The sequence below is a fragment of the Cupressus sempervirens genome, chromosome 2 (genome assembly GCF_028749045.1).
Source record: "Cupressus sempervirens isolate cs-2001-9-10 chromosome 2, ASM2874904v1, whole genome shotgun sequence".
Taxonomy (NCBI): Eukaryota; Viridiplantae; Streptophyta; class Pinopsida; order Cupressales; family Cupressaceae; genus Cupressus; species Cupressus sempervirens.
In genome coordinates, this window is record NC_143119.1 from 174,997,489 (window position 1) to 175,069,577 (window position 72,089).

Below are 72,089 nucleotides of genomic sequence, written 5' to 3' on the forward strand. Positions count from 1 at the left end.
GTGTTTGTACATGCGTGGATTTTATGCAGGTTACAGGTACCGGGTATCGACTTCCCTGAATTGCCAGGATGAGCGTACCCTATTGCATTGTCTCAATGGTAAGAGAGGGGAGATAAACTCTTAAGTCCAATTCCTAAACCCTTTAGCCAATTGTCCTAATTGATAATTAGGACAAGTATCTGAGTTAAGTACCCTCCGAATGCATCAAATGATGTAATTTCAGGATTATAACCCTTTTGTTTGATTTGGTATGTGCTTTTCTATGATGGGTTTTCGTATATTGCTTTATGAGTCCTTGGTGTATTTTCTATTAATTAAGTCTAATTAAAAAGATTAATTAATGATTTAATTTAATAGAGAATTATTATGGTATCTTTATATTTAATTAATTGAGAAATTAATTAAATAAAAGAATTAAATTTAGAGGTTAAAGTCAAAGATAAATTTAGAACAGGATATTATTTATTTAATTTAATAATAATATATTTGGAGTTCATTTTTAAATAAATGCTAAATATTATTGTTATTTAAATTAATTAAATATGTTATCAATTAAGTTCTAAAATAAATTAAAAGTTGAAAGATATTAAATTATTAAAAAGATTCTACATTGCATGATGCATGCATGAGTTTAAAAAAATAAAAGAAATTAATTTAAAAGATTAAACATGTGAATTTAATAATGTTATTTTAATTGCTTAAAGTGCACATGAGATTAAAGAAATAAATTAATTAAAAGTAGAAGTCAAGAGGAAAATTATATAAAGTTATTTAATAATCTGGTTAATGTGCATGAAAAGATAAAGCAAAGATTAATAAAAGTTAATTTCGAGTTGAGACTTGAGAGCAACGAGTACTCTCGGGTGAACGCACAATTAGTGCCCCGATTTAAGGAGAGAACTCTTTATCACAATGAGAGGGTTCATTTTTTAAGGGAGGAATTGGAGACAACATTTTAGAGACGAATTTGGATGCAAATTTTGGGAGGTGAATCTTCTCACAATTCTTGGGTGTTTGTGTGTTAGCATCAGGTTCAGGTAGGGTCTTGTGTTTCGATCATTGCTTGAATTATGCAATTTGATATTTCTGTCTACTTCGTGATTGTAAGAACTTGTCTTCTCAAATTTCATTGTATGAATGTGTCAATTCTTCATTCTGGACCTTTTTGCTATTCATTTTCATCTGTAAATCCAGGTTTGAAAACCATTTAGAAGACCTCATTCAACAGTTGAAATAAATAAGAATTAAATAAAAATTTGAGTTTGAATTAAATGGAATTTGAGAAATTTAATAAGGTTAGGGTTTTGAAATTGGATGAAGAAAACTCTAAGTTGGAAAATAAATATGATTGATTTATTTTATTTAAATTTTATGATTGATAAAATTTAATAAAATAAATTTACTTGAAATTGATTAATAATAATATATATGATTTTATTTAAAGAAAAGATTTACATTATAAATTTTAGGTATTTATAAAATCTGATTAGATGAATTAATTTAGTAAAATCAAATAAAATCAAATATTGAATTAAACATGTATGGCAGATTGGATGGTTTTAAATCAAATAACAAAATCTTTTAAAAAAAATAATTATTCATATTAAAATCGTGCCAAAAGGATTTTTGTGTTTCATTTATAAAATAAGTTTTACTAAAACAAAGTTAATTATAACATATATCTATTTATATTAACAAAACAAAATAAATTTATATAAACAAAAACATATACAAAAGTAGGCGTGAATTCATATGTACCTGTGCTGACATAAGTCGCACTGTACACGCAGGCAGCGGTTAAATATCGCTTTCCACATAGTTCTTTTAAAAAGGACGATTAGTATGTTTTTTTTTCAATATTTGGCAATGGTTAATGTTTAAAGCTTCTTTTAAACTTATAATCTTATTACGTATTCTTAAAAGTTATATAAGATAAAGTTATTAATAATAATAACTTTTTAATTATTATGATTTATAAATAAATTTAATTATTATTAATATTTTTATTAATAGATTTTAATATTAAATGTATTATTAATTAATAATACTTTATTAACAAGTTTTATAATGTAAACTTATTATTATTTAATAATATTTAATTGATAGATTTTATTATTATTTGTCAATTTAAATATTAATGCATTTTAATATAGTTCTTGTAATTATTAATTTATTAATAGTTTTTGGTTAAATATTAATAAATTGATAAAGATATTAATACAAGTATTGGGATCAATAATTATTAATTAATTTAATTAAAAGTAGTTTAATTAAAGTTAATTAATAATAGATATTATTTTACAAAATTGTAGAATTATATTATTGATTTAAAACATGATGGGAGGGTAATTCTAGTTTCATTCGAACAAGTGAATGAGTCAACCTGTAGGGTAATTTAGAAATCTTTCGAACTTGAATCATACCTTGAAACGAAAACTGAAAGTCTAATGTTTAACTCAACTGCATGTTTTCAAATCCAAACTGTTAGACTATTATGTTTTCTATTTATTGTCTATGCTTTGGGGTGTTTCGAGGTTGATTAGATGTTGACCAGTTATAGGTTGTTGCCAGAGGCTCGGGGGTTATGCAATTGTGATGATATGATGATTTGATCTCGATCTTTTTACCCAACCATGGTAATGTGATGGCATGCTCTATGATGTGTATGGATAATTGATTGTTATTGCTTTCCAGTTTCCTTGTGTGAAGCAGAGGTGTATGTTTATGTGATACCTAACTTAACCATTTTTGAGTCATCGATCAGTTATACTTGGATTGCTTTTCGGTCGCTTGAGAGGACTGAAGTGTTTGTTATGTTCTTGATGATGTCATGTTTTGACTTGACCATTTTGGAGTCTTCGATCAGTATTGTAATTTACTATTGGGATACTTTCTGGTTGCTCATTGGAGAACCATTGGATTTTGTGATTTATCATTGATGCCTTCAGTTGCTGATAGAGAACTATCATGATCATATGATTATTATTTGATATTATCTTTTGCTCATGAAGAAATGATGTAATTTTGTGGCTTATCTTTTATGATGTTTTTCAGTTGCTTGTATAGGACTGAGGTGATTTTATTATGATTCTTGATTTGTGATTTCATGAGCCTAGGGTAGGTTATCTATGTCTAGTGTTGGGAAGTGGCTTGCAATGGGGATCGGGGCCCTAAGAGGCTGCCTGGAGTAACCCATTGTAAGTTGTTTTAATAAGTGAAAACATTTACACTAAATGAGAGAAAATGAACCTAACAAGATAATTGTATGTTCTCTCCCATGCCTTGAGTGCTAGTACGGACTAGGATGGGGTAGAGAGAACGCTTGGTTATGACCTTGCATTCCATAGTATGCCTCGTCAGTACGAGAGGATACTAGTGGCCGCAGGGATCAGTAGGGACCCGAGATTCCTAAGGGATTGCTCGGGTAACTTCTACGTGACTTTTGCGATGACACTTTCCCGCTTGCATATTAGGTTTCCTACATGTCTTGTGGTACCTCTGGGTTTAGATGTCGATCTTTTTAGGAACCCTTGAGTTAGCATACTTATAGGATTTCTTGGACTTAGAGAGTATTTATGATTATAGGTTTTGTTATCCTATTTGGGACTTGAGACTATCTCCTCAGCGCGGTGGGAGTGGACCATTTAGGTTCCACGCAGTCGGGTGGTAGTGCTTTTCCACTCTTACCATTGGGATCCATCCATAGTCACTGTGGCTGGAGCTTCTTGGTAAGCTTGTTTATCATATTTAGATGATGTTGTTTACTTATGCTTTATTCTAGTATTTTAGATTTCTTTATGCATATGTTGTAGCATGTTTAGGTGTGACATCCCTGTTATGATAGTACCGATGATCTCTTCGGTGGCTTGGGATGTTACGCATGGGGGATGGCTAGGACCCACGATGGTTTAATGATGCTATTGATGGTTGGGAGGAGCCACACACTTAGATTAGTTGTATTTTATGATGTTGTGTCTTTATGATAGATAGATGTATCATGTATGATATTAGTTTCATATATTTTTACTGTACTTTGTATCATGGATTTGAGGATGTTGTATCTTTATCTTTACATATGTATATTATTTTAAGCCTTTCATACCCTGTGACTTGTACAGTGGATGATTGAGCATTCCAAATTAATTTGCCGAGAGGCATTCGGAACAAATGTATATTATGGACATGGGACTTTCTGATTATTCTTTCATATGTATGTGATAGTTGTTAGACTTAGAATTAATTAAATTTAAACGTGACTCAACGTCTTGGGATCCTTAGGAAATGTAACTTGCAATGTATGTTTGTCGATGATTACATGTTATTGCTTCCACTACTATGTGTTTGATGTGTATGTTATACATTCTTACTTTAAAAAAAAAAAAAATGTTTAGCAAACTTAGTGAAACTTTAGGTTAATTCTTTTGGATCCCTTGGCGGGGCGTTACATAGATCTATTGATCCTATGCTCATGGGTTTGAAGAGAACCCATCAACTCATCCATTGTCAAAATAGTGAGGTCTTTTGCCTCTTCTATGGTCATGACCAAATTATCATATTTATGAGGTAAACTCCTTAATATCTTTTCCACTATCATCTGCTCTTGATAGTCTTCTCCATTTGACTTCAATTGTTTAATCACATTGGAGGTCCTTGAATTGAAGTTTGCAACTGATTCATTCTCTTCATTTGAAAGTTCTCAAACTCCCTCTTGATGTTCTGTAGCTTTATAGTACAGACTTTATCAGTCCCCTTGAAGTTTGTCTCAAGGATATGCCATGTTTCCTTTGCATAATTTGTTGCTGCAATATTTGGGAATACTGTCTCTGTCATTGCTACTTCAATAAGACTTAATGCCTTTGCATCCTTCCTCCTTAACTCTTTCAAATGAGTCTTCTGTGCATTTGTGAGGGCAGCATATTGAACTAGGTTTGTCACATCATTGAACCCATTAACTACAAACTCCCACAAATCATTTGCAACCATAATGGTCTTCATCTTCTTTGCCCATGTATCATAATTTTTCCCATTAAATGATGGTGGCTACTGCCATATCTTTCCTGCATCTGTTGCCATGTCAAATATCCCAAGAAAAAAATGCCCTAACTCACTGTGGATGTGGGGCCTCAAAGCTCTGATACAATGTGAGAAATATAAAATTCAATTTAAACTTAACACTCACAACCCTAAACTTAAAAATCTACTCTGCACTTGAAAACTGCTCAGCACATGAAGGTGCCGAGTGCCAATTTTTCTCGACACTTGAAGGTGCCAAGTCACAAAATTGTTCGGCACTTGATGGTGCCGAGTGATAGGTTACTCGACACTTGAAGGTGTTGAGTGACAGGCAACAGGTGCCAAGTGAGCTCGGCACTCAAAGAAATAATACTCAACAACAAAGGATGCCAAGTAAGCTCGGCACCAAAGGAAATGCTCAGCAACAATAGATGCTGAGTGAGCTCGGCTCCAACTAAGAAAGAGGATGCCGAGTGTTCTGTTCAATTGAAAAATTATAACTTAAGAAATTCCAACGTGAATGCTTTCACCATTAAAACCATAGAGCCGAGCTTTAACCTTTCAACCAAGTTTCTCAAATACAATGAATAGAAGAGGAAGAACAATAGATTCAAGTATGCCTACTTACTTTTCTATTCAACTGAGATTTAAACTATTACAAAATCTGGGAGCATTCGGCTTCAACCAGAAAACTCTAAAATAACCCTAAACTGATAATACTTCAAACTTCATTAAACTTTTAAACCTGCAACTCTAATGGCTACATACAATGGTTCCTGGAGCAATCACTGCTTCAACAAGACAAATCCAAACAACAACAAACTTACAGAGTGAACAGGGTAAACACGTGCAACTGCAGGCACAAACTTCTTTCCTTCTTCCTTCTCTGCTCAGCTCTACAACTTCTCTATGATCTTCTTGATCTTCTTGAACTCTGCAAACTCTACTGAATGAATGTAGAAACATTCCTTTTTGTCACATTCTTCCTTTCCCTCTCAACATTCAAATTTCAAGCTTACCTACCAAAAATAAATGCCTACCGACCATGGATGCCTGCGGGAAGCAAATTGATAAGGTCGATGGGCGTGGGGCTCGAGAACAACCTACAAGTGTTTGACATTTAAATTTTCAACAATTTAGCAACAATTTCCTTACAATAGACATTTTCCATATGTTCTGCAGCGTCAAACATTGGGAAAAATACATGGTATGTGTTGCTCCTCCTGCGAGTCCAGAAACAACCCAAAGTGTAGCGGATTTGGACAGGCAAACAACTCTCTTTTGGACTTTTTGACACATTATTTAATCGTTGGCACTAATTATGTAATCCAAATGACAGTAATCACATTTTTTGTATCTTTCACGATAGATGTGCAAAACGCATTTGAAAAGGCGAAACATCAAGTGGTTACTATTTGAGAAGGTGTTGAAGTCTACAACTCAAGCCAAAAATAAAGGGGACTACTTAATAGCAACAGATTCAGTCAATGGACCATAATTTTGGTGCACAACATTTTCAGCATTAGAAATTATTGTTTCTGCGTGGAAAAAGTGTAAGAGGTAGTGGGAGGATCGGATTGTATTGATGGTTAGTGACTAACAGTCAAATAAAAATTAGAATGATAATAAAAAATTAAAATCTGGTTTATGTTTTAATTGAATATAATAAAATAGGTCAATCTTTAGATCTAGGACATCTTGTTTGAGTTTTTTAATCAATCGCTATTGCATATTGGAAATCTTTCTTTTTCTATCATTCAATCTTTATTTTCCTTACCATGATCATTTATAATTTTATTGCAAGATCTTATTTAGTTTTTGAATCATCTTATTCTTCTTAAATATCTTATATTATGCTTTAGCCAATGTTTTTGGTTTTTCAACAAGCAAGAGACGTTGTCATAAAATTCATACATTTTTTTGATATGTTAAATTCAATTGAAAAAGAAATTTAATGATGTCCATGGTTTGATTGTGTTGAGTTTGCTGATTGCATTCAATGTGGACAAAATTTTGTTTAATAGATGACAATGATCCTTTATAATGTAAAAAATTATTTTTATGTTTAGTTCAATTTTACCACTACTACTTAGTGTGTGAGGGATTCACATATGTATTTTTATTAACAAAATAAAATGTTAAGTATTTATATTCATGTTTATTTATGTCTTTTAAAAGTAAGTTTTCTAACTTTTATATATATTGATTTTTTTATATGAAATTCAATTTTGAAATTAAAAAATAATAATAAAAAATAATCCATATTTCAAATATAAGAAAGTTTCCTAATATAATTGATAGATATCCTTGTGAGTTTTAAATTCTCCAAACTAACCATATTACCATATTTTTCCCATAATGGTGAACACTTCAACTATTCATCTAAGACACAATTAAATGTGTTTCAAATCAATTTGTACCCTTTTTATAGAATTATTTAATAATTAGTGTTGTCCATATCTTATATAAATTTTTATTTAGTAAAAATTATTCCTTTAAAAGAATCATATCACATCTCTTAGGTTTATCTTCTACTAGGCATTTCAATAGATTACATAGACTTCCATTAACCACTTTTATTTTCCCTTTTGCCCATGGATGATATTTAAAATGAACTTCAAATATGTCGTAAACTTCTTCAATAATGTCCTCACATAATAAATAACAAAATTGGTATCTTGATTTGGACATAGACTCTTTGGTAGACTATGTAGCTTTGCCTTGTCTCTAAAAAATAGTTATACAATATGAATAGTTCATCATTAATCTTCTTACAAGAAATGAATAAATCATCTTCAGGAACCAATCCACCACCAAAAAAATAGAATCAAGTTTTCTCCAAGTCCTTTGTAAACCAAAATAAATAAATATCCATATCTAATATTCTCTCATTGCCACTGTAGTATTATTAATGGTTGTTATAGCCCTATATTCTCACCTTTTCCTTTTTTCATATGAAATACTTTGAAACTATGTACAAACTTCTTTGCATTCTACTACAATCATAACCAATAATAATTCTCATTGGCAAGAGAAATGCTCTTATCTCAACTAAAGTTTCTAGCTAATAGAATTCACTATGCTTTTTCTTAATCAAGCTCTCCCACATGGAATTATTTGAAATGAACAACTATATGAATCTAATTAACATACCATAATGGGTTATAAAATCCAATTACATTTTTCTATCTACATCAACAGAAGCTCTTGAAGCCTCTCCAAAATTGAGATCCTTCAATTGTAAATTCTTGAGTTCATTGAGCCTACATCTTTGTGAGAAAACTATGCCTTCCACTTATTTTGGGAATATTATATGTATCAGTAGTTAGTAATATCTTGATATGTTGAGGTCATCAAATTTAGATTTAAGACTATCTAGACAATCTATCTCCAATCGCTCCCTTTCCACCACTTTTCCTTATACTAAGTACCCACATGTGTGCACTGTCTCCCTCCATGCAATTTTTTTCATTCCAACCCATCATATCATGATTTCACACACTCTGAATCATATACATAAACATCATAATCATAGAAAAATTAATCATATTTGATACACATCTCAAGTTAAGATATTTTCATTATAGAGAAATCAACACATCAAACTTCATAAATTCAAGCTTTCATTTAAGGTCCTAAGATTGTGGAAGTGCAATGCTAATGTTAATTGGTTCATTTTCTTGTTATTTTTCTTCTCAACTCTATCAAAATATGATTTTATTATGATAGGACAATTGTACTTCAATGTACTCTATCATGTTTATGGTTCCAATTTAAGTATCATATATAGAAACAAATGAGTTGAAGATAATCTATAATAGAATTCAAAAACTCAAATTTTAAAAAGTGAATACTATAGAAATCAATTAATATACAAATAAATAAACAATATAATTATATATATATTAATAATTTTCTTATTGTTTGTCTTCTTTACATTATCAAGAATATGATTTTGTTTTGATAGAATAAATGTACTTTAATACACTCCATGATTATAGTTGTAATTTAAGTATCATATATAGAAGCAAATGAGTTGAAGATAATCTAAGTAAAGCTCAAAAAGTTAAATAAAAAAATTGAATACTAATCACAATTGATTAGTGTATAAAAAATAAAATGAAATAATTACATATATTAACAAAAATGATACGATTTTATCTTTAATTAAATATAATTAGTATATATTTGAAATGCCTATTTAAAAACATAAATCTTTTTAAATGGGAAAGAAGAGCATTAACCTAATTATAGATCATTCTATATGGAAAAGAAGAGCTTTATGAAAGGATTTAAACAAAGAAATTAAATGTCGCAATAAGAAGAAATACACAACACCGAATTTATCCTGGTTCACCACAATAGTGGCTACGTCCAGACTGCAGAGTATTGAATTAATAAGAAAAAGTTGTTTACAAAATGAGTAGGAGTAGCATATAAATGGGCTCCAATAATATTACAAATGAAGAGTCTTTGGAAACCAAGAGACTCGATTATTGGAGGGAAAAGAAGACTTGACTATTGGCCTTCACAATATCAACAAACTCCCACCTGAAGGACAACCAATGCTGCAACTGATCACCCAATACCCTGCTCAAAGAATGATCTATCTTTTCTTCACAAGCCCAAGAGAAGTTCTAGCACATTCGAACTTCTCTTTGGCAACAACCTTCGTGAATATATCAGCCGGATTTATCTTGGTGTCAATCTTGACAACATTCAGCTTGCCCTCTTCAACTGCATGATGAACAAAGTGAGCATGTGCATCAACATGCTTGGAGCGACGTTGTGATGACTGATTATGTGCCATGAAGATCACACTATGGCTGTCACAAAACAGATTATATTCATTTTGATGAACTTTCAATTCACCAAGTAACCGCTGAAGCCAAATCATTTCCCTTGCACCTTCGGAAAGAGCTAAGTATTTAGCTTCAGCCAAAGAAAGAGCAATGCAATGTTGCAATCGTGAAGCCCAACTGATCGCAGCTCCAGCAAATGTGAAGGTGTAACCAATGGTAGACCTTCGTTTGTCCAAGTCTCCGACAAGATCAGAATCAGTGTAACCTTGTAGTTGAACTTTGTTTCTGCCAAAACATAAAACATAAGCTGAAGTACCTTTTAGATACCTTAGTATCCATTTGACGGCTTGCCAATGAGCTTTGCCGGGATTGCTCATGAACCTGCTCACAACTCCCACCGCATGAGCAATGTCAGGACGAGTAGAAACCATAGCATACATAATACTACCAATGGCTGATTTGTATGGAATTTTCTCCATAAATTCTTTTTCTTTCTGTGTTTGAGGACATAATTCAGAACTTAATCAAAAATGACCAGCAAGAGGAATAGGAGTTACTTTTGATTCAGCCATGCCAAATCTTTCAACAACTTTGTCAATGTATTGTTTTTGAGACAAAGTGATTTCCCTCTTTTTCCTATCCCTTGTGATTGTCATGCCAAGAATCTTTTTAGCCGCCCCTAATTCTTTCATTGCAAACTTGCTTGCCAATTTTTGTTTCAACTCATTAACTATTCTTTTGTTTGAGCCAGCTACTAACATATCATCGACATAAAGAAGAAGGATGACAAACTCACCGCTTGGAAGTTTCTTGAAGTAAACACATGGGTCTGATTCACATGTTGTGAAATTATGCTCAGCCATGAAGCGATCAAATTTTGCATACCACTGTCTTGGGGCTTGTTTTAGGCCATACAAGCTCCGATTTAATTTGCAATAAAGGTGTTCATGTCCCTTCTTTACAAACCCTTGTGGCTGCTCCATGTACAGTTCTTCTTCTACATCACCATGTAGGAATGCGGTTTTTACATCAAGTTGTTCTAACTCAAGATCCCACGCTACTGCTAATCCCAAAATAGTTCGGATGGTTGTCATCTTGACAACTGGTGAGAAGATTTCATTGAAATCTATCCCTTTTTCTTGATCAAATCCCTTTACCACCAATCTGGCTTTGAAGCATTTATTTCCTTCTGCTTCATCTTTCACACGATATATCCACTTGTTCCTAAGTGGTCTTTGATTAGGTGGAAGAGATACCAAATCTCAGGTTCGATTCTTGAGTAAAGAATCCATTTCTTCATGCATCGCTATTTGCCATTTATCACTATTGACATCATTGAGAGTTGCTTTGAATGTAGATGGTTCTGAAAATTCTGAAATTAGAATTGAAGGCTCTGCTTCTTCAGTGTACAATAATTCATAATCAGAGAATTTAGCCGGTATTCTCCGTTCTTTGTTCTCTGGTTGAACCAATTCAAATGGAGAACCGGTTACACTAGTTCGCTGGTTTAAATGTTGAATGCCCTCTCTGCTGCTTGAGAACAGATTATTATGAAGTGTGCCTTCTCCCTGTGATATATTTGTATTGGGTGCCTCAAAAACTGGTATTACCAAGATCCTTGTCTGTGCTCTCACCATGTATACCCTACACATTAACGTCCTGCAAATCAATTTGCACACCTTGCGAATTGACTTCTACACCTTGCGGATGCAGATTAACATTTCTATCCTGTGGATTTGCTTGGTATGCGGCTTTCATTGTTTCAGCTGGATTAACTTCAGTATACCGCATACCATTTACCACCTGCAGATTACTTGGACCTTGCGGATTACATGGCATATTATCTACACTCTAAAACTGCCCTCGTATATTGCCATGGATGTGATATGTATTCCCACCGTAGCGTATGCTCCCACCGTAACCTTGCGGATCAGTTTGTATACCATGTGTATTGTCTGTAATGCCCTGTGCATTGTTATTCTGCGGATCTAGTTTCCCAGCCTGCGTTTATGGATGGGCATTAAAATTGGACATATAGTCCCTCCCAATGCTATCCTGCAGGTTTTTAGTGTTGCCCACACTATGTTGTGCATCCCATTCATTGTTTGGGTGCATTTCTTGGGGAGTTACAAAAGACTGCAGGTATGAAGGGTCATCCCTTGACTGATAGCCCAACACAGTAAAAGGATCCCTTGTACTTTGGTTTGAAAAACTTTCACAAGCTTGATTGTGATGGAGAGACAAATTCCTGTCATGAGAAGAGATATCAAAAAACTCTTGTGTAGAACTATCATCATGTCCTGTGTTCTCAGGAGTGGAAGAAGATGAAAAATTTGGAAATAGTACAGAGATGGGACTATATGAAATATTGTTAGAAACTGTTTGTGGATTCAATCCAACATTCCTTTGTGCAGCGATTGGCACAAATTCTTTTTCAGACATTTCTTGAGAATTTAATGCTGGAAAGGTTTTCTCATTGAAGACAACGTCTCTGCTTCTAATAATCTTCTTATCAGTTAAGCTCCAAAGCTTGAAGCCAAACTGATCCTCTCCATAGCCAACGAATATGCAAGGCTCAGATTTAGGATCCAGCTTGCTTCTTTTTTCTTTGGGCACATGTACAAAAGCCTGACAACCAAAAACTTTAAGATGACAGTAAGAAACTCTTCTACCTTGCCATTCCTCTTCCAGAATTCCGAAGTTCAACCTTGAAGAAGGACTCCGATTAATGAGATAGACGGTTGTATTACATGCCTCAGCCTAGAATTCTTTTCCCAATCCTGCATTAGAAAGCATACACCGAGCTTTCTCCATTATTGTCCTATTGAGTCTTTCCGTTGCCCCATTTTCTTGAGGGGTGTAGGGCACAACTTTCACCCTACGATAACCATTATCTGCACAATAATTGTCGAACTTCAGCGAACAAAACTCACCTCCATTATCCATTTTTAAAAATTTGATCTTATGACCCCTTTGGTTTTCAACAAGAGCTTTGAAAACTTTAAACTTAGAAAAAACTTCAGATTTATTTGCCATCATATATATCCATACTTTCCTAGTACAGTCATCAAGGAATGTAACAAAAAATTTTGAACCTCCTAAAGAGCTTACCTCAACTGGACCAAAGACATCCGAGTGTACAAGTTCCAATGGTTTCTCCTTGAGATCATGTCCATCTTTCAAGAAGCTAACCCGCCTTTGCTTTCCGTAAAGGCAACGTTCACAAAATTTCAAATTTGCTGATTGGAGACCCGGTGGTTGATCCCTTTTGAGCATTATCTCAAGGCCCTTTTTGCTCATGTGGCCTAATCTTTGATGCCAAAGTGTTGCATTGCTGCCCATGACTATCATAGCAGCCCCTATTTCAGTAGGCTTCTCAAGAAGATAAAGATTACCAACTTTGTTTCCCTTGGAAATTAATATCGAACCCTTGGTAACTTTCCAAGTATCCGAAGATAAGAATGGATAATATCCTTGGGCAAAGAGCTGACTAACCAAAATTAGATTTCGCTTTAATTTGGGAACATGGCGAACATCTTTTAACAACCATTTCCCTCCATTTTTCAGCGGTAACAAAATGTCACCTTTGCCAACTATTTCGCAGGATTTGTTGTCTCCAAGAAATACCTCTCCAAATTGACCACCATGGTAGTTTGTGAAACAATCTGTACATGAAGTAGCATGGAAAGAAGCTCCGGAATCTATCACCCAAGAATCTGATTTTGTATCACTTGTAGAAAGAACTAAAGCACATTCATCTTTCTCATAGGCTGTATTTGCTTCCATGTTTCTCACATTTTCTTGTGCTTTCTTGTAAGCTCGACAATTTCTCTTTGTGTGGCCAGGCTTACCACAAAACCAGCATTCACCATTCCTACCTCTTGAGCTTGAACGATTGGGTGACTTTGATCTTTGCTGATAGTAATTATTATTTCCTCTATGATGGCTTCTTCCTCTTCTCTCAGTGCTGACCATAGTGAGAGCATCACCGGATGAGGAGTCTTTGTTACTCCTTCTCATGTCTTAACTTAATAAAGTGGCAACAACTTCATCATAGGCCAGCTTTGACTTCGTAGAGCTTGAAGTACTTACAGCTGTCACTACGGGATCCCAACTGTTAGGTAAAGAACATAACAAGATGATTGCTTTGGATTCGTCATCTTGAGTCATACCAACCGAGCTTGCTTGACATAATAGGGTGTTCAGATCATTTATATGATTTGACATTGCAATCCCTTCCTTCATTTTTAGTTTGTAGAGTTTCTTCATAATGAAGATTTTTTTTGCAGCCGACGTCGTTTGATACATATTCTGAAGTTTGTCCCAAACATCTTTCGTTGACGTCTCATTTGAGACATTGAACAAGACATTTTTTGCTAGTGAGAGAAAAATGGATGCCATAGCCTTGTCATTCATCTTTTACCAATCTTCATCAGTCATTGTAGACAGTTTCTTAGACTTTTCTTCGATTGCGAGAGCCAAGTCTTGCTTAACCAGCAAGGAACGCATCTGCACTTTCCACAGGCTGTAATTCTTGCCTGTAAATTTCTCTATTTTCAAATCCTCCATCTTTCCGAAAAATTCAACACTGATTTTCCAATCTGCACACCTCGTGCTCTGATACCAATTGAAAGGATTTAAACAAAGAAATTAAATGTCGCAATAAGAAGAAATACAAAACACCGGATTTATCCTAGTTCACCACAATAGTGGCTATGTCCAGACCACAGAGTATTGAATTAATAAGAAAAAGTTGTTTACAAAATGAGCAGGAGCAGCATATAAATGGGCTCCAATAATATTACAAATGAAGAGTCTTTGGAAACCAAGAGACTCGATTATTGGAGGGAAAAGAAGACTTGACTGTTGGCCTTCACAATATCAACACTTTAACCTAATTATAAATGCATTTATTCTAGAATTTGAAAACCAAAAAAATTAGATTTGTGTGTATGAAAATTTCATTTGACTTTACATCTATTACACCTAAAACAATTTAGCATAGAGATTAGCGAACTGTAATAACAATCTACTGAGCTGACTCTATCAACTTCATGATGGAAGTAAGCCACCTTGTTGTATGGGCATTGGAGATTGTCTCCAGAATTCTAACCACTTCCTTCATTGTTGGGCGATTTTCTAGCCTGGGCAAAGTGCAAGCCAATCCCAAGTGCACCATATTCATCATTTCTCTTTCCATGTCTTCTGACTCTGCCTCTGGCTCATCTTCAAGAGTGCTAAGATGAGGAGAAATTACTTGAATTGGCATATCATAAATGGAATTTCTCAATGCCCACGTTGGAAGTGTTTTCCCCTCCCTAAACATCTCAGCAGTTGTATTTTGTCCCGACATCATTTCTAAAAGCACAATTCCATAACTGTAGATGTCTCCTTTAGCTATCATTCTCCCACTTAACGCATACTCTAAAAAACCAAAAAGGAATGGATTGTAGATCTAATAAAAATGAATGCATAAGTTATACTTTTGAGTGGGTAAGATGAACGTACGAGGTGGCATGTATCCAATGGATCCCTACATGTTGGAGGTGCTAAATCCATGACTCATGTCATTGTAGTTCAGAATTCTAGATATCTTGAAATCAGCAATCTTGAGCTTGAAGTCCATGTCTAGCAAGATGTTTGATGGCTTTAAATCACAGTGTAAAACTAGCTACGGACATTCATGATGAAGATACTCCATTCCCTCTACAATGCCCTGTGCAATCCTCGAGCATCTACTCCAGGTAAGTGTATTATTGTGAATACGATTAGCCAAGGTTTGATTTGGCATCAACTCCATAACCAGAGCCAAGGCACTTGGATCCCAGCAGTACCCCAACATGCGAACCAAGTTATGGTGTTTAATCACCGCCAATGCTCAAATTTTGGTAATTGAGCTCTCACTGCTAGCGATTTCGTCTTTGAATCTCTTCACAACTACAACTTGATCTTTGCCCATTTTATTTATCATTCTGCTATAGATGACTACCATTTTGCCAAAGCCAATTATGTTTGTATCACTAAAACCAGAAGTCACATGGAACAACTCATTGTGATTTAATTTCACTATTTCTTTTTCTACGAACAAGTCCCTCTATCCTAGGTAGTGACTGTTGGCCCCATTCAAAGTAGTCCCTTTTCTTCTTTGAACATATGTTGGAATATTTTATATTTTTTTGTTATCCCATGTCCACCTACCAACCTAGCATCCACTGTCTAGCTCCAACAGTCATATGCATTTATTGTGGTAGGTGATTTCAAAATTTGAAAAAGAGGGGGAAATTTTGTGTGGACAGCAGGAGACAAAAGAGCGAGAATGTAATTCATTCCATAACCATTCATTCATTCTCATATAGTGTTATAGTTTTTGCAGCAGCAACAGTAGTAGAGAATGGTTTTTTGAGTATTGTGTGCAGCAACACTTGTGAGAGTTTGTCCTATTGAAGCAGTCATTGCTCTAGGTCTTTCATATGGAACTATACTTGCTGCAAGTTTATTTCATGCACAACAGTTGTAGTTAGTTCTAGTTTTTACATTTATGTTATGTAATAGTTCATTTCTGGTTAATAGAAAGCAAACAAACAATCTTGCATACTTCCTGCCTATTGCGCTTTTGTTGTCTCCTTCCTTGTTTATTCTGCTAAGTTCTTGATCTCAGGCAAAACAAAGCAGCACTCTATTCTTGTTGTTTACATTTTTTATGAAATGTTGTTCGTGTTTTTTGCATGGGTTAACATGCTACTATGACGAGTGTTAAAAATTACTCGGCATGCTCTTGGTTTGTTAACATGCTACTATGATGAGTGTTAACATTACTCAGCATGCTCTTGGTTTGTGCTTGTGTTGAGTAGGTTCTTTGATGACCAAGTAATTTGGTCCTTCATTGGTCGAGTCATGTAGGGTTAACACACAGGTTATCCCCTTGTTTTGAAATATTTTTACATGGTATCAAAGTTGATTGGCACTACATCCTTGTGAGTTTAGGCATTCTTTTTTTGGGTATTTAAGTTTATTGTGTAGGAGACATGGTAGGAGATGCAAGAAAGATATGGTAGCAACCACTATCCTTTAATGGAAAAAAATATGATATTTGGGCAAAGAAGATGAAAACCATAATGGTAGCTAATGATTTGTGAGAGTTTGTGGTTAATGGGTTCAATGATGTGATAGACCCAGCTTAGTATGTTTCCCTCACCAACAATCAATATACTGAGTTGAAGGAGTCAAGGAGAATGGATGCTAAGGCATTAAGTCTAATTGAGGTAGCAATGACAAAGCCTAAGATTACCACAACAAATTATGCAAAGGAAACATGGGATATCCTTGAGACAAACTTCAAGTAGACTGATAAGGTCAGAGTAGTGAAACTACAATAGATCATAAAGGAATTTGAGAACCTTTAGATGAAGGATAATGAGCCTATTGTAGAGTTTAGCTCATGAATCTCCACTTTGATAAACCAACTTAAATCAAATGGAGAAGATTATGAAGAGTAGAGGATTGTGGAAAAGATATTAAGGAGTTTACCTTTGAAATTTGAAAATCTTGTGATGACCTTTGAGGAAGCAAAGGACCTCACCACTTTGACAATGGATGAGTTGATGGGTATTCTCAAAACCCATGAGCACCAAATAAATAGATCATCAACAACTTCCCAAGAGTAGGAAAGGTCAAAGGAATGCTTATGTAGAAAGCCCAAGATGAGAAAGCAACCAAGAGGGATCAAGCACCTCTCAAAACAGATCTAGAGGAGGTAAGAAGAATTACCACTTAAATAGAAGCAATGTTGAATGCTACTACTATCATAAGTATGGGCACTATGCTAGTGAATGCTAGAAAAAACAAGGTGATCAGTCAAAGCAAAATGTAAATGTGGCTGATGTAGACATGGGAAATGCAAACAATCCCATAGCCTTCATCATGTGTAACATTGGTGAAGAAGTTAGCCTTGAGATATGGTACTTAGACAGTGGTTGTAGCAACCACATGAGTGGTAATGAAAGTTTATTTTCTTTCATTGATAAGACTTTCAAGTGTAAAATTAATATGGAAAATAATGAAACCATTCCCATAGTGGGAAAAGGATCAATCATAGTCTGCAACAAGCAAGATGAGAAGAAAGAGATTCAAAATGTGTATTTTTCCCCGGTATGAAGCACAACTTGATGAGTGTTGGACAACTCATTCAAAATGAATACAAGCTGCTGATGGAAAATGACATGTGTGTCATTCATGAGAAGGAATGGAGTAATAGATTACTTGTAGTAGTCAAAATGACAAAGAACTGGATGTTCCTTTTGAGGATAGAGACGTGCTTCTCTTCTCAAGTCAATGTTGTATCTCCCAAACATGCATGTACATCAGTAATCAACAATAAGCTCTTCGACATGTAATTGAAAGCCCCTCCAAGCTTTGACATTTAAGGTATGGACATCTTGGCTTTGCTAGTTTAAATTTGTTGTCTAAGAAAATAATGATAGATGGTTTGTCAAGCATAGTAGATTCATATGACAAATGTGAGGCTTGCATTTTGGGTAAGCAACATAGGCTTCCCTTTAATTCTGAAAATTCTAGAAGGGCTAGAGTGTTGCAAATTTGATTGAAAAAGATCATTGTAAGAAGAAGATTTATTGCAAAGAGGGAGATTGTTGAGAAGAAGGAAGTTGGTTGATAAAGAATGTTTTCAATCATTGTTTTGTCACTGATGTCAAACCTGCTATTTGTTGGAATGACAATTGCTTATAAGATCCAAGTACTATCACTTAATTGATTGATGAAGAGGATTTAATCAACAAGATGAAACAAAAGTACCTAAAGGAAAGGTTGAGTTATGGTTTTGTAATAAAGTGCAAGGATTAGTTAAGACATTGGTAAAATGTTGTATTGATAACATACTTGAAGATACAGAGGCTGGCCACACTTAGAAACACTGGAGGAATAAGTTGTAACAAGGTTGACTACAAAGCTTAACTAAGTTCATTAGTAAGTGTCAAGCAAGCTAGTTAGCACTGAACAAATTTCCAGTTAGAGCTGAGAAAATGCAAAATCTAGTGTGTGTCAAGAAATATAGAAGGAGCTCAGCATGTTCAGGTGCCAAGAAAAGTAACATGTGTTGAGCATAAAAAAAACTTAGTGGATGTTGAGTGAATCCATAGTAGGTGCCAAGCATCAGTAAAATGTAGTTGAAGTCGAGTAACACAGTATGTGCCGAGCACCACAATTTCAATAGTGTTGAGCTACTACATTATTGGAAAAGTCAAAGATTCACCATATCTGAGTTGCCAAATTTGTTACCTTGAATTTTGTGAACTAGTTGGAGGATAAGGATGATGAGATGGTGGCACAAAATTTTATGTAAACCATTTTTGAGCGAATTCAAGAGGATTCTTCAAGATGTTTCTAGAAGGAACAAGATATGGGTTAGATTCAATGAATCCTACGTAATCCATTCAAACTGAAATTAAAAGAGGCAAGAATTGAGTGGGAAAAAAGAATTCCAAAATTCTATTTAAGGAGTCACAAGCCAAGAAGCTAGAGTTGCTAGAGTGCCAAAATTGTGAGGTGGTTGGAAGGTGTCAAGGAGAAGACATCAAGAGGAGAAGGAAGCATAGAGCACAGAGACTTTGCTTCGATAAGTGGTCAGAAGAAAGATTTCATTGGTACATCGAGCATGGAGACTCAAGGAGACAAAGCCTGAGAGGAGGACAAGTTGTCAAAGCTAAAGAGATTGAAGCCAAGAAAATGTTGTGAGCTGAACAGAGATCTAAAATCTGCAAGATAAGTTGTGAATTGTAATAAGGTCAAAACCCCTTATTGTTACTCTCTAGAAATTGTATCAGTTAGGGTAAAAATCCTATGGACTTAGGTTGGTTTACAAGTCGTTTGTAAATCATTTAATAGGGTGACATTCCAAGTGAATCTTTCTAAAGTCCTCTAACCAAACCCACTTCTAACAGGGTGGTTAAATCCTTTAACCAGGTCACATTTAACAGGGTGTTGTAGCCTTTAATAGGGAAGGCCTTTCACAAGCCATCACTTTAGAAGAGTGAAAATTGAGTAGCATGTTACTGGTGGTTTTCCCCAAATTAGGTTTCCACATAAATCATTGTGTTATGTGTTGATCTTTCATGTGTTATGCTTGCATATTGGTTTACAGTAACTTGTTAAGTAGGAAAGTTTAAGCTTGGATGTATGAACAGTTTAATAGGCTCATATTATTTGATGAAAAAGTTTCAATTGGACATTTGGACCTTGAATATCTGATTCACCTCCCTCTCAGTTATTCTAAAGCATTTCTAACAATTGGTATCATAGCCATCTACTAATTTAGTTTAAAGGTACTAGAAGTAGGAAGATCAAGATGTCCAAGAGAGAAGTTCCCAAGCTCAACAGAGATAACTTCACTGCATGGAAAAGCCTAATGAAGCTACACCTTGGATCAATAGATGATTATGCAAAAACCTTAGTTGGAGTGGAACATGTAGATCTAGCTAGACCCCTTTGTACAAATGATTTGAACAAAAGGAAGGAGCATAATCAGGCAATACTAGTGATTGGCTCTATGCTCAGCTATGTTGAATTTGATGACATCAAAGGATGTGATTCTACATTCAATATGTGCAAAGCCCTGTTAGATATCTATGGAGGAGATCAGAATGTTCAAAGAGCAAAAAGAGAAAGTCTCAGAGGGAAGTTTGATTGTAATGTTCCCAATTTTAATTAATTTGGGGCCCGAGTTATTAATGTTTGAATTTAGGGGTTTCGATTGATTTGGTGTATCCCAAAACTTTTTTTTTAATTTTTCGTAGTTTGTGTTGCCATTGGCTATCTTTGTACACCCTTAGAAATTTTCTCAATGGGTATTTAAGCACAACTTGTAGGTAGTAGTAGGTATGCTTTAGATTATGTTTTCTTTGTATTGCAGATTCCTATTGGAGTTCGGAATTGTTCACCATTTTGAAAGTGAAAGATCTTCCCTATTTGGCTTGTGTGGTTTCAGTGGTATTCAACCCTCACCCTAACCCTATTCCATTAGTGTTCAACTTGGTCTATATTTGGAAAATTGGAGTGCTCACATAAATTGTAAATACTTATCAATCTGTGAATGTTCTTTCAAATTGGTATAGGGATTGTATGGCATTTACATTATTGTTTGCCATTAATTTATAATATTAGTTGATGATTTATGGTGTATAGCTTGCTCCCCCTTCCTCCATCTGCAAGTCACACTATTACAAGACTTAGTTATTTTGCATCACTTCATAACCATACAACCTTCTTCCTTGTTTTATGACTTCCTCTATTGCCCCCGCGTACATATATTGTCACATACAGCTATTGTGCCCCTTCCTCCCATACGGTTACCTTCCATACACCCCACATCCATATGGACTTCAAGACATTGTATGGCCCTTATAACCTCAAGTTGTCGTATGGCCTCCATCTTCTTGGTGTACAATATTCAATACCTCTAACAATTATCGTATGGTTAAGAGGTTAAGTCCTTCATACGGCCTAAAATAATTCATCCATTCAACTTTTTGGGAGTCACTGTACAGTCCTCTCTAGCATGAGAGCATCTTTGGAACCATTTGGGAAAGTGGTCATGCAGCACAGGTAGTGGCCACGTAGCATGGATAGTAGTTGCATAGCATGGGTAGTGGCTGCACAACATAGGTAGTATTCACATAGCACAGGCAGTGGCCGCGCAACATAGGTAGTAGTCGCGCAACATGGGTAGTGGTCGTGTAGCATGAGCACTAGTCACACAGCATGGGTAGTGGCCACACAACATGGGTAGTAGTTGCGCAACACAGGCCATGACCACATAGCATGGGAGCATCTCTGGAACTGTTTAGGACCATAACAGTGGTATCAGACCTAGTGATCTTGCCAGCCTATTGTGATGATTGAGAGATTTTGGGATTGGGATAGTGCTATAACACCAAGCAATGACAAAGAGTGGTGGTTGAAGAAACTACAAGGGATTGACAAAGAGCTCAATGAAGGTTTTGATCTTCCATTAGATATATTGGAACTATGTTTGTGTCAGGTGACCAATTACCTTCAAGATTTATATAGAGAATCATCTCACCGATTAAGGATGCCTTAAGTCAACCCAGGCTTTTGAGACACCATGACAAGGATAAAAGATTGGCAGTTGCAACATGTCTTAGCAAGGTCTTGAAAATTTTGGCTCCTGAAGCACCATATGATGATAACACCATGATAGAGATATTGCAATTGATAGTTGACAGCTTTCAGAGTCTCGATGACTTCATTAGTGACCCTTTTGGTAGGAGATCTACAATATTGAAGAACTATGCAAATGTCAAAGTAAGTAATCTTCTATTAGATCTTGAATTGTAAAAATTGGTTCATGATATGTTTCATCACTTCTTGGTCACCATCAAGGAAGATCATGATACTAAGATTCCAATTTCTATGGAGAGTCTTATGATTTCATGCATTGAGGAGATGGATGAAATATCCCAACCCATCACATCTATTATGGGCTATTTGTAATCTTGAATGTGTCCCGTCTATAGCCACATGTAAATTGGTCAGTTATATTTTTGAGCATTGTGAAAAAAATCTAGTATCTCATTTGCACAAATAGGAGAAAATAGATGACAGCAATAAGGATGATTCATTACACTAGAACGAAGACATTAGTACAGGGCTACTCGAAGAGGAATTGCTAAAACTTCCTTCTACACCAACTACGGGAGAATGCCAAAAAATTGAAGAAGTTGCTTGCATGGATCTTGTGAAGACATGTACAGATCAAGTTATGTCGGTCACCAAGGTTGTTGCCAAAACTGTGTGTCTTTCACCAAAGCTATGTCCATCATCATTTCCATCGCCAAGGTTGTATGTCCATCACTGTCATGTCCATTATAGATGCTGAGTCCATGTCCATCACTATCATGTCCATCACCATTGTGTCCGTCACCATCATGTCCGTCACTGTCATGTCCATCACCATCATGTCCGTCAAGTTGGTGTCCATCAAGTTGGTGTTCATCACCATCGTGTCCAACACTGCCTTGTCCATCATTGATGCTGAGTTTGTGTTTGTGTCCGTCATCGAGCTTGTGTTCATTTTTGTCATTGTGGTCATCCATGTCATCATTGTGTGTCCACCAGTGTAGCTACAATCATTAAGACATTGTTCATTGCCGAGGTTCTATCCATGATCAAGGTTTCAATGAGGGTTCTGTGTACCACCAAGGTTTTATCTACAGCTAGATTTGTTGGGTTTGTACCAACATTGGCATTTGTGTGTATGACCATACATGAATAAATTGATGGACATGATGACATCAATATATGTTATGATTAGCATCCTTGGGATCCTAGTGACTTAGGATACAACAATGCTTATATCAGAGTGGTGCATCAGAATCCTGCTAGTGGTCTACTAACCTCAATTGAATTCAATCATGCTCATGTGATCCTGAAGAGGCATGTACTTTCCAAAAGATATGGCTATCCATGTTACCACATGGTATAGAATCTTGGAATTGCAAATTTCTTAAGGAAATGAAATTTTTGGGTGGCGAGGATTTGTAATGTTCCCAATTTTAATTAGTTTGGGACCTAATTTATTAATGTTTGAATTTAGGAGTTTCAATTGATTTAGTGTATCCTAGACCCATTTTTATTTTTGTTTCCATAGTTTGTGTCGTTGTTGGCTATCTTTGTACACCCTCAAAAGGTCTCTCGATGGGTATTTAAGCATGGCTTGTAGGTAGTAGTAGGTATGCTTTGGATTATATTTTCTCTATACTGTAGATTCCTATTGGAGTTCAGAATTGTTCACCATTTTGAAAGTGAAATATCTTCCCTATTTGGCTCATGTGGTTTTCGTGGGATTCAACCCTCATCCTATTATGTCGGTGTTCAACTCGGTCTATATCTAGAAAATTGGAGTGCTCTCATTAATTGCAAATACTTATCAATCTGTGAATGTTCTTTCAAATTGGTACGGGCATTGTATGACATTTTTGTTGTTGTTTGCCATTAATTAATAATATCAGTTGATGATTTATGGTCTACGGCTTGCTCCCCCTTCCTCTATCTAAAAATCACATTGTTACAAGACTTAGTTATTTTGCATCACTTCATAACCGTACAACCTTCTATTTGCAACTATATGGCCTTCTTCCTTGTCACACGACCTCCTCTATTGCCCCCACATACAGATATTGTCACATATGGCTATTGTGCCCCTTCCTCCCATATGGTTGGCTTCCATACACCCCACATCCATAAAAACTTCAAGACACCATAAAACCATTATAACCTCAAGTTTCTGTACAGACTTCATCTTCTTGGTGTACGACATTCAATACCTCTGACAGCTACCATATGACTAAGATGTTAAGTCCATCGTATAGCCTGAAATCATTCATCTGTATGGCTTTCTGGGAGTCACTGTACAGTCATCTCTGGAATGGGAGCATCTCTGGAACCATTTGAGAAAGTGGTCACTCAACATGGGTAGTGGCCATGCAACATGGAAAATAGTTGTGTAGCACGGGTAGTGGCTGTGTAGCATAGGCAGTAGTAGCACATCATGGGTAGTGGCTGCGCAGCATTGGCAATAGTCACGCAACATAGGTAGTGGCCACGCAACATAGGCAATAGTCATATAGCATGAGTAGTGGCCATGCAACACAGGTAGTAGTTATGTAGCATGAGCTATGACCACATAGCATGGAAGCATCTTCAAAACTATTCAGGAACATAACATTGATGACATGAAAATAGAGGAAGGTGAGAATGTTGCTCAATATGCCTCTAGAATGAAAGAAGTGATAAGTGCAATAAGAAGTTTGGGTGGTCATTTAGAAGATGATACTGTCAATAGAAAATACTTAAGAACCCTACTCCCTATCTATGCTATTAGAGTTTTAGCCATCCAAGAGTTAAGGTGTATACTAGGAAACACACTAACTTTTGAAGGTATAGTAGGATGACTTACTACATTTGAATTGTCCAATTATGACAACTATAGACCTGAGAATCTTGAATCTACTTTCAAGGCTAAGCTGACATTAAAAGACATTGAAGAGGTAAAAACAAAGAAGAAGAGTAGAAAAGGAAAGCATGCATCTAGTGATAGCAACACAGATGAGGAAGATGTGGAACAATTGGAAGCATTATTGGCTAGAATATTTCATTAAGACAAAGGTAAATTCAAATGTAAGCTACCTATCATTTGTTTTAACTTCAATGAAGTAGGACATATTGTTGCAAGGTGTACATAGAAAAGAAACTACAAAGAAGGAAACAAGTACAAGAACAAAAGAGAAGATGATAGTAGAGATTACAAGGACAAAGACAAAAGATGCTACATTGTTGAAGAAGATTTTGATGAGAATGATGATGAAGTAGTTTATGTAGCCATGAAGGATGAATCAGATGAAGATGAGGCAACAACACTAGTAACCTGTGTGAACAAGAATGACAAATGGATCATAGACAGTGGATGCTCACATCACATGACAGGAGACAAAAGTAAGTTTATTACCTTTACCCAATATGATGGAAATAGTGTTAGATTTGGAAATGATGCTCCATGTCAAATCAAAGGAAAAGGTTCTATTAAACTTATAGAGAAAATTTCATGTGAAAATGCATACTATGTTGAAGGACTAAACTACAATTTGCTGAGTGTATCATAGTTAGGCAATATAGGTTGCAAAGTAGAATTTGGAAACAAAATTACAAAAATCTAACACTAATGGAAATCTGATAGGAAAAGGTGAACAAACTAGGAGTAATCTATTTTACCTAGATATGGAAGATGCAACTTATCTCATTGTTAGACTTGATGATGTTTGGTTATGACATAAAAGGTTATGTCATGTTAACTTTGACAATTTGATTAACATCAACAAAAAGAAGAAATTTAGAGGTTTTCATAAGCTGAAGAAGCCTGAAAACACAATGTGCAAACAATGTCAACTAGGAAAGATGACCAAGTCAAGTTCCAAAAGAAAAGACTACACTTCCAAAGAAGTATTAGAGATAGTGCATACTGACTTATGTGGCCCAATAGAAGTACAAAGTTACCGAGGAGACAAATACATAATGTTATTTGTGGATGACTATTCTAGGATGATGACTGACATGTTCTTGAAGCAAAAATCTAACGCATTTCAAAATTTTAAGTGGTATTTGGCTAGGGTTGAGAAGGAAACAAGAAAGAGTCTGAAGTGCCTAAGATCAGATAGAGGAGGAGAGTTTACATCAAAAGAATTTAAGACATTTTGCAATAACAAAGGAATCAAGAGACAAACACAAACACCAAGAACTTCACCTTAGAATGGCATTACAGAAAGAAGGAATAGATCAGTGATAGACTATGCCAGAACATTAATGACAGAGAAGAATGTTGCACTCAAATACTGGAGAGAAGCTGTTAGTACTGTAGTCTACACCCTAAATCGAGTTCAAGTCAAGAAAGGTACAAATGCAACACGTTTTAAACTATGGTATGGTCACTCACCTAATGTAAAACATTTCAAAGTATTTGGTTGTAAATGCTATATTCTTAAGGATACTAGAAATGGCAAGTTTGATGCAAAGAGTGATGAAGGCATATTCCTTGGATACTCCACTAGAAGCAAAGCATATAAGTGTTTGAATACTAACAATCACAAGATTTTGAAGAGTGAAAAAATAAATTTTGATGAGCATGCAAAAGTCCAAGTTGATGAATCTAGAAAATTAGAAGATTATTGATCTTTTGTATACTTCTTTGAAGGAATGTCTAATGAAGATGAAGCTGGCAACCAAGTTGGGAATCAACAACAAGTTTCAGTATCAGTCAAGTCACAACCAGTGAATGCAAAGCTACATTCAGAAGCCAAGTTGTAGAATGAAGAAAATGCATATTTTAATTTTGAAATCAGTACACATGAAATAGATAATGAAATACTAGACAGTAATGTGCAAAGTGACTCTAAAGCTAAAGAACCAAACATGGAAAGAAGGACAGAACCAAGACTATCTAGGTATGTGAGAAGACATCACCCTATAGAATAAATCATTGGTGACAAGGATGCCAGACCAATGACAAGGAATAGACTAAGAAATGAATAATTTCTACTGAGCAAGATTGAGCCCAAAATAGTAAAAGATACACTACAAGATGATAATTGGCATAAAGCTATGGAAGAGGAGATATATCACATTGAGAAGAACAAAACTTGGACCCTAGTTTCAAAACTTGCTGAGAAAAATGTAATTGGTACCAAATGGGTCTTTAGGAACAAACTTTATGAGAATGGTGAGATAACAAGAAACAAGGCCAGACTAGTTTGCAAAGGCTATGCACAAGAAGAAGGGTTGGACTATGGGGACACATTTTCCCCTATCACAAGAATGGAAAGAGTAAGAACACTACTTACATATGCTACCTATAAAGGTTTCAAAGCCTACCAAATGGATGTAAAGTCTTCTTTTTTGAATGGTATATTGGAAGAGGAAGTCTACATAGAACAACCAAAGAGATTTGTTGATGACAACAACAAGGATATGGTTTGCAAACTACATAAAGCACTCTATGGTTTGAAGTAAGCACCTAGAGCATGGTATGAGAGACTGCATAAATATCTTGTAAAGATAGGATTTGAGAGAATAGATGACAACAACAACTTGTACATCAAGGTAGAAATAGGTAAAGACATTTTGAAATCTAAGATCTTTATTGATGATATAATATTTGGAGGAAAAGATGGCCTATGCAAAGATTTTGTTGATAAAATGAAACATGAGTTTGAGACGTCAATGTTTGGAGAAATCAACTTCTTTGTTGGATTGCAAGTACATCAACTAAAGCATGGCATATTTGTGACCCAATCAAAATACATCAAGGAGATACTCAAGACATTTGGATTAGAAGACTCAAAACCAGTTAGTACACCAATGGTAATAGGACATAAGTTATCCAAGAATGATGAGTCAGCTGAAGTGAATCAGACATTGTATAGATGAATGATTGGAAAGTTGCAGTATGTTGTACATAGTAGACCAAACATTGCATTAGTTGTAGGAATAGTGGCAAGATTTTTTGCTAACCCAAGAGAAAATCATCTGATGACAGTGAAGAGAATACTGAGGTACCTAAAAGGAATTGATGACTTTGGCTTATACTACAAGAGGAATGCAAAGTTTGAGTTGACAGTGTACACTGATGAAGATTGGGGAGGTAATATTGATGATAGAAAGAGCACCAATGGAGGAGCACTTTTCTTAGGTAAAAGATTAATTACTTGCACCAGCAAAAAGAAAAGTTGTACTTCATAGTCCACAATAGAAGCTAAATATGTTGTTGCTTCTATCAATTGCACTAATATTGCATGGATCAAACATCTATTGCAGGGTATGAAGGAAGAGGCAAATGAACTTGTGATACTCTATTGTGATAACACAAGTGCCATCAACATATCTAAGAATCCTATTATGCATGCCAAAACAAAACATATTGCAATTAAGTATCACTATGTAAGATAATTGGAGGAAGACAAGAAAATAAGGATCAAATATGTCAGTTCAAAGGAACAAATTGCTGACATCTTTAAAAAAGCACTACCTATAGATGCTTTTGAGTATCTTAGAGGTAAGTTAGGGGTAATACCCCTATCCAAGGCTATTTGAGGAAAAAGTAAGACTGCCCTGCATCAACTGAGTTGATTGTTGGTATATTACAAATTGATGTAGAGAATATTTACTTTAGGATTTCTGCCTAAAGTAGTCAAAGTTCTAAAGTTCCAAATCAATCACAAGTAAGGTGATAGAAGGATAAATTGGAGTACCTACAAGTGCTACACTAGCATGTTAAGATGCTAAGATAATAAGTCTTTGGCATTTTTGTCAAAGAGGGACAAATGACATAAACTAATCAAAAACATTCAATTAGATAGAGGGAGGAGTAGCAAGAAACTAATCAAATCTATAGGATCAAATGGACAAAGGGAGAAGTAGCTAATATCAGAATAGTAGAACATGATCGATGCATACAAAGGGAGATATAATGTAAGAAGGAGTCAGTGGTAGCACAAGAACAAAGTGAAGATCAAAGAGAGTAGTGGTAAGCTACAAAAAAGAGGGAGAAAAAGGATGTTTAGGAAGATATAGCAAAAAGGAAAGAAAGAGAAAACAAAAGCTAAGAGGGAGAAGCAAAAGCAAAGAAATCAGGATAACAGATCAGAGAGGGAGTTGTGAAAACTGTTGGTAACACATTTTTTTTTTTGGCATTTGATTTACTATTTTAACCTAGTTAGCATTTTGATAACTTAGTTGACCAATTTAGTTTGCCATCAATGTCAAAGAGGGATATTGTTAGAAATATGATTGAAAAAGATCATTGTAAGAAGAATATTGATTGCAAAGAGGGAGATTCTTGAGAAGAAGGAAGTTGGTTGATAAAGAATATTTTTAATCTTTTTTTGTCACTGATGTCAAACTTGCTATTTGCTAGGATGACAATTGCTTATAAGATCCAAGTACTATCACTTAGTTGATTGATGAAGAGGATTTGATCAATAAGATATAACAAAAGTACCTAAAGGAAAGGTTGAGTTATGGTTTTGTAATGAAGTGCAAGGATCAGTTAAAACATTGGTAAAATATTGTATTGATAACATACTTGAAGATACAGAGGCTAGCCACACTTAGAAACACTAGAGGAATAAGTTATAACAAGGTTGATTGCAAAGTTTAACTAAGTTCATTAGTAAGTGCTCAGCAAGCTAGTTAGAGCCGAGTAAATTTCTAGGTAGAGATGAGAAAATGCAAAATCTAGTGTGTGTCGAGTAATTCAAAAGGAGTTGAGTGTGTTTAGGTGCCAAGCAAAGTAATAGGTGCCAAGCATCAAAAAAACTTAATGGATGCTGAGTGAATCCATAGTAGGTGCCGAGCATCAGTAAAATGTAGTTGATGTCGAGTAATATAGTATGTGTCAAGCACCAAAATTTCAGTAGTGTTGAGCTTCTATATTATTGGAAAATTCAAACATTCACCAGGTTTGAGCTGACAAGTTTGTTACCTTGAATTTTGTAAGCCAGTTGGAGGATAATGGTTATGAGCTACTAGCACAAAATTTTATGTAAACCATTTTTGAGTGAATTGAAGAGGATTCTTCAAGATGTTTCTAGAAGGAACAAGATATGGGTTAGATACAATGAATCCTACCTAATCTAATCAAACTAAAATTAAAGGAGGCAAGAATTGAGTAGGAAAAAGGAATTCCAAACTTCTATTTAAGAAGTCATAGGCCAAGAAGCTAGAGTTGCTGGAGTGCTGAAATTGTGAGGTGGTTGGAAGGTGTCAAGGAGAAGACATCAAGAGGAGAAGGAAGAACAAAGCATAGAGACTCTACTTCGATGTGGTCAGAAGAAAGATTACATTGGTACATAGAGCATGAGGACTCAAGGGAAAAAAGCTTGAGAGGATGACAAGCTATCAGAGCTAAAGAGATTGAAAGCCAGGAAAATGTTGTGAGTTGAATAGAGATCTAAAATCTGCAAGATAAGTTGTGAAATGTAGTCAAGTCAAAGCTCCTTATTGTTACTCTTTAGAAATTGTATCAATTAGGGTAAAAATCCTATGGACTTAGGTTGGTTTAGCAACCATTTATAAATCCTTTAATAGGGTGTCATTCCAAGTGAATGTTCTAAAGTCCTCTAACTAGACCCACTTCTAATAGGGTGGTTAAATCCTTTAACCAGGTTACATTTAATAGTGTGTTGTAGCCTTTAATAGGGTAGGCCTTTCACAGGGCATCACTTTAGAAGAGTGAGAATTGAGTAACATGTTACTGGTGGTCTTTCCCAAATTGGGTTTCCACGTAAATCACTGTGTTATGTATTGAGCTTTCATGTGTTATGCTTGCATATTTGTTTATAATAACTTGCTAAGTAGGAAAGTTTAAGCTTGGATGTATGAATAGTTTAATAGACTCATATTATTTGATGAAAAAGTTTCAATTGGACATTTAGACTTTGAATAATTGATTCACACCCCCCCCCCTCAGTTATTCCAAAGCATTTCTAACATAGAGCACTATTAGAGTTGGTGCATTCTAATTTAGTAGGCCCTATGTAAACTACTTCTATTGGGGGGGGGTGGGTTACTTATGTTATGACATTCATAGATCGTTTCACTCATAAAACATGGGTGTATTTTTTGAAAAGAAAATCTGAAGCATTTGATAAATTTGTTGAATTTAAAGCCCTGGCTGAAAAATAATTTGGACACTATGTTAAGGTCCTTAGATCGGATAGAGGGGGGAGGATACCTCTAATTGGTTTGTAAATTTTGGCAGGTAGAGTGGCATAAAGAAAGAGTTTACAACCAGCTATATTAGTCCACAACAAAATGGAGTGGTTGAGAGGAAAAACAAGACCATTATTGAAATGGCTAGAAGCATGATGAAAGAAAAAGGGCTCCCAACTGAATATTGGGGAGAAGCTATAGCAACAATAGTATATTTGATCAACAGGTGTCCCATAAAGTCAATTTGTGACAAGAATACTCTTGAGGCTTGGTCAAAGGACAAATATATAGTTGAACACTTGAGAGTGTTCGAATGTGTAGCATATGCACATGTGCCAAAGGAACAAAGACAAAAGCTAGATGAAAAAGGTGTGAAGTGTATCTTCATGGGTTATAGCTTAGATTTAAAGGCTTATAGGTTATATGATCTAATAACCAAGAAGATCATCATTTCAAGAGATGTGGAGTTTCTTGAAAATTAGTCATGGGATGGCTTGATTGATGTATCTTGAAGCACTTAAAGAAAAGTGCCAAGTATTGATGAGGAAGAGGAATACACTGGTGGTGAGTAGGAAGATGGAGCAACAAACATTAATGATTGCAAAAAAATACAAAAAGGCAAGCAACAAATAATAGTTAGAGATTTAGCCTCGAGTAGCTCTAGATAGCTCTGCATTGGTGTACAAAATGTACAGAAAAGCAGCAACAATACTAAAAATTTAGATCCCACTCTTACCTCCCTATTGGCAAGAAAGACCAAGAGTCTAAGGGAGATATACCAAGATGAAAGGTATGAGGAAGATTATGATGAGAGTGTTAATTTTGCATTATTTTCTCATAGTGACCCAATTTACTTTGAAGAAGCTATGAAGGAAGAAAAATGGTGTAATTTCATGGATGAGAAAATAGATGCTAGTCAGAGAAATGAAACATGGGAGTTAACTACTTTGCCTACCAAGAAGCAAGTAATTGGAGTAAAATGGGTTTAAAAGATCAAGTGCAATGCTGAAGGAAAAATAGATAGGCATAAGGAATGTTTAATGGTCAAGGGGTATAAGTAGCAGTATGACAGAGATTATGATGAGACATATGCCCTGGTTGTAAGAATGGAAACCGTGCATGCTATCATAGCAATTGCAGCGCAACACAAATGGAAGGTATATTAAATGGATGTGAAGTCTACCTTCTTGAATGGTGTATTGAAAGAAGAGGTTTATGTGGAGCAACCACCTGGTTATGAAGTTTTGGGTGAAGAACATAAGGTGTATAGATTGAAGAGAGCTCTTCATGGGCTCAAGAAAGCTCTACGATCATGGTATAGTAGGATTGACTAATATTTGATGAGCAATGGATTTAGCAAAAGTGACAGAGAGACCACTCTCTACATCAAGGAAGAAAATGGTAAAGTGTTGATTGTTGTCTTGTATACATAGATGATTTAATCTTCACTGGAAATGATAATTACCTAATTGGTTAGTTCAAACAGGTCATGAAGAATGAGTTTGAGATGATAGATTTGGGTCTCTTGAAGTACTTTCTAGGCATAGAAGTAAAATAAATGCATGATGACATCTTCATCTCTCAAGAAAAGTATTTAAGGTAGATCTTGGAGAGATTCAAAATGTAGAATAGTAAGGCATCCCCAACACCAATAGTACTAGGTCTGAAGTTGAGCAAGGAAGATTGTAGCAAATGTGTGAATCCAACACTATACAATAGTATGGTTTGAAGCTTGATGCATTTGACAACAACTTGGCTTGATATAATGCATGCAGTAAGTCTGATTTCCATATTTATGGAAACACCAAAGGATTCCCATTGGCAAGCAGGAAAGAGGATCCTAAGGTATGTGAATGGTACCAAGGGATTTGGGATTTTGTATACTACAGATAATGATTTTAAGTTGGTTGGTTTTACGGATACTGATTGGGTTGAAAGTTTAGATGATAGGAAGAGCACTTCTGGATACATGTTCCATATGCGATTGGGTGCAATTTCATGGGCATCTAAGAAGCAAACTAATGTTTCTCAATCTATAGTAGAGGTTGAATACATAGTAGAAAATGCAGTAGCATGTCAAGCTATTTGGTTAAGGAGAATCTTGACAGATTTGAATGAAAGGCAAGAGGTTAGAACTACAATCTTTTGTGACAACATCTCCTCAATTGCACTATCTAAGAATCTAGTCTTCCATGGGAGAAGCAAGCACATAGAGATTAGATATCACTTCATTAGAGAGTTAGCAGAGAATGGGGATATCAAGATGGAGTTTTGTAAGTCTGGGCAATAGCTAGCACACATATTCACTAAGCCTTTGGGCATTGGAACATTTGTGCACCTAAGAAAGTCTTGGTGTAATTAGTTTGGATCATCTTTGATCCTTATTTTGTTGTCTCGAGACAAAGGGGGAGTGTTGGAATATTTTATATTTTTTGTTTTCATGTGCTCACCTACCAACCCTACATCTCTTGTCTAGCTTTAACAGTCATATGCATTTATTGTGATAGGTGATTTCAAAATTTTAAAAAGGGAGGGAAATTTTGTGTGGATAGCAAGGGGAGAAAATAGAGGGAATGTAATTCATTCCATAACCATTCATTCATTCTCATATAGTGTCAGAGTTTTTGCAATAGTAGAGAATGTTTCTTTGAGTATTGTGTGTAGCAACACTTGTGAGAGTTTGTCTTGTTGAAGCAGTCATTTCTCTAGGTCTTTTGTATGTAGTTATACTTGCTGCAAGTTTATTTCATGCACAACATTTGTAGTTAGTTGTAGTTTTTACATTTATGTTATATAATAGTTCATTTCTATTTAATAGAAAGCAAGCAAACAATCTTGCATACTTCTTGCCTATTGAATTTGTGTTGTCTCCTTCCTTGTTTATTCCACTAAGTTCTTGATCTCAGGTAAAATAGAGTAGCACTCTATTCTTGTTGTTTGCATTTGTTGTGGAATGTTTTTTGGGTTTTTTGCATGGGTTAACATGCTACCATGACAGGTGTTAACATTACTCGGCATGCTCTTGGTTTGTGCTTGTGCTGAGTAGGTTCTTTGATGACCAAGTGATTTGGTCCTTCATTGGCCAAGTTGTGTGGGGTTAACACGCAGGTTATCCCCCTGTTTTGAAATATTTTTACAACATACAAGTAATCTATGGCTATTAGAAAAACAACTCCACAAGAAAATAATCCCAAAATAATTAAAAATTTGTATCAATTTGATAGACTCCTAGAGGAATTTAGGAATTTAGGAATGTAGAGATCTAGATTCCCAATGAAAGAGCTGTTTGGCCAATTTCTAAACACACCCTTGTTGGGAATACCTCTAGATAGATGCTTATAAGTGTTGGTGTAAATAAGTAATTCATATTTACACTTACTTAAGTTTACTTAGGTTAATGCATTATTTAATTTTTTTCATTATTTTATTATTTATTTAGGTGAGACACTTAGGAGTTTATGTACTCTCATAGAAGTGCACAACTCTATTTATGCACATGGTGTCTACAACACAAGAGTTTGCATCATTCACTAAGTTGTCATGTGTACAACATAGTGTTCCACACTCCTAATTTAGCACATGTTGTCTACACCACTGAGTTGCATGCTACACCATTGTAGGCTTATCCTCACATCATCACACTTAAGTCATTGCTTAATGGAGGATAACCCATGTCTAGTGGACATGTGCCTAGTTGTATGACTTATCATGATGCTGACTTATATGCATTCTAGAAGCTCTCCCAAGACCTTTATATACAGGCACTCCTAGTGTACTCTTGAGGTGGCATATGGCATATTGAATCAATATATCATCATTTTGATCATACTCTCTCTATTGGTCTATTGTTGTGCTTGTGTTTGAGTTCCTTGGTCTTGGGTGAATTCTGGACTAAGCCAAATTCTTACAATAAGAAACATTTAGAAAACTGAGTGTTTCCATGTCGCCAAGCTAGCTTGGTATGGGACCAGATAAATTGTTGAGTGAGTAAGAGTAATAAGGCAGGGGTCCCATGGGAGGGGCTTGTGCTCTATTTTTGTGGAGTGGGTGACCCCATGGCAATTTTTTAAGAGGGGCTCATAGTTTATTTGGAATCTTCTCCAATAAAATAGGAGCCCCAACTTTTTAGCCCTCTCAATTTAAGGGGGTGAAAATGGGTTGGGGCTAGAAATAGCCCCACTAGCTTAGAGAAGGTTTTTTCCATTTGTCAACAAACTCTTCAACTTTCCATAAAAATGAAATAATCTCTTTATTTTTAAAATTTATGAGACAACTAGATTCCTTTATTTTAGAAGCTAATTTTTTTAAAAAGAGGATTCAATATAAAATTCATGGGACTGCTTCCTTATAAATATTCCTAAAAAATCTCAATAGTACCCACTCTATTTTTAAGGAAGCAGGTGCCCATGGGACCCTAGCCTTAGGGTTCTCATAATTTGACCATTGAATTCATTGTTTAAGAGATTCAGTTGCAGTAGCTGCATGCAATTTCCAAGGCTCTGTGGGATGCCACCTAAATGATTACCGATGAGATCAATTGTGGTGACTAATTGCATGCTGCCAATTTTTGCTAGAATGTTTCCTTGGAGTAGATTACGAGACAATGAGAATGAATGAACTAAATTGTACAGGCTTGCAATAGTAGGGGGATGTTGCTAAATAGTAGATTGTAGCCAAGGGATAGATGTTAAACATTGGTATAGTTTGAAAGGGATCGTGGTATCTTTCTCGACTACTAATTTTTTTCCAAATTGAGTTCCATTAGAAAGCATAATCAACCTAGTTGTGGGGGTATTCCACCATTTAGTCAATTTCCGTGGAGTCTGACAAGCCCCAAGGACAACTAGTTTCCCAGCTTAGTTGGTATTCTTCCACTAAAATTATTTTATTCCACGGAAAATTGTTGAAGGAAATTTAGTTGGCCAAACTTGACTAGGATATTTCCAGTTAAGGAATTCTTCTTCACTCGTGCAAGCTGTTTAATAGTAAGATTCCCAAGCTCTGTGAGAAGGGGGCCTATGATATAATTATATGAAATGCTCAGTTGGGTCAGGCGAGTAAGTTGGCTGAGTAATTTGGGAATATTATTGGTGAGGGAATTCTTGTAGAGTGCTAATATGGCAAGAGACGATATGCTCTCTAGCAAAGGTGGAATGGGTCCCTCGTAGGGATTTTCTGCCATCCATAGTTGTTCCAGGAATGGCATATGGTTGTGCCATGAAGGAATTGGGTCACTCATATTGTTCTAACCCACCTTCAATATCTGGAGTTGAGTCAGATTGGAGATGATGGCTATAGGTAATGGACTGGAGAGATGATTGGCACTTAGAACTAGGTTTTGCAGTCAGGTGAGATGACTAAGTTGTTCGAGTATAGATCCATGGATTAAGTAGTTAAATGATAAATCAAGGGTTAGCAGACTGGAACAACTCGATAGAGAATCAAGTAATTGGCCTATGAAATTGTTATCATTGAGGATGAGCTGCTCTAAGTCAGATAGCTTAGAAACGTTAGAAGGCATAGGGCTAGTAAGCTTGTTAAAAGATAGGTCAAGGATTTTAAGGGTGGAACAATTAAAGAGAGATAATGGAAGTGCACCTGTGAGATTTTTGCAGTCTAGAGAAAGAAAAGTGAGAGTGGAGCAAGAAGCGAAGATAGAGTAGGGCATTTGGCTAGTTATACGATTGGTGGGATTTGCCCAATTATTTGCAAGCATACTTACAATATGATCCAAAAGCATTCATGATAATAAACAAAATAAAGCATGAAAAATATTGCTTGGACCTAATGGAATTAGTAATTTGTACCTCGTTAATGTCAGTGGATCAATGTACGTTTTTGCTTACTCTACTGCTGTCCACCCAAAACCAACAGTGAGCACCTCATCTTAATGGTCAAAAAATTGTCAGCAATAAGAAAGATGATGTGTAATTACCACTGCAAGTAGAAAGAAGCTAATAAACATGAAACGATATCCATTCCATGCATATTTTATTCTGTTTGGTTATCAGTCATGAAAATCACAAACAGATACCAGTGCCATAGATATTATTTTTCTAATACACTGTTCATTTCAAAAGCTACATTTTGGATGCCTTTTAAGTACTAGATACAGTTTCTTCAATGTAGTTCAAAAAAACATCATTGGGAACAAATGTAGGAATCTTCTTTGCATTTTTAATAAGTTAAACTTGTGCACACTTTTGAATAGCAGAGTTATGCTGCTTAGCTTCAATGCCTCTACAAAATAGAAAAAAAGTTATCTAAAATTAGCCTTGCCCATTGTGGCACATGTAGAAACCGATTGACAGTCATGAAAATGTCATTTTGTATATATCTACCATAAAAGATAGGAATACCATAGTATGATTAATAATCAAATGCAATTGGCCATATGCCCACATGATAAAAGAAGTTGTAACAACAAATAGAAAACTATGAAATAACTATAAAAATCTCACCTTGGGATTATGAACAACAGGGGAGTGTAGAGCAAGGAACTGACGAATGAGTTTAGTTCTCCTAATGCATTCAAAAATCTTATGTGTAAATGAATATGAATTTTCTACCAACCCCTTGCAGGCCAAAGAAGATGTGTAATAGAAAAATCTCACATTATTTCATTGTATGAAATAAACAGATCAAATTACATTTGCAAGTGTACTTACAACATGATCCAAAAGCATTCATGATAAATACACAAAATAAAGAAATTTTCACCTTTGAATACAAAACACAGAAAACATAAATGTCTCTATACTCTATATTAGCTATGAATTCAATAATTGGAAGTCAAATATATATATTCTCAAATATTGAATGGGTGATGAGTATTGAACAATAAAAAATCAGATATATATTTCTCAAATATTAAATGAGGTTGGACTTCCAAGTCACAAAAAGTAATGCATTGGAATACAATAATGAGAAATAGTAAAGTTTATGATATAATCACCTCATAGTGCGGTGATACAATATGTGATAAAATATGAGCAATTGACACGAAATATATAACATTATAATGGAAATGGTGCAAAGGTGCATCTAATAATTCTAAATCTCCATTAGCAATAGTCAAATATGTAGGAACAACATGCTATGTTATAACTACAATATATTAATAGTCTAAGAAGATCAATAAGAGAAGAAAAATTTAAAAAAACAATAGTTATAATGAAATTATTTGATAGAAGAGAATGTAGATAGTGAAACTGTAGGAAACTCTATACTAGCCAAAAATTTCTCATTCATCCAAAATATTGCTAGTTGGATTTTTGGCCTACAACATATTGCAAAATACTATAGTCTAAAAGAAATGTCAATATACCTGCTAAAATACTTGGCCCTATTTTTTTTTATGAGTATAGTGTCCTTGTCGTCCCTGAAAATGTAGCAGACAAAGCATAGATGAATAGTAACTTCAAGAATGAGGCCTTAAAAATATGTGATGTTACAATGTAACATAGGGTAGGAGAAGCAACATTACCAGTAGATCATAGTGAGAGAAAAGAAAAAAAATTTAGTATAGATAAGCATTACATGTATTTATGGATGGTTTATTGCTAGTATGTGTTATCTAGTGTGGAGTCTAATCAGTCCTCAAGTGGGAGATTTTTAGTTTGTGACAACTAATCAGGGAAGTACTATACATACTTCATAAATTTTGTGGCTGACGTTGCGGTTGACATATGACCAACATATGGCTGACATGTTATAACTCTAAAGCAACATAAAAATACTTGTATAAAAGGGCTTAGGGTTAGGGATTGTTTCATTGTTGTGATGCAAAAATTGATTCTTGTGGTGGTATTGAGCTGGAAGGGATTATAGATTGTAATCAGGTTGTAATCACTGGATTGTAATAATATTGGACTTATTTTTTGGTGGACGTAGCCCAAGGATTGGGTGAACCACATTAAATCATGGTGTTTTGTGTTGTTTTCTGTGTGATCTATTATTTTTTGTTATTAGCTATATTTACATGTAATTGTTATTTTTGTCTATGGTTGAATCCTAGCAAGTGGTATCAGAGCAAGGTTGTTCTTTCAGTTATCCTTTATAGGAAAGTCTCATAGTTGAGTGGGAGTGATGGAAGATGAGGGTAAGTTGAGGGTTGATAGGTTTAATGAGCATAACTTTCAATTATGGAAGATGAAAATGGAAGACTATCTTTATCAGAAGGATTTATGGAAGCCATTAGAAGGCAAAACTAGGAATTAGGGATCTATGTCAAATGATGATTGAGATCTTTTGGATAGAAAGACACTTGGAAGAATTCGATTATGCTTAGCACCATTGGTGGCATTTAATATTACAAAAGCGAAGACAACAAAAGAGTTGATGCAAACCCTAGCAAAATTGTATGAAAAGCCCTCCACTTCAAACAAGGTATTTCTCATGAAGAATTTATTTAATATAAAAATGATAGAAGGTGGATATGTTGCAGATCATTTAAATGAGTTTAATGCTATTACTAGTCAGTTATCTTTTGTGGGTATCAATTTTGATGAAGAAATTAGGGCTCTCTTATTTTTGTGTTTTTTCCTGAAAACTAGAATGACTTGGTAATGGCTATGAGTAATTCTATTCTTGGATCTAGTACCCTAAAATATGATGATGTGATCCATGTTGTTTTGAGTGAGGAAACTTGTAGGAAAACCTCAGGTGGATCTAAATCATGAAGTGCTTTGAATGCACAAACTAGAGGCTGAAAAACTATGAGAGGAAGTAATTCTAAAAATAATGGGAAATTGAGAGGAAATTCAAAAGGGGGGAGGTCTTAATTGAGAGGACCAAATGACTATTGGTACTGTGGGAAACTAGGGCATACAAAGAAAGATTGTTGGACTCAAAAGAAAAATGAAGGAGATGAACTAGATGGAGACAAGGAGGAAAATGTGGTAAGTAACAAATTTGAAGAGGATGCTTTGCTTCTATCTTTAGAAAGTGTTGATGATTCATGGGTTTTAGATTCTAGTGTTTCATTTCATGCTACACCTCATAGAGGTTATTTCATTGATTATGTCCAAGGGGATTTTGGGCTTATTTATTTGGGGGATAATGAAGCCCGTCAGATTGTTGGAAAGGAAAAAGTTAAGATTAAGTTGCAGAATGAGAATCATTGGCTACTACATGAGGTAAGACATGTTCAAAGGCTAAGTAGAAATTTAATTTCAGTAGGGCAACTCGGTGATGATGGTTGTGTAGTTACTTTTAATGATAAAAATTGGAAGGTTTCAAAAGGTTCTCTTGTAGTAGAAAAAGGTGTGAAAGTAGCACCTTATATTTTTTTATAGGTCATATTATTCCTTCTACTTTAATTGTTTAAGAGAAAAATGAATTTTCAAGAATAGTTGTTGCAGTTGAGCAGGGAAAACAAATAGCTGCTGTAAATTTTGATACATCGTTGTGGTACAATAGACTTGGGCATATGAGTGAGAAAGGTATGAAAGTACTTCATTCAAAGAAATTTTTATTAGTCTAAAATGTGTTGATATGGATTTTTGTGAAAGTTGTGTGTATGAAAAACAAAAGAGAGTGAGTTTTGTGAAGACTAGGAAGAAAAGTAAAAGGGAGAAATTAGAGCTTGTGCATACAGATGTATGGTGACCAGCTCAGTTATCTTTCCTTGGTGGCTCTCATTATTATGTGACATTTATTGATGATGCAACTAGAAAAGTATGGGTTTATTTTCTTAGACAAAAATTTGATGTATTTCAAACTTTTAAGAATTGGAAATGCTTGGTTGAAAATGAGATAGGCAAGAAATTAAAATGTCTCAGATCTGATAATGGTGGTGAGTATTATAGTCATGAATTTGAGGATTATTGCTCCACTAATGGTATTCATAAAAAGAAAATTGTTCCAAGGACTCCACAAGAAAATGGATTGGCTAAATGCATGCACGAGACTATAATAGAGTGTGCAAGGGGCATGAGGCTACATACTAGGTTGCCCTTATACATGTGGGTGGAGATTGTCAATACTATTGTGTATTTTTTTAATAGAGGTCCCTCTACTCCTTTGGGTTGTGGTATTCTAGAGGAAGCATGGACTGGTAAGAAGGTGAGTTATTCTTTTCTCAAAATCTTTGCTTGTGAAGCTTTTTCTCATATAGATTCTGAAAATAAAACCAAGTTCGAAGCTAAGTCAAAGAAATGTGTATTTTTTGGATATGGCATTAATGAATTTGGTTATAGGCTTTGGGATTTTGAAAATCATAAAATTGTAAGAAGCAGGAATGTCATATTCAATGAAAAAGTGTTGTACAAAGATCTATTGCAGCAACATGAGAATAAAGAAGATGATTATGTAGTGCTAGATGATACTCCAAAAGATGATGTTTGAGTCATTCCTCATGATGTACAATAATCGCAACAATAAATACCACACATCCCAGTGAATGTTAGATGGTCAACAAGGCAAATTAAACCTCTAGAAAGATTTTCTCCCTCTTTGTATTCTATTTTACTAATAGATACTAGTGAACCTAAATGTTATGATGAAGTTGTGTAGGTTGATACTAAGATTCAGTGGGAGTCTGCAATGAAAGATGAAATGGACTCTTTGCTAAAGAATAAGATTTGGGATTTATGCAAATTACTTGTAGGTAAAAGGGCTTTATAGAATAAGTGGGTTTACAGGTTAAAAGAAGAGGATGGAGGTAAGAAAATATTTAAAGCTAGGTTAGTTGTAAAAGTATTTGCATAGAAAAAGGGAATTGATTTTGATGAGATATTCTCTCTTGTTGTTAAAATGACTTCTGTTCGTACTATTTTAAGTATTGTGGCTATTGAAGTTTTGCATTTGGAGCAACTTGATGTTAAAATAGTCTTCGATCATGGTGATTTGGATGAAGAGATATATATGGCTCAACCATAGGGCTTTGAGGTCAAGGGTAAGGAGAACTTAGTGTGCAAATTGAAGAAAAGTTTATATGGTTGAAACAAGCACCTCAACAATAGTATCTAAAATTTGATAGTTTTATGCATGAGCATGCATATAACAGGTGTCATTTAGATCATTGTGTTTATTTTCAGAGGTTGGATGATGATAGCTACATTATTTTATGTTTATATGTTGATGATATGCTTGTAGCTAGGTCTAACATGGATTAGATTAAGGGGCTAAAATGCCAGTTAGCATGTGAATTTTCTATGAAGGATTTGGGGGTAGCAAAACAAATCCTTGGTATGAATATTTGTAGAGATATGAAGAATAGGAAATCGCTAAATTTATTAGCACACCTTTACCTGGTCATTTGAAGTTGACTAAGGAGATGTGTCCCAAGATACAAGAAGAGGAGGCAAAGATATCAAAGGTATCCTATGCTTCAGCTGTAGGAAGGTTGCTATGTGCTATGGTATGTACAAGGATAGATATTGCACATGTAGTGGGAGTCATTAGTAGGTATATGAGTCATCCAGGAATTGAGCATTGGAATGTAGTCAAATGAATTCTTAGGTATTTGAGAGGAACATCCAATAAGTGTTTACACTTTGGGGGCTCTACTACTAATTTACAAGGTTATGTTGACTCAGATTTGGTAGGGGATATTAATACCAGGCAAAGTACTATAGGTTGTGTCTTTACTATTGGTGGGGTAGCTATGAGCTGGCTTTCTAAGTTATAGAATGTTAATGCTTTATCCACTACAGAGGCAGAGTATGTTGCTACTACAAAGGCAACCAAGGAGATGATATGGCTTTAGTTCTTCTTGGAAGAATTGGGACACCCTCAGAGGGATAATTATTTATTTACAAATAGCCAGAGTTCCATTCATCTTGCAAAGAATTTAGCTCTACATTCAATGACAAAACACATACAATTGCGGTACCATTTCATTCATTTAGTTTTGGATGATGGACAGTTAAAGTTGGATAAGATACATACAGATGACAATCTAGGAGATATGTTTACAAAAGTAGTGATAAGGGAGAATCTAAATTCCTCTTCAACTTAAGTTAGTCTTCTAGATTGAACATGAATAAAAGAACAACAGAGTCTAGGGTGGTTTGATCCAGTGGGAGCCCCATGTGGTAGCAGTATCGCGACAAGATCAGTCTCTAAGTGGGAGATTGTTGTGTAGTGTGGAGTTTGATCAGTCCCCAAGTGGGAGATTGTTAGTTTGTGGTGACTAATCAGGGAAGTACTGTACATACTTCATAAATTCTTTGGGGTTTAGGGCAGCACTCCAAAAAAATTTTGGACTATGGCCAACATTGTGGCTGACGTATGGCCAACATGTTGTAACCCTAAAGCGGCATAAAAATACTTGTATAAAAGGGCTCAGGGTTAGGGATTGTTTCATTGTTGTGATGTGAAAATTGGTTCTTGCGGTGGTATTGAGCTATAAGGGATTAAAAATTTTAAATAGGTTGCAATCATTGGATTGTAATAATATTGGACTTGCTATTTGGTGGATGTAGCCTAGGGAATGGGTTAACCACATTAAATCTTGGTGTCTTGTGTTGTTTTCTGTGTGATCTATTGTTTTCTGTTATTGGTTATATTTGCATGTAATTCTTATTTATGTCTATGGTTTAATCCTAATAGTATGCATATGTACCTGAAATAGAAAAAAATGAATCATGGATGAACAATAGCTCATAGTAATGGAGGTACAGATTTAATAATTGTCAGTGGAGTATCTTACTAATTTCCAATAAACATAAAGGATAGAAATTCCCAAAATATTGTTGGTTGGATTGTTGGCCTACAAAATATTGCAAAATAGTGTATTCTAAATGAAATATCAATATATCTATGAGAGAGGAAGTAATAATGACTATAGCTACCACAAATATCTGCCAAAATAGTTGGCTCTATTTGCATGATGTACATAGTGTTCTTGTGGTGTTATGGTGTCATGTATGTTAGGCGAAGTAACATTACCAATAAATCACCATGAGATTAGTGAAGATAAGGATTGCGTGAATTTATAGATGGATTATTGCCAATATGTACATGTACCCAAAATCACAACAAATAAATCATGGGTCAACACTAGTTAATAGTAATGGGGGTATGAAATATGTGATGTTAGAAAGTAATGTACATTAGGATAAGCAACATTACCAGTAAGTTATAGCAAGAGATGGTAGTCACAAAGATCAAAATTTGAGATTCTCTTTGTGTGTATGTGTAGAAATAGCTCCACTTGTAGGAGAAATGGGTCTAAAATATGTAGTACAAATAACCAATTCATGAGTGTATGGATTGAATAGTAATATGCATTTCATATTTTTAGAAAAAGAAGCATTAGCGTGGAATAACTATCAAAATGTACTGAGATTTTTTGTCAGCTAGAGGATACGCTATTCTGAGCTCTTTCATCAAACCTTTTATTTGATTCCATCCACTTTGTTTCTAGTTCACCTTCTCTCATGGCAATATCTTTTCTTAATTTCTTCTTAGCTTTCAAGCTTACACCTTGATTGTTGTTCAACTTTTACTTCTTTCTTAGTAATGAAATCAGTTTTTCATTTGTTTCACTTAACTTCAACAAATGCTTATCCTTTTTAGAATGGAGGGAAATTATTTCTTCCCGAATTCTTTTCAGCTGTAACAATGTCTAAGTTTTCTCAGCAGAGAGGGAATTCATTTCATCCCATGTCTCTTTCTGCTGTAGTAATGTCTTTTGTTTGTCATGATAGAAGGAATTTAACTCTTCTCATAGTTCTTGCATCTATCTAATTATCCATTCCTTTTCAAGATTCCAAGTTTCCTTTGATTGTTTTATCTCTTCCTTTACTTGTAAAATACTACTCTCTATTTTTTTCCTTTTAAATTTCCGTTCTTCTTCTTTCTTTCCTATTATTTTATTTACATTTTCCTCAAATAATTTCAACTATTTATAGGTAATAGAAATTGCTTCTTTTTGTTCCTTGTTATTTTTCAGGAAAACATTATTTTCTTCCCTCAAATTATTGATTTGTTGAAAAATAACTTGATTGAGTGATGGAAAATGGGACAACTTTTGATCTTTTGAATTGTCTTCTACACATTGAGATGCTTTACATCTTTATTTTGCTGGAAATGTAGATTTACTCCATCCTACCATATCGTGTTGTCCTAGACAACTAAAATAATATCTAGAGTAGGATTTTTATTATTTCTTAGACAGTAAGTTATAAGATCAGAAACATATGCAGTGATTGATAGATAATACTTTGAATAATATATACTTCCAATTGGAATCTTAACATGTACTCTGACAAATGCATGGGGAAAGGGATGGGATTGGATCTCTAGTTTGAAAGTCATGAATGGGTTCAAATTTAAGAATTCCATCTACACATTAATCCAAATGCCTTCCAATTAAAATTATAAATTCATTCTAGGGCACCCAAGTGATGGACTCGCTAGACATCCTTTCTCAAGCTCACAAATTTGCAAGGCATGTAATGGATGCCTATCTAGGGTACCCTCATTTGCTAATAGGGAAAATCTTGGGCACAAACCTTGACCTACTTGTATTTGCAGCACTTTCTAATAATTCTCTTATTATTCCTATCATTGGGTCCAGGCCTTCTAGGACTATGAATCCTTTGGAGAGGAGATCATTGCATCATAGGGAATGGAATAAAATTATGAGAATGCAATGGGAAGTCCAACTAGGTATGTTGTGCTTGTATCAGGCAGTGGAAACCAATGCCTTACATCATGCCTTGATTACTAGCTAGAACTCTTTGGTGGGTGTGGTAGTACAAGGTTTTTGTTGTGGAATGAAGGAGGAAATGGTTCCTTGCTTCCAAAAGGGGATTGCATGACATGCTTCATGTAGACTCATATTCTGAAGGCTTAGATTAAGCTTGTTGAAGAGGGAAGACAACCCATTTGGAGTAGAATTCCCACTTATCCTTTTAATATCGTGGACTTAGGGGATATCACATTCACTTCACAAATCTACATTAAAAAATAGAGCCATAAACTATTTCAAGAAAATAAATATACATATATACCTAGTTTTTGTAGGTAACAATACAAAAAAATATAAGAAGGGTTATCGAGAAGTAGGAAGCACATCAATAGAATAGAAAGCAACGATAAGAGGAAGAATACCTGTTTGATCGGTAGCAAACCAATGTTCCTATATGAAAACTCCTCACTTGCCAAATTTATAGGAAACTTAGGTGGTTGAATTGTGGTGATTGGAGAGGCAATGCAATTTGGGTAATTTTGGGTAATCCAACATTTACACCATCGACAAACTCATGGCCTACCGCTTGGTTGTGAACTAGCTTACACTCCACCTAGGTGCTCACTCATGCAGAAAGAAGGTCTATGACAAGCCCTTGCTGATGATGAAGCTAAGAAAATCTCGGAAACCCACTATAAATAGGTGTCTGAGGAAATGTCAATTGGCTATCACCCAAGTGAAATCATATTGACAATTACATCAACCTAATTGCTAACTTCAATCAATAACAAATAAGCTTACACTATTAAGTAACCCTAATCCCCAAATCTATATCCTAATTACTAATGCTAATTACTACAAATACTAATGCACTTCCATGTCCCCACCTAATCCATGTGATATTTCTTCTCTCAAACTAAGTGCTATACTACATGCTTAATGCCCTCCTGATTTGATGTGCTACTCACTCCCCATTCTTCTATTCATGTGTCACCCATTGACTTAGCCCACCTAAAAAATATACTATTTCCTAAGCCCCTCTAACCTTTGTAAATCCTATCCTAATATTCTCATATCCAAGTACTATAATTGAGTGCTAATACGTTGTTCCTCCTAAGCCCACATGTCTCTCATGCTTGCATGGATGATAACACGGTCTATCAAAGGCATTGACCAGTGACAAGACCGAGGGTGGAGACCAAGGAGGGGTTAGGACAAAGCCAATAGCTGACCTTGGCCCACATGCATAGTACTATGGGGAGATTGATGTGTTGGGGAGTGGTCCTAACCAAAAGGACCAGTCACACGTCAATCCACATACTTTATAGATAGATAGATAGAGGGAGGGAGGGAGGGAGGGAGGGAGGGAGAGAGAGAGAGAGAGAGAGAGAGAGAGAGAGAGAGAGAGAGAGAGAGAGAGAGAGAGAGAGAGAGAGAGAGAGAGAGAGAGAGAGAGAGAGAGAGAGAGAGAGAGTCCCTTTTCCCATAGATTTAATGGTTGTACAAGTTTGATGATATTATAATATTTTCTTGGAATGCTTGTGACCTTTTTACACAAATCCTAGTCATGGATTCTTTTGAGTTAGCCTCACTTTCAAACTTGGTAATATTTGGCTCGATATATCTTATGACCAATATTATTTAATTGATTTCTAATTTAGATGACTCCCAATAATATTCCTCCTCATGAATATTTTACTATATTAGATAGTGGGGTATTTTTTTCATCCCCATATAAAATGAGAGAGCTAACATGCATTTACAAGCTTATTTTCTTAAGCTTATTTTCTCATGGTGATTTATGCCCTATGATTGAGAGAGCTAATATTCATGTACAACTTTAAGGCAATGAATATTGGTTTGGTGGTGATTTGATGTAACTTCCACATTCCATTATTTTTGAAATATTAACCAGCCAAAACAAGGGGGCTAACCCATACAAAACACATTCCATTCCATTGTTATTTCCTAATTTAATGTATCTAATTTGGAATCACTTGAACAATTAATTTGACACATGAATTACATTGGAAGAAAAATCAATTAAGAACTAATGGATTTACCATTCCTATCAATTAGAGAACTTAAAATATTATTCATTATTGAACAATCTTTGAAAGGTACTGATTTATGATTCAAGATGAGAGTAGTTCTACATTTACATGTTCATTACATGAGCATACAAAAGAAATTACTATCCTTTGAATGAATTTATTTTATATCCCATTTATGACTATTATGATAAATCAATCTTCCCATTTTAATGCAACTAAATGCATAACATTGAATCTTACAATACAAATACATATGATAATATCCAAATCCCCTCATTTCCTTCATGGATCCATTCTTCACAACAATGTACATAAAATGACTATCTCATTTTTACAACATAATACACCAAAGACATAAATGAAGGGTTCATCATCACAATGCAGTACTTAGTGACATAGAGGAGGGTTTCATCTTTTCAAATGCATTACACAATGACGTATCCCATTCCTTTCTTAATCAACACATGGAGTGACACCAAACTCCTTCCTTGGATCCAATGAGCACAAAACCTGCAAAAATGTTTACGCAAGAACCATGGAGGCTCACCTCCCATCCTAGGCCTCTATGAGGCCACCTACCAATTTTGGGGAAACAAGGGTCAAATGGTATGCAACAATCAACCTTACTAATGCATGAACTATACTACATAACATTTCACAACCCCATCCAAGGCTTTGCACAATGATTCTCAAATGGAATCATGAAAATTGGGTGAAGGTGAACTTTTCAAAGAGGAGACATGTCATATCAAACAATATATGAAATAAGTAATTTCCATGCCCTTTAGAGGCTTTCACAATAAAAAATTTCCATTCCCTTTTGGGGCTTTCACAATCATCCCCCTCTTCATAGTAAATTCCCCCAACACACTACCATCAACTATAGCTTTCTTGGAGCCCATACTCAATAAACTTCCTCTCTCCATGATACTTCCCTTATCACTCCCAAACAAAGATGTGAATGATTAAGATTAAAATGGAGCCCATACTCCAAGGCTCTCAACTAAAATTTCAAGCCCAACTAACCCCTTCACCCAAGACTTCTCTTCCTTGTTAAGGGTGAGTGAAGCCTTCACACCCCAACAACACTCATTACAAAAACTAGAAAAATCAAGGAAACCAATTGAACAAATAACATATCAAAATATTCATAATACAACACACAATGCACAGCTACATTTCTACATGAACATAGATTCAACACCATTAAGAAACTTCCATGAGAAACAAAGGCATGGGCACCAACCTTGAATCCAAGAAAAAGGAAAATGATAGTTGTTGAAGAGCTCCCTTCTCCTTAATCTTTCTCATTCCAAAACCCTAGTTTTCTCTAAACTTAGAGAGTGGGTGAACACCCCACTAGTTTTTCCAATTCCACTAAAAATGCTCTCCCACTATCACACTTTTTGCAATAACATCAAGCCACTATCTCTTACACCCTTGTCCCTACCAAAATTTCTACTTTGACTAAGTGGAAAAGTGGGGGTAAACTCATGGGATGACTCAAATTTCGAATTGGTTGGAGAGTTTATTGTTTAAGGGCTCCCCTAAGTTAGCTAGGCACTAAAATGGTTAAATTTAGGCCCCTAGCATGTTATGCTATCATATGGGCAACTTATTTTCACAAAAATGGTACTTTGGGGCCACATTTTAACCCTCTAAAATCATTGTCAATTAAGTTTGAATTTGAAATCCACATGATGGTGACCCATCCAACCATTCTCCCAAGTGGGTTTACTTAGTCTTTTAAATGACAATTAGTTCAAGGTTAAGTGACCTCATGATTGAAATACTAGGTGACATGTCCTCAACACAAGAACAATTACAAGTGTCAAGTGACACATTAAAACACATTACACATCACAATGACATGCCCCTAATTTTCTCATGAATTTAAATTTATTATAAAAATGCAAACTCACATTTATGAAATAAACACATCACAAAAAGGCTTTGAATCTTTCAAAGATTTGCCTTGGCTATACTCCATCCACATAAGTTTGGACCTTGTTTCCCCGATTAAACTCTATGGTTCAATTTCTCACACACTAAGGTCAAGCATTAGTATTCTAATGAAAATCATATAAAAATACATGTATATATGTGCATAACAATTGACAAATTAATATTCCATAATTCTCATTGACTAGGATTTTCACCTATCAAAATTAACTTTCCTTTCTAATCATTTTCATATAAAATATTCAAAACATTGGAATATCAAAATTTGCATATAAACATAAATATCTACTTATCATAACAAAATTAACATTTTGAATATCATCATAATCCAATTTCTATCATAGTAATGAAATACCAAATCCATAACTATTAAGTCATCAAAGGATATTAATACGTCCTAGCCCATAACATAGGTGAAAATTGGGCCAAAACGTAAAAATCATCACTACTATCCTCTCAATTCAATTAAATATAGCAAAACTACTAACATTATCTCACTATGATTATGAGATAACACATCATAAGGTTTATTTTCTTAAAATCAGTTATGTTAGGTAATCAAGATGCTTGCATAATAATGTCAACATCAATCATCTTAATCAAGCATAAACTACTATGGAGTCCTCAACATAGTTTAGGGGCTAGTGCCATGACATCGTGAGCCATAATTCAATAAAGTCTCAACATATCAACCTAATATAACCAAAAGATATCATATTTCATTCCTATCTTTTCTTAGCTTTCTATCCTACCCTTGACATTTAGGGTTTGTAATAAGGCACTAGAGAAGGGGTCTTATAGTCTAAGGTTCTTAGTAAAAGAGATATTAAATAAGGTTGAAATGCTTTAATTTGAATTGATAAAAAGAAGATACATAAAAGTTGGTAACTATTTTTATACGTCAAAATATGTTACATTTTACAAAGAATATAGGTGAACAATTATATGAAAAATAAATAAACAATACAACAATAATATTTTAATTATTACATATATAGAGATATCACTAATATTGAAAGAAGAAAAATTAAGTTATAGATAATTTATGAAAAATAATACTTTTGTTTGAATATTTTATATTTTTCTATATTTGTGTGATGTGTTCATACTATCTAATAGTCTTAGAAAGATCAACATTATAATTTTTACTGCTAATTAATATAAAAAATTGTTAAAATATTAGCTTAATATTTTTCTATAAAATAAATAAATATATAAAACTAATATTATTCCATTCTAATAGTTCTCAATTCTTATAAAACTAATATTAAACTAATATATATATATATATATATATATATATATATATATATATATATATATATATATATATATATATATATATATATATATATATATATATATATATATATATATATATATATATATATATATATATATATATATATATATATATATAATAGTTCTCAATTCTTATATCGTGAACTCTCCCTAATTTATCATTTCAATGAATGAGATTTTTTTTTAAAAAAACTTATTATAAAACATATCTATAAGACTCTATTAATTGGGCTCATTTGGTTGCAAGCATAGGAATAGAAAAGAGCAATCCCATTCTTGTTTGGTTTGCTTGGTATTTGATTGTAAATATGTTACTCCCTTGTTTGGTTGTAAAAATTGGAATTAGAATATAGTTAAGTTTTTATTTTAATATATTTTATTTATTTTAATATATTATTATATTTGGTTAATTATTTCAATTTATTGTAAAGATTTTCTTTTTTAAAATTCTATTTTATTCAATGAAATTAATAAGAAATCAATTTATTTCAACATTTTTAAATGAATGGATATAAACATAAATTTTTTATACACAATAATATACTCATGAAATTAGTAAAATTTGCTCATCGTTTTATACAAAATCACAAAAGATTTAGTCTCCATGATCATAATTACACTCTTTACAACAAAATGGTCATTTCATTACTAAAATTAGAATCACCATCACCAATAGTGTGTTTATAAAAACTAGAACAGAATTAAGTCTATGTTGAAATGTGATTTTGGCTTTCACCATGAAACTAATCTTCCTTGCAACTGTCTCCTACATAATACACAACTTGCAATTCTTCCTTTCTTCTTGTGTAGATTTTGATGTGGTTGATGTAGATGAGCCATATTTGACCCGCTCAAAGAAATTGTAGCAATTGTCCCTCTGCATTCTAAAACTACATTAGGGCTTGCCACTATATATATATATAATAAAAGATTAGTAACAACCTTTCTTTTATCTAGATAATGCAAAAACCTATGCCCAGGATTATTCTCTATACATGACATCTTCGTTGCTACAGGTCTAGCACTACATCAACACATTAGAAAAGTTGTCAAATCCATCGACCTTGTATAAATAATGAACAAATATAATGAGAAATTACTAAAAAAGTGTAAAATATATTCTGATATCTGTATTCAATGGAATATGTTGTGACTTTTTAGTCCAATCCGACTAGTGATGCAAATACCTCGTGACTTACAACTTTTGACACATGATTAATAGTTTATTTCAATGAAATAAATCTACATACACAACATAGATAAAATTATCCCAATACTTTTCCAATATAGGCTCCTATTAGGATTTTTAGGGTACAAATAAAGATGTCATATTATCATATTCTAAAAAAGTCATCCTAGAAGATGCTAGACATCACTATGTATGCCAAAGTCATGAAGAATGAATATGCAACTTATTCAATCTATTGGGGAGGCTCTTGCCATACATATAATTATTCAATTTCAATTGTATTCTATTATATGAATGAATTATTGTTCAACAATTTTGTTGAACCTTGAAGCATATTCAGGACACGAATTGATTATCACTAGAGAATATTTAGTGACACGGGGGTGCATACTTGAAACAAACACAATAAGTATTTTTAGCAAATGGACCAGTGGATATATAAGGAGTCTGCAATATACAATATTTTTGGAAGCATTCAATTCTCGAGGTCTTCTTCTTTGATACAATTGAAAATAATGAATTTTTCAAGGTTTTGATGTCAACCTACTTGTTCCTAATAAACTATTACCAAAAATAAAAATATAGGTAGTAGTGACGATTCTCACTCTTGTAATAATGTTGTTTCTTATTAACTTCTGAAATACATATTTTCTCATCCATTGATATATAGACATTGTTTCATTTAAATGGAAGAAAAGGTACATAACCAAGTAAGTAATTTTGTATTTCCCTCAATTCCCTACGGTTGATACTACAATGCAAGAATTAGATTGAATGGACACAAGGAACTTAAAGCTTCAAAAAGCTAGGGCTATCTAATGTTAAACTTTTAATGAAATTTTTAGAGTAATCTAAATACTTCATCCAAAAAGGTCTTAGTTGTGGAAATACTATGTGCATGGACGTCTTTTCTTGCCTATTGTAATGTATTACAAAAACTTGTTGTACATCATCTTCAAAAAACCAAACTCATACTAAAAATACAACAATAATGTTGGGAAAATAAAATGCACTTTACTAAAACTAATGTTGAATTACAATTCAACATCCATTTACTTAACACAATTGAGGGTATTATATCAATTAGAAGATGTTGCAGCTTTTGAAATCTATGACTATTTTTGTATTCCAAGAATGTGAGGCAAACAAGCAAGTTTGACCTTCGCTATACTATTTTTAGGCATAGTATTAATGGTTCATTATTTGCAATTTCTATTCTACTTTACCATAGCCTTAACATGACTATCATCTACAATTTAGGCATATGAAGAGGATTGATTGCTCAGTCACTATGAAATATAGGTTCAAGATTCTTGGTCTTGTCCCTTCCTATGAAGTGTGAACTGTTAACTAGATTTTCTCATAATTATAATTGGATATAGTATAGTTGTACCTTATCCTATACACCATGGGGCCATTGTTCTTCTCCCTAGATTTGTACACATCCTTGGGACTATATTGACTATAATATCAATGCACTTCTACTTAACCTAAGTAGTATTGTCAAAATTGTGTTCATGATTTTTTATTACCTTATTCTTTAAAGTTGTGTTCAATATTAATTTTTGTTAGCATTTTAATTTGTTCCATTTAAAACAACACAAGAACATAATATGAAATATTAGAGTTCATAAAGTGAAAATAACACAAGGAACCAAGAAGCTATAGGAGTTCTATAAAATATGACTCATTAACATTGCTTCAAAAAGATGATAAGTTCACAGTCTCAAAAAATGGGAGCTCCCATATCAAATATGAGCCATTGCATAGATGTGATTGTTCTTATAATAAAAAAACCTTCTTAAACTGAAGATTTGGGATATTAGTGAGATCATCCAAACTTATATCTCACATACTCTTTCCTCTCCTCTGCACTCATCTATAAGAACCCCCATGCTTTTGTAGGTTCGAAAGTGAGAGTGTCATACACAACAATTAGAGTCTCTTGACTTAGTCTAGGTATGGCTTTGAGGGTTGCAAATGAAGAGCCTTTGCTATGTCTTGCTTAGTTTCTCCTTTGTCAATTTTGATAGTGCGAGCCTCCCTAATGCCCATATGTATGTGTTGGATACTTTTACAGATAACACCCAAAGAAGAAGCCATGCTTACCTTCCTCTTCTTTGGCTTCCTTGATGATGGTGTGGATTGACTCTATCTAACAAATGCACTAGAAATGTTTTCATGAATGAACTCTTCATCAACTATAGGACTACCATCCATGGGCATATTAAAGTCCCTATCATCATGAAGGTCAACAACCTCATAAAAAAGGTGCCCATCTTCGGTCTCTATGGCTATTGTGGCTTGAGTTCCATCTGTCATGTCATTCCCAACAATGAATGCTAAGTCATAAAAATGGGGGAATGGCTACCTCTTATACACTCCAACATTTTTTAAATCCTTCCTCTACATGATGACAAAACTAAGGAATTAGATATATGTCTTTTATTACAATTAACACAGAGATATTTTACGTACATAACAACATTGTCAAGACTACATTACCTTCAACAACTCTTCCCATATAGTATCATCAGTGTCCACACATTGTGTACTCTAATTCCATGCAAATCTGCTCATATTTCTCAATTCTTTCATTATTTTGGAGCCTTGTTTCCATGTTTTTAATTTGCTCTTAAAGTTTTCCTTTACTAGATTCATCTTCATGTCTTCATTGAACCTCCTTTCGATGGCAGTCCAAGCTTCTTTTTGAAACCTACCTTCACCTTTTCTACCTAACTGAACTTGCCCATGGAGCAAATCCAATAGTTTTTGCTCCATGTCTCTTGTCCAAACTACTTTTGTATTTCTAGATGATAAAGGAATCATGGTCACACGAAGATCCTCATCTACACTCGTCAAAAGATTGGTGAACAACATTTTCAACAATGAATTGGTAGCTGCAAAACTTCTAGAAAATAATTCATCCTCATCATTAATATGAAAATTCAGATGTACCATGTCAAAGAAGTATATTTAACATATATATAATGTGCCAACTGTAGAAAATGTCTTAGATGATAATAGCTTAGTATATATATATATATATATATAATGTAATAAACATGTTTCTAAATCCAGATTTCAACATAATAAGCCCCCTGATCACTATCATCATCAAGAGAGTAGACACAAATACACATATATAAGATAGCTAAATAGAAAATGACAGAATATGGCTATAATATATACTCATAAGAAAATCATATTTTTCATTTCAACCCACTCTATTTAGTGTACTTTATTATAGTTACCTTAAACTCCTTCAACCTATATAGTGATGGCGATTCTTCATTGAAATGCAGGAAAATGGTTGCTTGCTTGATGCCACTGTTTACACTTGTTTGATCATAGGTTGTGACATTGCAAATGAGTTGGTTCGGGCTTATGAGTTGATGCAGAAAATGAAAATAAAAGGAGTTTCTCATGAGTGTCACACCTACAATTCTCTACTCAATGTCATGGTGAATATCAGAAAATCAGATGAAGTCATTCCGGCTTATGAGTTACTGCAGAAAATGAAAATAAAAGGAATTTCTCATGACTGTTAGACCTACGATTCTTTGCTCATTGTCATGGTGAATATTAGAAAATCAAATGAAGCCACTATAAACTGTTTGGTTAGATGCTACAATGTGGTTTTGAGCGTACTATGATACATACAAGATCCTCATGGCACGTGGTTTTCAACACCAATAAATTTAAGATAGACTTATGTAGTTTAAGAATGAAAATTTAACTGTATTGAAGACTTCGTATACCTTTGAAGAGGGCAGATTATTTGAATTGGGTTTCCTTCAAAATGTCATTTGACTCTATCAAACTAAATAGGTGTGCTTCGTGGCCTCAGACCTTGATTACTGACACTCTTCATTGAGCAATGACTTCAGAGAGAACAATGTTTTGTGGTGAGAAGGGATCTTCCATCGTTGGAAAAATAGTGAAAAAATGGATGGTCGTGCAATTTAGTGCAATCCGCACAGTTGAGGCATGGTAGTTGTTTAACAACATAAATAACATTCAAATTTCCTTGCTATGGTAGAAAATAACCTCGCACAATGCAATACAAAAGAAAATCTACATGCACAAATGTAAATTTGCTTCTTGTGGACTACAATTACATGATTGAAGGGCAATCCAGAAGAAAATCTACTAGTGTTGGAAGAGATCTATATGTACAATTTCTAGTTTCTTGTGGACTACAACAAAAGATTGAAGGGCAGAACCAAAAATTTAAACTACAATTCTGAAAACTCTAGCAGAACCATCTCAAGATCTAGTAATCGAAGAAGTGAAAAATTGGGATTATTCTCAAACACTATAAAATTGGATGTCCCAGAAAATTAGTACAACATTTTACATTAAATAGAACAAAGGCTCAGCTCTAAAGGAGCACCAGAAGTGATTGGAGTTTGAGATGTAAATTAAATTGAAGCCTACCTACAAAATCTCCAGATCATGGAAGCGGGGTCAAATTTGAAATCTTCAAATATCTCTCAATGTTCTTTACATGACTAGTAATATTTGGGTGTAGATGCAAAATTGTATCAAGAGATGAAGATAGATGTGAAGAAGGTTACTTGCTACCAGAACAAGGCAATTTGAATGTCATTTATGTTGTTAAACAAACTACCCTACCTCAACAAAATATTATAAATCTTGATGGTAGTGCAATTTTAAAATAGTGACAACAACATTTGCACACTACAATCTAGAAGCAAATCAAAGAATAATTCATCTAAGAAAAAAAATACCAAACTGATATATCAATTTCGAACCTTGTCCCAATTTCTTTCCTTGAAATCTGCAGTTCTTCAAAAATAGAAACCACTATTACCAAAAATAATTTAATTAATTCTGTTTGATATTTTCTGCTCTTTAAAAATAGATTTTAAAATTCTATGCAAAGAATGGAATTCGTGAAAAGGATTCCGAAGTTGAAGCAGATGTAAGTGGTGACAAGTGAAAAATTAAATTTCATTATGTAACGCTTATTTCGTCAATAGAACAGGGTATGAATATCAATCAAAGCGTAGAGGATAGGAAGATTATAGTAAATATGGAGGCACGGAGAATGCACTTGAACTGTTTGACAGAATGCTTCAAAGATATTTCAAGATATTCCTTAAAAATCAAAAGGAATTGTCCAGAAACTTTCAAGCAACTATAGATGTAAAACTAAGTTCTCCAACATCATGCTCTGCCTACTTGCTTCTATAATATAGAAGAAAAGGACATAAATAAATCATTCCACCTTGATCTAAATCTATATTCAATTATGCTAGTTGATTACACCATAATAAATATTTCATATATAAAGCTATATATTTTTAACTAGGCATTAGTTATGTAGACAACATATGTAGATATTGAGTCTCAAGAACTGGCATGCAAATCCCAACATGATCATCATCATCCTCTTCAATTTCCATTTCTAATGGAATACCATCCTCCATCATAATGAAGTTGTGTAATATGCCACATGCTAAAATAATCATTGATTGGGACATGATATTATACGATGTCACATGCTTCAGAATAGGAAAGTGTTGTTTGAAGATACCAAATGTATGCTCTATCACATTCCTAAGAGAGGAGTGTCGATGGTTAAATAATTGTTGAGGACTGCTGATGGGGTTTTCTCTACAAAACTCTTTTAGGTGGTAACGTGAACATCGGTATAGAGAAAGAAATCTAAGTACATTTGGATACCCAACATCAACTAAATAGAATTTTCCTACGAAAATACAAATAAAATTATAGTAAATATATAGCATAAAGGTTTTCATTTAATATAATCAAAATATAACCATATAAACATATGAATTAATATACCAAAAGGAACCACAAGGGGATCTTCTCTAGAGAGAATTGAAGCAAGCACTTGACTATCGGTAGTAGACCCTTCCTAACCAGTAAGAGTGTACTGAAACTTATGGTCAAATAAACAAACACTCAAAACATTATGTGACAAGTTGCCTTTTCTATCTTGATATTTGGCTTGGACATCCACATCAACTATAACTGGCATATGGGTTCCATCAATTATACTATTACAATCCTATAATAAGAAATATTCTTATCAAATACATATCAATATGTTTAAGTTTGTAGCGATGAAATACATGGCACTAGTATATTTACCTTGAAGAATAGATGAAAATAGTCCTTCCTAGCTATTTCTAGAGGAGTGGTTGCAACAGAGGGTAAAAGATACTCATTATTGCAACCCTAAGATAGCCTTCAAGACCTTATGGAAGTGTTGACTCACTGTCTCCCTAGGATGACCAAAGTTATGACCAATCTTATGACCCCTTAGATTGTGGCCAGTGGTATGGAGGAATGTAACAAGTTGTTCTAATGTTAAATTTGGTGTATCTTGAATTCTCCCTTTTTGCCTTAGAATTGTGATCAAGTGAAAGAAGGCTACTCTACTCATGTGTATTTGATCATGGAAATCAATATTATTTGAATGGATAATATGCTTATAAAAAGGACATAAAGGTCTTCTTCACTTATGTCTCTGACCTCTAGCTTCTTTAGAAGATGCTACTACGAATACAACAAGGGTGGCAAGCAAAACAAAAAGAAAGTGCATGACCTTGATGTTCATAAAAATTACTCCTTGGATTTATATATCATCAATAGGATCCATTGAATGACCTACAACCACATAATAGATTAAATTTTTAGTGTAATCACATAATGAATCTATATAAATATATAAAATGTAGGGCAAGCATTAATCACATGGACTTGTATAGACATACTAAACATAGATATATATCAAAACATAGATGTTGATACAGTCAACATTATGATCCACAAAAAAAAACCTCAAATTCTTTAAGGAAGGCCAAATTTTCATTTTTGAATTAATTTCAATAGATCTCAATACTATTCTACACCATTGCTATTATATTTCAAGGTCACTAATTATTATTCTACACCATTCTTCATATTAGTCTTCAACCAAATGCAAAAAGCCTCCAATTATGGCTTTCATCTACAAAGATGATACTAAAAATAAACATAAATTGCATTCTAGAACTTTCATTTATTAACATAATAGTATTTACTAGCCTAAATCACATTTGCTATGAATAATAAAAATAGTTATAAAATTAGGCCTACATTGAATAACATAAATGCAAACATTTGAATGTCAATCCATTATTAGAGTTGGTTAGCTTATTATGTAAATGTGGCTGCATTCTAAAGCCTTTTAATTTTAAATCTAGCTATCAATATAAATACTATTGTAATCACCCAAGAGTGACATAGTTGGAAAATGTTTTTCAGTCTTTGTAGAATATTTTATATTTATATTCCATTTGATTTTCTTTAGAACTACAAATTTAAAGATTTGTATGAGTTGGAAGTCTCAATAGTTGAAAATTTTCTCAAAAATTGAACCAATTCTAGTTGAGGAATTAACAATTATTGTAGCCACCGACATAGCACTCCATTTTTACATGCCCTAAGTCCTCCATTTTAGTTTGAGGTATTAAGGTGAAGATGCCACATTTTGCATAGAATCTACTTATAATGGAATACCCTAATCTTAGTTTTTTTTCAACATTTTAAGATATTCATTAATGAGCATCCTAAAGACACAAGGACACTAGTTCAAGAATACATTTTTAATCAGAAGCAACAAAGAAGGCCAAAATGTAGGTTATGAAATACTTCTCATCAGAGGACAACATTTCCCAGTGATTATTACCTCTAATAGATCAACTTCCTCAACTACAAATAGGAGAGACCAAAGGCATCAACATACCTTTACTTGTGGATTTCAATTATTACACTTGGCCCAATTAATATATTAACAAATCAGAATTTAAAACACAATGAACTTAGTATATAAAAATGAGCAAAAAACATAATGAAAAAGGGGGACATAGGGAAAGAGTGTAGGGGAATTGTCTAAAACCTCAAATACCATTGTCTCATGCAGGGGAAAAAAAAGCCCTTCTAGGTTAGATTAGAAAGTTGTCAAGTTCAACCAAAATACCACTCATTCAAAGGTTGGTTCACTTTCATTCATTAAAGTTTAAACCATTTGATTAGTTTTAGACATTCAAGTTTGAATGATTTGAAATTAGTCATATCCAAATCAAACATGTTGTGGACATCAAAAAGATCTCGGTAATAGAGCATTGCAGGAATAAATGAGAGAATCTTTATGAAAAACTAAAAGAAAAAAATTCATCATTTCCCAATTTTTGTTCTTGTTGATGAAATTGATAAATGTCCTTACTAAGGAAACTAAGTGATTTAATTTAATAAGATATCCTCAACTAGGCAAGAGTCATGGCAAGTTCAAGGCGAAGCCTGACATGAAGATAACATATAAAGAATATTGTTTAAATAGCCTAAACCCCATCAATGGAAGCCCATTATCTGAATAGATATTTAAAATATAAAATTTCTCAATTTAGAGTGAGAGAAAAAACATTTGAGAAAATGCAATCCCTTACCATTCAAAAAGCTAGATATTGCTAGGATGAAAGTGTTCCTACTATACAAGAAATACTTGTTAAAATTAGTGGGATGCATGAGCTTAGCCAGAGGATATCTCTCTATAGTTAGAATATCTTAGCTAAGTACAAGGTTAGCTACCTCTGAAGGCAGTGAAAATAATGTTTATGAGTTGTCATGTTGTCCTACTAGTGTCTACTCATATTGCAGATTTGCATGTGGCTCACTGGGTATTTATATTGACAATGATGGAAATAGTGGCTCATCAAAGATACTGAGATTGACACACTCAAAGTATAATTTCAAAGAGCATAGGCATCATTATTAGGGTTTTAAAGTAAATGGAATAAGACTGCCTTTATGCTAGACCTTGGATATAACAACACCTCCATGTGCATCATTGTCATTAATGTCATCAAAGTTAATGAATTATCAGACTCAATCAAATGGTTTGTTTTCCTATTACTAAAGATGGTCCCATTATTGAGCTAAACTCTTTGACCTATTTATTCTTTGTTCTTGTTCTATCAAGCTATTTAATCATTAGGGTTTGAGAAGAGGCTAACTACTATTTTAGAGCAGGGTTTTCAGAGGAAGGAAAAGCCACCCATTAATTCATGCATTCCCAGAATGATTAAAAGAAAGGTATAGTTTAAAACAATGACTAATAATGATAAATACAAGCATTCTAGCAGGAGTTGAAACAAAGTTGATTCGATAGTTATGTTCCAGCTCTCCCACACACTCAACAGAAACCCTTGTGTTGAGACCACTATAGTCAAGCGACCCAGTTAAAAAATCAATCATTTTTAATCTTTGAAAATTAGTTGAAGCAAACTGAGAACAAAACAACATACCTCTATAAAATTTAGATTCCACCATGATAACTAAGAGGAAAGGTGAAGCTATTATGGACAAAAAAGTGTAAGCTAAACCCTAAAAATTAAGAGTGAAGTCATTGCAGAGAAGAAAATGATTTAGATGTAATGCCAAAATTATTTAACCCTTATGTGCAATCTCACAGACTCAAAAAATCATGTAATTTGGAATAATAGGGTTGAGAATAGGAATGGCCTATTCTAATAACAAGTATTTTTTGGCATAGACATATGCTCATTTTAGGTTTAAAATTGGAATACATAACCCTATTCTCTATCTTGATTTGGTGTACCAAACAGAGAGTAGAAAATATATTCCAAAATGTCTATTCCTATTCCAACAACCAAATGGGCCCTAAATGATGAAGAAGTGGGGAACATTCAAGAGATTGCACTTATAAAATGGCTATGGCTTTGCCATATCATATTTTTGGATCTCAAAATGGCACATATTTGTCTAGAAAAACCAACTTAAAGCTATTCTCAAGGCAGTGGTTGAAATCGAGGAAGAAATATTATGTTTGCTTCATAGTATCATATCCATTTGCAAAAGTGTCAAACAAAGGTAATGTTTTGATCTTAGTTTTCATTTATTCACATAGATAGCTTTTATTGAGTTTTATCAAAATTTTCATTTTGGTAATAAAATTTTAACCATTTTTTTTTGTCTAGGTTGCTCTTAAATACTAGCATAAGTGAATGGTAGCCATAGGGCTATAAGAATATGACAAGAGTTTTAACTTTTTATGGATAGAATAAGATTTGGGTAATTTTTGTCATTGGTTTTCACCAATTTTATCTAGCAGGTTTCTTTGTCATTTGTAGCATTATATGGTTTGTTTCATGTAGAGTAGATTTGACTTTATAGCCACTTATTTGGGTCATTATAGGTGATAATGTTGTGGTTGATACAGAGGGTGTTGATATAGGTTACAAAATTTGGTTTTGCATTCCCCTGATAGAGCGCTTGGTGTCCCATCTTGGACAATGTTGTCTAGGGGCTACTCACAATCCACTAGAGATTTTGGAAAAGACAATGCATTCCAGAAAGTCCACTAGAGATTTTAGAAAAAAATCAACATTACCAAAATTTCTAAAATTTTATTATTGTTATTTTTGAATTGGGAAAATAATATAATTCTTGGAAAATTGAAATTAGCCAATTAGATTTTTTTAATGATTAGAAATTACTTAAAAAATAAATCATTATAAAAATGTCTCTAAACCTTAGAAACTTAAACTAATTTTGATTTAGAAATTAATTAGGCATTAGAAATCACGAACATGTTGCCCCACTTGTCATCCTGTACCCATTATGCAAAGTGGAAAATGGTATTGTGTCTCAATTAGGTTTAGGTATGTCTGAGTGCAAAGTCTCTCCATCAGGTTTTCATCTTCCTTCTTCTCCCACATTACATAACTGAGTGCGTTTCCCTTGTTGTCATGAGTTTTGTGGGTAGTATAGGATCCTTCCGATGGAGATTCTTGGGTCATATCATGATCTTCACAAAGTCATTTCCAAGGATGAACTCACTCATGACTAATTATAGTTTATACATAAAGAAAATGAAGTCTGTAGAAAACCTAGCCTTGGCTTCTCCTTAGCGAAAATTTGAACTGTGAAAGTGTTTTTCCTAGAGGTCAACAAACAAGGTATACAAGCTAAAAAGAAGAAGAAAAAAGTTGTTTTGTGGATAGATCTTCCTTACATTGTAGTATTAAAATTTGGGAGTCACTCAAAATCCATCATAATGATCAGAATAGTGGCTAGTGGAAAACTCTAAAGTAGCTTCTCCATGGCGGGTTTTCAACTTGTGAAGTCAATTTTCCAACAAAGGCATTTGTAAAGGAGAAAAGCAAGTAAGTGGGTTCCCTTTTCATTTTTGCAGCCCTTTTTAGATTTTGCAAAGCTTAGAGACACATTGACTTAAAGGGTTAAGTGAAAATAAAAGCAAAGGTAGAGAAACAGAAGTTGCCTTCTCCTCAACAAGTTTTCAACCCTAGAAAGTGATTTTCTGCATCTATTGAAAAATCACTACTACAAGCATGTTGAGCCCATAGATCAATCGCAAGATGCTTAAAAAGGATAATAGAAGCTAGTGAACCACAATTGGGAAGGTATCTTGAGCAAAATCTAATTGAGAAGAATTTTCCTCACAGAGTACCCCATTCTTAATTTTTTGCAACTTGGTGAAAAATGGGAAAGTAAGCCTGTAATAAAGGAAAGTTACCGTTGGGCCAACGAGAATAGTGAAAAGGCATGGAAAAATCTATTAGAAACCCTCACATTTAATAATCTAATGGATTTATCCTTTAATTCACTTGTGTGGCACAGATCTTGAAGATTAACAGGCGGATTGGGACTTCTATATAGAGATGAACATAACAAATTTCAAACTGCTGCTTTTTTATTTGAACTATTATGCTATTGAATTGAATTATGATTTCAGAATTCTCACAGTTCCCTACTCTCTATGCTATTTCTAGTTTTAAAATTTTCAATTAATCTTTACCTTAGTTAAGATGGCAGCAAGATTCGTCAGGTTTGATGGACTAAATAGAACTAAGTCAACATTGTAGAATGTTAAAGATACCTCACTCTATTTCTTCGACATGCAAGATTTCCAAAGAAGGTTGAGGATGGTGCTGATCCACCCAATAATAGAGAAACTTTGAGGTAGTGGGCTAGTGGAAGCAACAAGATTTCCAGTGGCAATTCAAGCTCCCGAGTTGATTGTTGAATGCATTAACCATTACAATCTAGACACTAAACAAATTTTGTTGCCAGATCATACAGTTTTGATCTCATTTGACTGAAAAATTGTAATCAATTTCCTCTAGATTCCAAAGTGGGAAGAATTTTTAGAATTGACCATGGGAGGAGCCATGTCCAAGTTCTCCTTGAAGAAGATGGTGTGGCAGAAGGAATTCTTGAGGTCTTGGTTCCTAAAGCCACGAGGACTTAAGAGTAAGGTTCCTAAGACCTTTTTTTGCACTGATCTCAAGCCCAAAAATTATGGACATCCTGGTTCTTTTGCATTGGTTGAAAGGTGAGGTAGAAGCACTTAATTTCATAGAACAATATTTCTTTTTGGTGCAAGTCATCTATTTAGACACACATTATGTCAATTGGGCATATGAGGTAAGTGAACATCTATCCAGAGCTCTCAGTGCTACAAAGTTCCACAAGACCTTCTACATTTCTCCTTTCCTAATTTATATGTTGGATTCTCTACAGTTGTGGTTGGGCCTTCCCAAAATAGAGGATTTCCTTGATGATGTAAAAAGTTATGAATTTTATCCATGCTTGTAGTAACAGAATGGTTGTGCTAAGTATGTCAGAATTAATGACTCCTTTAAAATGAGGATTTGCAAGGAACTACAAGGATTCCCTAAGAGGAGGTTTAGCCCAGAAGCGATGGCCACCATCAATCAATTTGGTAGCTATTTTATTAAATTCTCATCATTCTCATATTTGCGTCTTGCAGCCTTTGACGGATTCCCTCTAAAGCTACCCAGATACCCAAGTGTCATGATTGTGCTCATAGAGATCATGAGACAAGCTATCCAAGTGAATGTACTAAGTGCTAGTTTAAGGAAGAAAGGGTATGAATTCCCCATGAAGGTTGGGACTTACAATTGTGATTCTCAGTCTAATGCCCAAAACATGCTCAAGGAATTCAAGAACAAGTACAAATTGGAGGAATATGAGGTTGTGAGGCCCATGTTTGACCCAAATGGATATTCAAGAGAGGTGCTTCAAATTAGGAGTGTGATCAAACATATCACCACTCTAGAGAATTATTGGTCAGATTACATAGATGAGTTGGAGAGTTGAGATCGTGCTTTCGCCAAGCTCACGGTAGAACAAATAAAGACATATGGCATTAATCTAAATGTAGAAGAATTGGAGGATGATGGTCAAAATATGCATAGCAATACATATTTGACTAATTTAAGGGGAATTCCTATCAGTTTCGAGCCATTTGTGGATGTGGAAGAGAATCTTGATATAATGATGGCTAGGATAATCAAGAGAACCGAGAAATGGGTCGAGTGGACAACCAGGAAGACCTAGAGTAAGGGTGCAACCACTCAAGCTTCTCTAGTAGCTGTAACACCCACTTCATCTCAGAGTGCTACAGTGGGTGTGACCATAGCTTCCACCCAAGGACCGGCTCAACCTCTAGGTAGAGGTGATCAACCTCCAAAAAAGAATATCCCTATAGCCTATACATGTCATGATGGTTCCTTGCTAGTTATAGGAACCCAAACTGGTACTGAAGAGAAGAGAGTAGAAGAACCAAAGGATAGTGCTCCTACTCTAGTACCTTCCCCACATGCTACTCCCCTTCCATCTCTACACACTACCTCCATTCCTTCTCTACATACCACTCCAATCCCATCTCCCCTCATCATAGCCCTATGCCATTAGCAAGTGCTTCACTTTTGAGGCCAGGTGGTTCCCCTATATAGATAGTAGACCTAGGAGATGGAAAAAGTAGCAACAATGAGTCCACTGAATTAGATGAAGGGACTAGGAAGACTTCATAGATGGAGAAGGGCCAGGCTTCTTCTAGACTTATCTCTAAAGATTCAAAGAATCCTTTCTCTTCACTTGATGTAACCACGAACCTAGTGAAGAAGAAATGTTCATTGAATCAATTAAACTTCCATTGTAATGGTCATCTCAAAAATTCTATATGTATAAATTGAAAAGATTAATGAAAGGTTGGCAAATTTTTTGGAGTGAAGTACTTTTTTTTGTAGAGACAATTGAATGGAATTTTATGTCAATCATTTTCTATTCCAGTTAGTATTGCATTTAATTCATATTTTCTCTTTTATTTGAATTGAAACAAGGGAAAAATAGAGCTTTACCTCCCACATTTTGAGGAAAAAAATGAATGTGAAATGTATTATTATAGTTCATTTGAAGAGGAAATCTTTCTAACATTCCCAATTTATTAGTCATAGTTTAGATTTGAATTAGCTTAGTTTAGCATCAGTTAATTATGTGGATGGAATTTATGGATTCATAAGATGTATGGATACATAAATCTATTTCAGTATTAAGAAGTTTTTATCTGCCTAAGTTGGATTTTATTTAGGTCTAGCTCGGTTATCCCTCTACTGTTCTCAGGTTAAGAACATACCCCAAAGTAGTTTAGGAAGAAAATTGAATTCACTACAAATCTAGTTCAGGGAGTTGTACCTACCAATTCAAAGGAAAGCTAAAACATCCATATAGAGCTTTCCAACTATTTGTGATAAGATATTATTCTAAATTGGGCATTAAAGAGTAACAATCTGAAAGAACAAATTTGTTTACCAACAGATCTTTGGTGAGTCTGCTAGGGAAGACAAACAATCACTTGACAAAAAAAAAGCCTTTTTCATGAGGGAAAATGGTACTACCTCATGAAAACATAATTCCAGTGCTCCAACCTAACTTTGGTTTTCAAGATGACCAAGAGGACATAAATTCATCGAGCCTTAACACATTCTTTTGGAGACATAGAAGGAACACTGAACATTACAAGAATGCTAGCCAGGTATTAGAGGAAGAAGAAAGAAGAGTTGAAGCCTTGGAGAGAGTTTTTCAAAGGAGAGATATCCAAAGAATAGAAAGACAATGAGACAAGAAGCTTAGAGATAAGCTTGCAGAGCTTGGCTTTCCTATTTTACACATCCCAAAGTGGAAAAGTGAAGGTAAAAGATAGAGCAGACTCCCTTCTCCTCTTAGAAACCAAGACACCAGTACTTCACATTCCACTTGTCAGGTATTAGCACTTCACAAAGTTACTATCCCTCCAGTTGTTAATTTCCCACCAAATACCACTAGGACAATCATGGCTACTCTATGGGCTGCGACAATAGGACCATTAGTGTTAAACACTTATCATCCACTCTTAGATGGTTCAAGGAAGAATCTCCCTAAATTCTTAGGTGATGGGAAAGTCACTACAGATGAAAAAATTAAAGCCTTCTTTGTAGCTACTCATATCTTAGGAGTGGGAGATGAAGACATTGTTGTGAGATTGTTCATAGAGACCCTCACAGATGATGCAACAGACTAGTTTTATCATCTAGCTAATGGCTTAATAACTGATTAGGATACATTAAAGATAGACTTTGAGACAAGATTTAAGACCATGGAGGATGAACATGCCCTGCTAACATAGTTGACTTCAATTAAGAGGCAACCAACTATGAGAATGAGGGATTTTATTGCCAAATTCAATAAAATTATCAACAGAATTCTAGTTGTTGATAGACCCACATCTAGTAATTTGGAAACCTTCATTATTAGTGCCATGCCTCCAAATGTCAATTATGATTTAAGGAGAGAACATTCCATGGATCTAGCTGACATACAAAAGAAGGAAATTGAGTGTGAGGATGATTTGATTTTCGTGGGAAAGTGGAAATGAGAACTTCAAACTAAGAGAAGTTCCAGTAATACCACATCATCTAAGGAGATGATTCAAAAAATTTCAAATGAGCTAGTAGCAATGAAGAAGTAGTTTCCTGGATTCAATAATCCCTATCAACGAAATTATCAAAATTCACCAAGAAGAAACAACAAAAGTAGATTTCTCTAGTTTACAAGTTCACAACCCAGGTTGTAAATTGAGGTAGCGCCAAAAAAAAGAAATATGTGTGTCTTTCATTTGACCACAGATCATGATAGTGAGAGTTGTCTAGAGACTGCCTACATGATGAACTTGTTATCTACTAATGAATTAAACACTGTGACTCCTTGTTTAGAGCTCGATTCCTATCCAAATGGCAACTCTAGAAATTTATTTTTAGGATATGAATCAGATTTTGAATCAAAAGGTGAGTGTTATGCAACCATTGATGGAACATCATACACAGTGCTTACCTAGGGGTAGAGGTTGAAGAATCAATCCCTTAGTCACATTCATAGGAATGAATCTAGTCCTTTGACAAGTAATACACATGTTGATCAAGGAGCAACTACTTCACAAATGGGTAAGGACAAGACATCCTTTGATTTCATTCAATTTTGTGAAGAATCAAAAATCCAAATTTCCACTATTGATTATTTAAAGTCACATCCTTCCAAGTTGAAAAGACTAGTAGATCGATGTAAAGGAAACACATCAGATGCAAATTATAATGTAATGGTTGAGAAAGAGGACGAAACCTTGATATCGGGGTTGTTTAACCAAGGCGATTCTACAGTCTTAGCAACATCCCCTAGGAAAAAACCTAAACCTTTTTATAGTTCATTGTATATCAATGGATGTAAACTTAGTAATTGTATAATAGATTCAAGTGCATCAAATAATGTTATTCCATATTCTGTAGCCAAAGCCTTGGGTCTCAATCTCACTAGAGTGCATGGAAGATGTACTTAATGGATGCCAAACAAGTGCCATTACTTGGGTAGACTAAAGATGCTCAAGTAGCCTTAGCTTCTCACCTAGAAAAGAAGCTCCTATTGACTATTTTGGTAGCTAATATTCCAGCAAGCTATGGACTTCTTTTAAGTAGAAGTTTTAGTCGAGACTTAGGAGGAGAAGTAAAGCTAGAGTGGTCTCAAGCAGTGATACATATTGGGAATAAGAAAGTCAAGTTAGAACCTAAAGAAAATGAAAAGTTCAAAGTCTTGAAATTAGATGACCCTAAAGCTTAGATTACCCTAAAGCTCAGATTCTCTACCAATAACTAGAATTCACAACTATATGTTGTTTACTGAAGAAAGTTCGGACAAGAAAATAGATGAGAATCAAAGAAGGAAAGTTTCTAATGGAAATAAGGATGCATTGGGTATATGGACACTTGAATTTGATGGGAGTTGTGCTACCTCAACATCTAGATCAGGTGTAGTATTGATATCCCTGGAAGGAGAACTTGAACCTATGGCTTTTAAATTAGAATTTGGGAATACAAATAACACTGCATAATATGAATTCTTATTACTAGGGATAATTAAAAATAAATAAAAATGGATAAAGATTCTAAAAGCTCAAGGTGATGTGGAGCTTATTGTAAAGTAGGTAAAAGGGCAATATTTTGTAAAAAATCACAAGCTAAAGAATTATAGAAATAGAGGCTGGGATGAGATAGAAGGCCTAGATGCTTTCTCTATTGAAGTGGTTCCAAGAGAGATGAATACCAAGGTTGATTCCCTTGTAGTCTCTGCCTCCCTATTACTTCCTCACCTAGAATTCAAAGAAAAAAAGTATCAAATCAAAATTGTGTATCGATTTGTTGTTCCAGATAACACAGAATTGTGACAAGTCTTCAATGATGATAAGATTTTATAGATGTTCCTTGAAAATGACAAGTCTAGTTTTGAGCATGAATATAGTGGAAGTGATCATGAAAGCTCTAGTGCAAATGAGGAACCAAAAAAAAATGGAGAAGTTTAGTTGAAAGGTAACATTATTCCCCCATATTTTGTGGCTTTAGAAAAATTCTTTAATAGACATGATGCCTACATAAAGAAGAAAAGAGAAGAAAAGGGGCCTACTATGGGTGAATATGAGGGGGTAAATATTGGAGATATTCATAATCCTAGAATGATTAACATTGGGAAGTTTTGTTCGCCTAAAGAGAAAGAAGCCGCAAGAAATCTATTCATGGAATATAGAGATGTTTTTGAGTGGAGCTATGAAGATTTGAAAAGTTATAGAGATGGGAAGGTAAAAAATCAAATTCCACTGAAGCCTAATGCAGTTCCTTTCTAGAAAAAATAGAGGAATTACAATCCTAAGGTAGTAGATGCCATCTTTTGGGAGGTAGATAAAATGTTGAAAGCAAGGATCATCTATCCCATTCATCATTCCACCTGGATAGCCAATATAGTACCCATCAAAAAGAAGAATGGGGAGATTAGGATTTGTGTCAATTTTCACAATCTGAACCAAGCATCTCTTAAAGATAACTTTTCTCTTCCTAACAAGGATTACCTATTACAAATAGGGTGGGATCTGAAAAGATGTATATGCTCGATGGTTTCTCAGGTTACAATCAAGTCAAAGTAGAGGAGAAAGATCAGCATAAGATGGCGTTCACCACTCCTTGGGGTACATTTGCATATCGTAGAATGCCCTTTGGACTTATCAATGCTGGTGCTACATTCCAAAGATGCATGAGTAATACATTCACTGATTTGAAAGATCGAATCATAGTCATATACCTAGATGATATCACCATGTTCTTGAGAAAAAGAAAAGATCATATCGAAGATTTGAGAAAAAATTTGCAAAGATGCAGAGAGCATGGGATTTCTCTCGATCCCAAGAAGTCAATTTTCTATGTAATAGAAAGGAAACTCCTAGGTCATTTAGTGTCCTAGGAAGGCATTAGAATCGATCCTGAATGGGTAGAAGCCATTCAAAGACTAAGCTTGCTTTCAAATAAAACGAGAGTCAAATCTTTCTTTGGGCAAGTGAATTTCCTCAAAAGGTTTGTGCCTGATTTTGCAGAAACCACTAAACATATAGTGGATATGATGAAAGGGAATTCAAATTTCAAATGGAATGAGGTGGGAAAGTGAGCCTTTCAAGACATAAAGACTGCCATTGCTAATGCTCCAATTTTATGTCATCCCAATTATAAGTGGGATTTTATCATTCATTGTTACACTCCTGAACATACTCTATCAACAATACTTATGCAAGAAAATGATGAAGGGTTACAAGCCCCAATAGCCTTCATGAGCATACCTTTGAAGAATCATGTACTGAAATATTCATAGATCGAAAAGCATGCTTTTGTAGTGGTTAAAGCCCTCAAAAAATTTTGGTTTTATATCTTGTATTCACACTCTATGGTCTTTGTCCTAGGTGTCGTAGTAAAGAGTGTATTGACACAACAAGATTTGGGCTGTAATGTCAGAGGAGCATGGTTGGCAAAGATATAGGAGTATGATATAGAAATAAAACCTACCAAGTTGGTAAGGGGAAATTCTTTGTGCAAGGCGATTGTAGAAAACAAGGTAACTAAAAGATTAAAAGAATTGAGAGAGAAGTAGTTGGTGTTAGCTGTAGGCCTCTATGATTCATGGTTTGAAAACATTTCTTATCTGCTAACATATGGTGAATGTCTAGAAGGCCTAAATGCAAGACAAAGAAGAGATCTTAAATTGAAAGCAGCTAAGTATGTGATTTGGGATGGTAACCTATTCAAAAAGGTCATTGATGGCACTTTCCTTAGTTGTGTAGACAAACAATAGTAGGAAAAGTTGTTGAGAACATTTCATGATGAAGCTTGTGGAGGAAATTTCTCATCTTCATTCAAAGCCTTTAAAATATTAAGGTAGTGATATTACTGGCCTGGGATGTTTAAGGATGCCTATGCATGAGTAGAAATGCAAGAAGTGGAAGATGTTCTCTAGAAACCCTCAACTAGTCGCTCCACCACTGAAGCCTGTTATCGTCAAAGGACCTTTTCAACAATGGGGTCTTGACTTCATTGGTCCAATTAGTCCTACAT

At 34.5% G+C, this 72,089-nt stretch overlaps 2 pseudogenes; both read right to left on the reverse strand.

Annotated features, from left to right (window-relative positions):
• Nucleotides 1-14,844: 14,844 nt before the first annotated feature.
• LOC149571632 (receptor-like serine/threonine-protein kinase At1g78530) lies at nt 14,845-35,048 on the reverse strand (annotated as a pseudogene).
• A 446-nt stretch (nt 35,049-35,494) lies between these two features.
• LOC149571633 (uncharacterized) lies at nt 35,495-36,822 on the reverse strand (annotated as a pseudogene).
• Between the last annotated feature and the right edge of the window lie 35,267 nt (nt 36,823-72,089).